This window comes from Elaeis guineensis, chromosome 9 (assembly GCF_000442705.2).
Source record: "Elaeis guineensis isolate ETL-2024a chromosome 9, EG11, whole genome shotgun sequence".
NCBI classification, from domain to species: Eukaryota; Viridiplantae; Streptophyta; class Magnoliopsida; order Arecales; family Arecaceae; genus Elaeis; species Elaeis guineensis.
In genome coordinates this window covers 80,584,192-80,656,280 of record NC_026001.2, presented here as the reverse complement: position 1 = coordinate 80,656,280, position 72,089 = coordinate 80,584,192, and the positions used below count along the sequence as shown (strand labels likewise).

The window sequence follows — 72,089 nt, the reverse complement described above, 5'->3', positions numbered from 1 at the left end:
CTGCGATGGATACCGCACGATTCTCCCATTCTCTGGCAAGTCACGACAACGGATGCCGCTCCGCTCTCCATGGCAGACTCCACGTGGCTCGCCCCGGTGATAGCCACGGTCCACTCCATTACTCTCGCAACAAACTCCTCCTGACCCTGGATGGCCCACTGCCAGACGGTTACAGACATCGCCATCAGTTTGTTGCCCCCTTCGCCTATAAAAGGGGGACCCCAGATACGTTATTCTCTAAGCTCTCATTTTTACCTAAAAATTCTGTTAAAATTTTCGTTCGAGCACTCCATTCTTGTTGAGACAGAAAACTAACTTGAGCATCGGAGGGTCTTGCCGGAGTAACCCCACCTCCAATTTAGACTTCTTTTGCAGGTCCCGACGGCGACCGCGACTCCAGCTTCTCCGGTGCAAGCGAATTTTTGCACCAACAGGATTGGCGTTAGAAGAAGGGGCTGAACCTTCGCAGTACCCTTGTTCTTAAAGGAGTGCTCAACGGGATTGCCCCCGGGCATCTTTTCTGGCACCCTCTCCTCCTTCCTCCACTTGGTCTTTGCCTGATGCCTCCCCGTAAGGCATCCACATGGCAATCCACGGCCTCCGCGGCCAGATCTCAGGCTCCGACCTCACCTCCAGTTTTCCAGCCTCCTCCTCTGGCAACGGCGGTCGGTGCGGAGCAATTCGATCTACTGGCACAGTAGGTCAGAGGCCTCACCAAAGCTGTGTAGGCCATGCAGCAGCTGCAGGCATCAGTGCGCCTGGAAAGAGTGTCACCGGAACACCAAAACCCGATGGTGGGGCGGGCCATTTGGGCCAGCCGCCCCATTTTTCCTTGGAAGATGAACCCGAGGGTGGAGAGCCCTCAATCGGATCACGACTCCACCCCTGGAAGATCCCTGCCCCCATTCTGCCAGAGGACCCTCAAGACCCAAAGTCGAGAGGATTTTCTAGATCGGAGACTCCAGGAGATGAACCGATGGATCGAAGAACTCCGCCATGCTCCCCTCACTTATGGTGAGGATATTTGCACTGACCCTTCCTTTTCTCAAATGATCATGCAGGAACCGATCCTGCCAAACTTCAAACTCCCCCAGTTCGAAAGCTACGACGGGACTTCGACCCGGTTGATCATCTGGAGGCCTTCCAGACGATGATGCTGCTTCATGGCGCACCCGACGTCATTCTATGCCGAGCCTTCCCATCCACCTTGAAGGGAGCAGCGAGAAACTGGTACTCGACGCTGAAGTCGGGTACCATCTTTTTCTTCGATCAAATGAGCCACCAATTTGTGGCCCATTTTGTCAGCAGCCGGCACCCCCGGAAGGGTTCGGAGTCCCTCATTAATATCAAGCAGAGGGAGGGGGAGTCCATTCGGGCCTACATCAACCGTTTCAATGTCGCAGCACTGGAGGTCCAGAATTTAGACCAATCGGTAGCAATGGCCGCTCTGAAGGGCAGCCTCCAGAAGAATGACCTTTTGTTCTCCCTGGAGAAGAAGTACCCCGGAGATTTTACTGATTTGTTGGCTCGGGCTGAAGGATACGCCCGAGCGGAGGAAGCCTTCAAAATGAAAGATGAGGAGACTGCGAGGGAGCGGCAGGCAGGAGACTCGAGTAAGCCCGCAGTCAAAAAAAGGCCGAGAGAAGCTCGACCGCGTTCTCGATCCCCTCCTGGGCACAAGTGTGTCCATACTCCTCCCGGGTACGTAGGCAGAGAAGTTTGAATCACGGATTCGGTGGGATTCTCCACCAGGAAGATTCTGCAACTACGCCCCCCTCAATGCCTCGAAGACCCAGGTACTGATGGAGGTCAGGAAGCAGCTCCCTAGGCCAGAGAGGATGCGCACACACCGCGGAAAGTGCAACCCCAACAAATTCTGTCTCTACCACCGCGACCACGGCCACGACATGGAGGAATGCATCCAGCTCCGAGACGAGATCGAGGAGCTCATCCGACGAGGTCGACTCGACAGGTTCATTCGACGTCGGCCTGAGGGTAGAGAAGATGGCCAAGGGCTCTGCCGCAACCTGAACCGCCAAGGAGGGTCAGGGCTCTCGGAGAAAAGGCGGATGCCAATAGAACTTTTAGGCAGAAAGGCGGGTTTAAATAGACCCTGGGATCCGGCGCCATAATGATCGCGAATCCCCCAGGCCGACCCGCACTCGACACGTGTCCCACTCATCACGACGGGCGGCAAAAAGCGACTGACAGCTGACGGAGCCATTACTGCACTGTACCTGGGCCAGCGTACCAGCCAGAATTTCAAAGGGTCCCTTCAATCACCCCGATTCGAAAAGACTCCAGCACGCACGCATTTAATGACAAAATATCTGGGGGCGATCATGCACAGGATTCAAGGGGATAACTTCGGCTGCAAAAATTTTTCTGTACTTCATTCGAAATTCGAACTCAGAAGTAGGGGGACTGGTGTTGGGTATAAAATACCCCCCAGCCAAAGTTCGTGATGGGAGTGACCCTTTGGGGATCCAACTGACTCTCGACCTCCGACAACATCTCTTCAAACCTCCCGGGTGGCCGAGCCTCCGCCACACTCTCAAGTTTTACCGATAGGCAGGACCCCGCCAATGTCGATCGGATTCTTCACGACGTTCGGACTCCTACGAGAGTTGGACCTTGCCCATGACTTCACCTGCAGACTCCGCACAGGCTCCTACGGGAGCCGGACTCCGCCCACGACTCTCGCTGTAGGTAAACTTTGTTCGGACTCCTACGGAAGCCAAACTTCGTCCCCGACTCTAGCTGCAGGTAACTTCGTCCGGACTCCTACGGGAGCCGAACCTCACCTGCGACTTCACCTGCAGGCTCCGCCCAGACTCCTACAGGAGCCGGACTCTGCCCACGACTCCAGCTGCAGGTAAACTTCATCCAGACTCCTACGGGAGCCGGACCTCGCCCGCGACTTCACCTGCAAGCTCCGCCTGGACTCCTACGGGAGCCGGACTCCGCCCACGACTCCCGCTGCAGGTAAACTTCATCCGAACTCCTACGGGAGCCGGACTTCATCCCCGACTCCAGCTACAGGTAAACTTCTTTCGGACTCCTACGGGAGCCGGACCTCGCCCGTGACTTCACCTGCAGGCTCCGCCCGGACTCCTACGGGAGCCGGACTCCGCCCATGACTCCAGCTGTAGGTAAACTTCATCCGGACTCCTACGGGAGCCGGACCTCGCCCGCGACTTCACCTGCAGGCTCCGTCCGGACTCCTACGGGAGCCGGACTCCGCCCACGACTCCAGCTGCAGGTAAACTTCGTCCGGACTCCTACGGGAGTCGGACCTCGCCCGCGACTTCACCTGCAGGCTCCGCTCGGACTCCTACGGGAGCCGGACCTCACCCTCGACTTCACCTGCAGGCTTCGTCCGAACTCCTATGGGAGTCGGACCTCGCCCGCGACTTCACCTGCAGGCTCTGCCCGGACTCCTACGGGAGCTGGACCTCACCCTCGACTTCACCTGCAAGCTCCGCTCGGACTCCTATGGGAGCCGGACTCCGCCCATGACTCCAGCTGCAGGTAAACTTTGTCTGGGCTCCTACGGGAGCCGGACCTCACCCGCGACTTCATCTGCAGGCTCTGCCCAGACTCCTACGGGAGCCGGACTCCGCCCACGACTCCAGCTGCAGGTAAACTTCGTCCGGACTCCTACGGGAGTCAGACTCCTATGGGAGCCGGACTTCATCCCCAACTCTAATTGCAGGTAGACTTCACCATAACTCCTACGGGAGCCAGACTTCATCTCCAGCCCCAGCTGCATGAAAACTCCATCCAAGCTCCTGTGGGAGTCGGACTTCGTCCCCGACTTCAACTGAAAGAAGACTCCATCCGGGCTCCTGCGAGAGCCAGACTCCAAGCTCCTCTCAGACGGGTAGCTAGCCACCCTCTCCGCCAGACACCCAAGCCGAACTTCGATCGATGGACCTGGACAACCTGGCAGGCCGCAGCAATGGCCACGATCCTGTTCTACCTTCTGCGATGGATCCCATGCGCTCCATCACTCCCTGGCAGGCCCTAATAATGGCCACGATCGTGCTCCACTTTCTGTGACGGACACCGCATGATTCTCCCATTCTCTGGCAAGTCACGACAACAGACGCCGCTCCGCTCCCCGTGGCAGACTCCACATGGCTCGCCCCGGTGATAGCCACGGATCCACTCCACTACTCTCCGCAACAAACTCCTCCTGACCCTGGACGACCCACTGCCAGATGGTTGCAGACATCACCATCAGTTTGTTGCCCCCTCCACCTATAAAAGGGGGACCCCAGATACGTTATTCTCTAAGCTCTCATTTTTACCTAGAAACTCTGCTAAAATTTTCGTTCGAGCACTCCATTCTTGTTGAGGCAGAGAACTGACTTGAGCGTCAGAGGGTCTTGCCGGAGCAACCCCACCTCCGATTTAGACTTCTTTTGCAGGTCCCGGTGGCAACCGTGACTCCAGCTTCTCCGGCGTAAGCAAATTTTTGCACCAACAGGCATGATTGAGCAGATTGCCTTAGGAGTAGTACCAGCAGCAGCCACGGCTAATGCAACTGTCAGAGCTTTCTTGGCGCATCCTATTCCTACTCAGCCTCAGCCTCAATCCACACCACATCCTCCTTCTCAGCCTTCCACCAGCTAGCTAGGCCTCCATTCAGCATTTATACTAGGCTGGTGTAGCATTTTTAGCATACAATATAGGACCATCATCTAGGATCGGAGCAGGAGAGTTGCACCTTCCACCTCGCGAGCGAGTTCATCTGAGACTTTAGAGATTTCTTCTGATGATGATGGGTATAGCAAGACTTATAGGCTCACTCAAATTCTCTATGATATCTATGTATCTAGATAGTCATCTAGTTATGTACTGGTTGATCTCCTATGTATCATTGGTATACTGCATTTCTGTTTTGGGCAGTATATTCATTTTGACTGATATACTGTAAAATCTTATATTAATGCAATGAATCTTACTTATTATGGTTTGCTGATGAATGATAAATGCATGTATGATATATCTTGAGTGGTAATGTAGATTGATACATTGACTTCATACTCTTGCACCATTATGTTGTGTATCATATCAAGTATCATATTGGTCAATATGCACTCTCTATTATGAATGATGACAAAAAAGGGGAGAAAGATATAAAATATAAGCAAATGAAAGTAAGATTTCAAGCAATTTTAAAGTGAATGAGAGAAAATGATTTCAAATGTTTTTAAGTGATAATGATTTCAAGCATTTTTAAAATGAATAAGAGCAAATGACTTCAACATTTTTAGAATGAATAAGAGCTAATTACTTCAATTTTTTTTAAAATGATCAAGTGATAAAATATAGTATTCTTCCAAAAACCTAGACACAAGCTAAGGGGGAGCAAAGTGACAAAATTAAATCTCTTTTGAATTATCATGGCAATCATATTCCAACTTGCTGAAATCTTGATTTAAATGCCTAACTTGTGACTTGATACATGAGATTCAAATTGAAAATACATGAGTTTCATCAATTTTTTAGAACACTCTCAATTATCAAAGTTCATGTTCTCTATGCCTCATATCATTTGCTTATATAGTCAAAGTTTTGTCATCATCAAAAAAGAGGAGATTATTAGCCCCAAAGATTGATTTTGATGAATAACAAAATATTTGAGTATATATTTGGACTAATGAATTCCTTAAGATAATGTTTCAGAAAAAATTGTAAAGTATCAAGAGAGATTTTAAAGATAAAATTGAGAATAAATAAGGAGAATTTGGAGGCTTTTGGAGTATGGTACACATCTAAAATAAGGTTGGATAAGAATATCCAAAGATTAGAATTGAAGAGCATTTCAAAAGAAAAAGTTTACAAAAAGTTCAAAGGAGAGCATCTCGAGTCGACTCAAGCTAATTTCGAGTTGACTCAAGATGAAATGATGAAGAAAAAATATTTTGACATGCAAGAGTCTCAGCCAGCATGCCCTTGAGTCGATTCAAGTTGGGTGCAAGTCGACTCAAATGAACAGTAACAAAAAGAATAAAGTTTCAGAGTAGAAAAAATTTCGACTAAGTGGAGGGGTTGAGTTGACTCAAATTGATTGAGTCCAGGTCTCAGAAAATAATAAAGAGCATGATTTTTGGGATAAAAATTTGAAGCAAACTCACAGGCTAGTCGAGTTGACTCGAGGTACACCGAGATGACTCAAAGCTCCAGTCGAGTCGACTCAAAGGTCAGTCGAGTTGACTCAAATCTCAATGACTAGTTCTGTAGAATTTTCAAAACTGCACAGTCCACTTTCCAATAGCCATATTCAGTCTTCCAACGATCTGAAATGTCACTCTAGCCTATCAAACATTGGAAAACACCAACAAAATTAATGGAAGACAAGACTTATCACAAGAATCATTGAGAGGAAGCAAAAGTCAAGTGAAAAAGGCCAAAGTGCATTGAAAATAGAGCATTTAATTTCCAACTCGTTGATACATCAAATCAAGAGATTTCTTCCAGTAAAAGACAAGTTTATCTGCTCAAAAGCTTCCACAAAAGTAGATTCAAGAGCTTCATCGATATTTTTACTCATTAAAGGAGCTTTTTATTTTCAGTTATTGTTCTACTTTTGTCTTTACTGTAACTAGCTTCAATAGGATTTTAAAGCTAGGGGATAGGTCCATCCAAGTATGAAAATTGGATTGTAAGCTAAGGATTAATTTGAGATTGATTGTGGTTGGTGATCCAATGTAAAATCTACTAGATTTTGAATAGTGAGCCCGAAAAACTATCCGACTGTGATCTTGGATAGATTATAGTGAAATTCTCAAATGGATCTTAAGGGGTGGATGTGAGTGCTGAGTGCACCGAATCACTATAAAAATTATAGTGTTTGTTTGCTGCTTGCTTACTCTTTTGGTCATCATCTCTTTGCATTTTAGTTTATTTAATCAAATAATTTTTAGCACTCATTATCACTTCACTGTTACAAAAAAAAGTACATATCTTATTGAAATTTTTGGAAACCCAATTCACCCTCCTCCTTCTCTTGGGTTGTCTTGCTAGGCAACACATCCCGATTCCTTCAGGCACACCATTTTGAGATTTTCAATTTGATTTTTCAAGATTTGATGGTTGTGGTTGCCTTATCCAGTCCATGTTCAATTGTGTAGGAACCAGATCTAGGGTTTTAGGGTTAGATCTTGAAACTTTTTCAAGATCATACAGCGGAAGACTAAAATAAATCAAAATTTATTTTTTAAAATTAGAGAATCCCTAGATCTAAGATCCTATTACATGATTATTACATAGTATTAAATTAAAAATTAAAATATATAAATATAGCATGAACTACATGTTGATCATATCAACATATTTCTATACTACATCTAATGTATGTATTAAATAATAGATCAGATCTATTACCTTGCAAGTTAGATGTTCTAACCTCACTGATCCGAGCTTAAGGATGATGTTGCAAGCCGCACATGCATCCAGCCTCTAGGAGTCATCCACACGAGCCCATGAATCTCGATCAGAAGTCCTGCTTCAGGAAATCAGCACAGTATGCTAGTACTGCGCTGATCCTTCTTTGATGGTTGATCAGGTGCCTCATTCTTCTTGATTTGGACTCTTCCAAAGATGAAAAGTAGGAGGAGGAGTTTCAGATCTGAGACACTCTCAGGAAACTCAATATGGAGGGAGGAAAGATATGAAAACAAACAACCCTAGAAGAAGACCCTCTTCTTCTTCTCGTTTCTCTCCCTAGACACCCTAACTTGTGTCTATTATATCTCCACGACCCAAAAGTCTTTTTCTTTAATTTTTGGATGTCCCAAAGGTATCTTAAATATCTATCTTTTTCAAAAATTTTATAAATAAACTCATTTTATACAGAGAGATATGATAGAGTCCTTGTCTAGGTCAAATACCTAGTCAAGGCTTATCCAAACATAGCAAGATAAGGGGTGCCCAACTCTTGAGCACATCCTCCTTATTTTTGTGCATGGATTACTAGAAAAGGATGCACAATGTGTACCCTAAAAGCCATAAAAATTTTTAAAAAAATTTGGATAAATTCGGTGCAAAATTGAAAGAGTTTTGGATTTCTAAAACTCTATCTCATAGAATTCGAAATCCTAACTTATTCCTCTTTGATTTGATCCAAACTACCTTCCATGTAAGAAAGAAGAGAAAAAATCTTTTGTAAACATGGGATAGACCTGGGAGAGGGCTTTTGTCACACAAAATAAGAGGAGATTGGCATTGAATGAGAGAGAGGGCATGTGGAAGGCTTATGTGGCGCAAGGTGGAATCCTAGTCTTACTAGGATTCTATCTTATGACTTGTTTTAATTTGGTTTCTCAAACCAAATCAAACCAAAATTAGATCAACCTAATTAAATATGTCTTAACCTAATTAAGAACCTAATTTAATCAGATTAAATTAGATTTAAATCTGATTTAATTTTTTAATCAAATTAGAAATTAGATTGACCCAAGTCCTAGTTGAACTAGGACTAGTTTTTTCTTGCACTTGGCTTATCCAATAAACCAATTGGACTTGATCCAATCAAGCCCAAACCAAATCTAATTAAATAATATTTAATTATACTTAATTTTAATATATTGGCTTTATCAAATTAAGTCAATTAGCAATCGAATTGCTAATCGATCCTCCTGCAACACTTGCACTGGGTTAAATGTCAATCGTATTGATCATTTAACCCTAGAACGATTCTTAATCGTTGATCAACCATCCGATCGGATCATGAACTCTAATGTGTGTGACCTCATAGGTTCGAACCTAAGTCGGTCGTACAAAAATAAATTTTTGTACCAATCGAAGTGACCATCTAGCAATGGTACCTAACGACCGGATAGGTCGAATGTGTAGAACAACATCCTTAGAACCTATGCGGATATAGTTTTCATATAATTCATCTCCTTGACCAAAATGATCATAGGACACCCCACAGTTCAACTGTCAACTCTGATCAGGTTGTCCACATTGTATTTCAAAATATCAAATCCATCTGATGGATTATCCTGGCCAAGATTTTGCTAAATTAAAATACAGTGACTCATTCTTCTCCAACTCTTGGAGTGGTCAATCCCATCTCGATCACACTCTGACTTTGCAAGTACTTGACTATGCCTAGAAGCCTTCCATCCCTGAATTAGAAATTCAGTTAGTCCAGTACCAAAGCATAGTGAGTTGCTTGCAAGTCACTGAGGCGATCTCAAGTCTAAGGGACACTTATACCTATATCCCATCAGAGACATTCTCGACAGCAGAATACTCTGGAGTTGGTCACGTTCAATGATGATGTACCAGTACATCTCACCTGTATGCCATACCAGTATCTCCACACTCTTTGGTTAAGAGGACAACCAACCCATATGGCCTACAGCGATCTATGCTTGATAGAAGCTGTCATCCTTATTAATAGCCTATCATTTGGTCGTGAACTGTTTTAAGGACTAATCGATAAATCCTCTCTTTATCGAATCTAAATAGTCCTAAGAACTTCATCATAACAATGAAGTTCATTAGAAGATGAAAGCTTATGATGAAAATACTAAATATATTTTATTTATTAACAAATCAATTACAATACTTGGTTGCTCAACCGTCAACAGCTTGACGATTGGCTTTTTGGGATATATTTTCTAACAACTCCCACTTGTCCTAAAGCCACTCGACACAGTATCTAATACCCATCTTTGACTTGTAGTTGTCGAACTCCTTTATCGCCAGAGCTTTAATGAAGGGGTTGGCCAGGTTCTCCTTTCCGTTGATCTTTTGAAGGTCGACGTCACCTCGATCCACGATCTCCCGAATCAGGTGGAAGCGATGCAAGATGTGCTTCATCCGTTGATGTGCTTTGGGTTCCTTCGCCTGAGCTATGGCACCAGTGCTGTCGCAGTAGAGCAGGACCGGACCATTGAGGAAGGGTGCTACTCCGAGCTCGCTGATGAATTTCCTCAGCCACACAGCTTCCTTCGCGGTATCTGATGCTGCGATGTACTCCACTTCACAAACAGAGTCCGCCACAGTATGCTGTTTGGAACTCTTCCAGCAGATGGCTTCTTTGGGAAATGTGTCCCAAAAAGCCAATCGTCAAGCTGTTGATGGTTGAGCAACCAAGTATTGTAATTGATTTGTTAATAAATAAAATATATTTGGTATTTTCATCATAAGCTTTCATCTTCTAATGAACTCCGTTGTTATGATGAAGTTCTTAGGACTATTTAGATTCGATAAAGAGAGGATTTATCGATTAGTCCTTAAAACAGTTCATGACCAAATGATAGGCTGTTAATAAGGACGACAGCTTCTATCGAGCATAGGTCGCTGTAGGCCATATGGGTTGGTTGTCCTCTTAACCAAGGAGTGTGGAGATACAGGTATGACATACAGGTGAGATGTAAGGGTACATCATCATTGAACGTGACCAACTCCAGAGCATTCTGCTGTCGAGAATGTCTCTGATGGGATATAGGTATAAGTGTCCCTTAGACTTGAGATCGCCTCAGTGACTTGCAAACAACTCACTGTGCTTTGGTACTGGACTAACTGAATTTTTAATTCAGGGATGGAAGACTTCTGGGCACAGTCAAGTACTTGCGAAGTGAGAGTGTGATCGAGATGGGATTGACCACTCCAAGGGTTGGAGAAGAATGAGTCGCTGTATTTCAATTTAGCAAAACCTTGGCCAGGGTAATCCATCAGATGGATTTGATATTTTGAAATACAATATGGACAACCTGATCAGAGTTGACAGTTGAACTCTGGGGTGTCCTATGATCATTTTGGTCAAGGGGATGAATTATATGAAAACTATATCCGCATGGGTTCTAAGGATGTTGTTCTACACATTCGACCTATCCGGTCGTCGGGTACCATTGCTAGATGGTCACTTCGATTGGTATAGAAATTTGTTCCTATACTATCAGCTTAGGTTCGGACCTATGATGTCACACACATTAGAGTTCATGATCCGATCGGATGGTTGATCAATGATTAAGAATCGTTCTAGGGTTAAATAATCAATACGATTGACATTTAACCCAGTACAAGTGTTGCAGGAGGATCGATTAGCAATTTGATTGCTAATTGGCTTAATTTGATTAAGTCAATGGACTGAGATTAAGTCTAATTAAATATGATTTAATTAGATTTATTTTGGGCTTGCTTGGATCAAGTCTAATTGGTTTATTGGATAAGTTAAGTGCAAGGAAAAACTAGTCCTAGTTCAACTAGGACTTGGGTCAATCTAATTTTTAATTTGATTAGAGAATTAAATCAGATTTAAATCTAACTTAATCTGATTAAATTAGGTTCTTAATTGGGTTAAGATCTATTTTAATTAGGTTGATCTAATTTTGATTTGATTTGATTTGGAAAACCAAATTAAAACAAGTCATAAGATAGAATCCTAGTAAGACTAGGATTCCACCTTGCGCCACATAAGCCTTCCCCACGCCTCTCTCTTATTTGTGCAACAAAAGCCCTCTCCCAGGTCTCTCCCACGTTCACAAAAGGTTTCCTCTCTTCTTTCTTACATGGAAGGTGGTTTGGATCAAATCTAAAAGGAATAAGTTTGGATTTCGAATTCTATGAGATAGAGTTTTAGAAATCCAAAACTCTTTCAATTTTGCATCGAATTTATCCAAATTTTTTTTAAATTTTTATGGCTTTTAAGGTTTACATTGTGTACCCTTTGTTAGTGATCTATGTACAAAAATATGGAGGAGGTGCTCAAGAGTTGGGCGTCCCTTAACTTGCCATGTTTGGATAAGCCTTGACTAGGTGTTTGACCTAGACAAGGACTCTATCATATCTCTCTATATAAGATTAGTTTTATTGTAAAATTTAAGGATAAGATAGAGATATGAGAGACCTTTGTGTCATCCAAAAATCAGAGAGAAATACCTTTGGGTCATGGAGATATAAAAGATTCAAGTTAGGGTGTCTAGAGAAAAAAATGTGAAGAAGAAGAAGGGTCTTCTTCTAGGATTTTTGTTTTCATATCTTTCCTCCCTCCATCTTGAGTTTCCTGAGAGCTTCTCAGATCTAAAACTCCTCCTTCTACTTTCCATCTTTGGAAGAGTCCAAATTAAGAAGAAGGAGGCACCTGATCAACCATCAAAGAAGGATCAGCGCAGTACTAGCATACTGTGCTGATTTCCTGAAGCAGGACTTCTGATCGAGATTCGTGGGCTCGTGTGGATGACTCCTAGAGGCCGGACATGTGTGTGGCTTGCAACATCATCCTTAAGCCTGGATCAGCGAGGTTAGAGCATCTAACTTGCAAGGTAATAGATCTGATCTATTGTTTAATACATACATTAGATGTGATATAGAAATATGTTGATATGATCAACATGTAGTTCATGCTATATTTATATATTTTAATTTTTGATTTAATGCTATGTAATAATCATATAATAGGATCTTTGATTTAGAGATTCTCTAGTTTTAGAAAATAAATTTTGATTTATTTTAGTCTTCCGCTGTATGATCTTGAAAAAGTTTCAAGATCTAACCCTGAAACCCTAGATCTGGTTCCTACAATTAGTATCAGAGCCTAGGTTCTTTATTACATGATTATTTATACATGCTTAGATTATTTTTTAGATTAGATCTAATTTATAATCTGATCATTAAATCTGAAATTAAAATTTTAGATCAATCACAAACTGTAAGGTTATCCTGCTGTAAGGTTTACCCCTTACAGTGCAAAGGTTGTCCTAGTTTGTGTAGATCTATCTTTAATCATAACTTTGTTAGATATGATCTAGATTAAATTTATGATTTATTAGATTTAAAAGATATTTAAATCTGATATAAAATCTCTTTGTTAATAATTTTTGTACAAAGAAATTATTTAAAGTTGAAATTATTTTAATTACATAAACCTGTTTAGATTAGATCTAAAGTAGTTTCATGTTTATTTCACTTGCATCTTGATTATGAATCAAACATGCAATATGGTTGGTAGAATCATATTGTAAAATTATTTTACAAATATGAAAATTATTTTTTGAAAAGCCAAACCCAACCCTCAGCCCAAAACTTAATTAAGAATTAAGAAGTTGTTTGATTAGGTTCTAGGATTGTGAATTGAAGAACCTAAGACACAAACCATAACATATTGGGTTAATGGGTTAGTGGGAATTAGGTCCATTAATTGGGTTAGACCTATGGTTAGATTAAAGATAGACTTAATTAGAGAATTGACTAAATCTAATCAATTGTTGTCTTAGATTAGGTCAAGGATTTTCTAGATCAATTACAATAGTTGTAGTTGGTCAAGTCCATATCTTTAACGAGAATCAAATGAACTTAATTCTTGAATAAGTGGTCTAGTACGAACTGTTAGGTTGATCTAATCGAAACTAATTAAACCAGTTGGTGTCTAAGGTAAACCAGACTGGTGGTTTTTAATTGGGAGCCCGCTTACCTGGCCATTAATGATGGTGTCTAAGGCAAGCTTTGGCAGACCCTCCCACTGATCGAACTTACCTGGCCTCTTGGTGAAATTATGTCTTGATCGGATCACTTGACTATTCGAGCTGACCCATGTCAGCTAGGTAAATCAGTGTGACTGATTTAGGTGCTCCTAGACCAGCCCTTTTAATGGTCTCCCATAAGCTGACTTGGTGAAGCCAGTGGGAGGATCATGATAAGCTGGTTCATCTGACCTCATCCTCTATATTATTTAAATCTTCTAAAATTATTAGGTCCTTAAAAGGATAAAGTTATGGAGATAACTGAGTCATAGCCTCCCATTAAGGTGTTTGATAATGAGTCCATGAACTCAATGATCATTGCAGACCCAAAGGCCTGGTGCTTGTTGACTAATGGAATTATCACTCATCATATGATGATTTGGAAGTGTCTCTCTAATGGTGGTTAGGTGAGCCAACCAAAGTTGGGCTTAATCATTCGTTGGTTAGATACACCAAGTATGATCATGTTAATGGTTGGACCTAATTGGATCCTTACAGTGGAGGCCAAAGCCTACTGATTAGGTTTCTGAGGCAAAATTAAAATTACTAGAAATTATTTAGAGAAATAATTGGTTATGAACCTACCCCTAGATGTACATGGGTTGGCCAACCAAAGTTGGGCTTGTGTGCAGTCTAAGTGGATTCTAGTACCCGCTAAGGAATAGGGTAATTCCTCGAATTGGAGGTAGAGGCTACCAATTCGAATAAAATAGTGGGAGAAACCTTTTGATTAAAGTCTAAATCTTTAGGTTTAATGAATCAATTACTAATTAGGTTATGGTTCTCCTTTGTGTAAATATGGCCACTTCCCTATCGCTCCGATCATTGTTGGACAATGATAAGTTGGTGGGACCCAACTTCGGTAGCTGGTACCGAAAGTTGAAGATTGTCCTGGAGCATGAACGGATCCTATATGTGATAATGGATCCTGCACCTGAGGAGCCAACTGTCAATGCATGTGGAACAATCAGAGACACTTACCAGAAGTGGCTCAGTGACCGGACCATGGTGCGCTGTATCATGCTGGCTATCATGAGCGACGAGTTCAGTCGCAGATTCGAGACGGCTCAGCCAAAGGACATGCTTCAAGTGTTGGAGGATACCTTTGGCACACCAGATGACGTAGAGAGGCACAAGACTAGTTGTGCCATCTTCAACGCCAAAATATGGGATGGTGCCTCTGTCACTGATCATGTATTGTACATGATCGAGCTGATGGAACGATTGAGCAAGCTCAGCTTTCCGTTGCATGAGCAGCTTGGGAAAGATGCAATACTGAACTCACTGCCCAAGTCTTATCTCTCATTCCTCACTCATTATAGAATGACAAAGCCTGAAGAGAACTACCACGGGTTACTGGGGTTGCTTCAGAACTTTGAGAAGGATCACCAACTTCACAAGGAGTCGGTGAACTCAGTGGGAGGTTCGTCTTCTGGTTCTCGACCCTTTGAGAAAGGGAAGAAGAACAAGAAGAAGAAAGTGAAGAAGGTGCAAGTTCAGGCTGGGACATCAGTGCAGAGCCAGACCAAAAAGATCAAGCCTGATAAGAGTCTATTCAACTGGCAAACACCCTAGATTAGATAGTATCTACTTATGGTACTGTAGGCTAGGTCGTATAAACAAGAACAGAATAAACAGGTTGACTCAAGAGGGAATCCTCGAAGTCAGTGATTGTGAATCACTTCCAATCTGTGAGTCCTGTCTTCTTGGTAAAATGATCAAGTCACCTTTTACTGGAAAAGGTGAGAGAGCTACTGAGCTCTTGGGCCTAGTACATACTGATGTATGCGGGCCCATGAGCACCAGTACTAGAGGTGGATATTTCTACTTCATAACTTTCACGGATGACCTATCCCGATATGGATATGTCTATCTGATGAAACATAAGTCGGATTCATTTGAAATGTTCAAACGATTCAGAAGTAAAGTAGAAAAATAAATTGGAAAGTGTATTAAAACTCTTCGATCTGATCGAGGAGGAGAATACCTTTCTAGTGAATTTCTCACATATCTAGGAGAGAATGGGATTCTCTCCCAATGGACTCCTCCAGGAACACCACAGCATAATGGTGTGTCTGAAAGGAGGAATCAGACTCTGTTAGACATGGTCCGATCCATGATGGATTTTGCTAGCTTGCCGATATCCTTTTGGGGATATGCACTCGAATCGACCTGTTATCTGTTAAATAGGGTTCCAAGTAAGTCTGTAATTAAGACTCCATATGAGATATGGATGGAACATAAACCAGCACTTTCACACCTTAGGGTCTGAGGGTGCCCGGCCTATGTCAAACGATTAGTCACAGACAAACTTGGACCTAGGTCTGACAAATGCTCATTCATAGGGTACCCCAAAGAGACAAAAGGATATTTTTTCTACCATACTGATGAACAAAAGGTGTTCGTCAGCCTTAAGGCAATCTTTTTAGAAAAAGAGTTTCTTGGTGAAGGAACCGTTGCCTCTAAGATTGAACTTGATGAAGTTCAACAGGTAGAAGGACCGACACCAATAGCTGAACCTGAGTCTGATATGATTAGATCATATCTGGAGCTCAATGTACCTGCACCATTAAGGCGATCTGGTAGAGTACCACGTCAACCGGATAGATACTATGGTTTCTTGGTCCGGGATGGTGATCCCATCGAACTTGATGAGAATAATGAGGATCCGATCACCTATATGGATGCAATGCAGAGACCTGATTCCGAGAAATGGCTTGAAGCCATGAAATCCGAAATGGAGTCCATGAAGGTCAACGATGTATGGACATTGGTTGACCCACCTGAAGGGGTTAAACCCATTGGGTGTAAATGGGTCTTCAAAAGGAAGAGGGGCGCAGACAGAAAGGTGGAGACCTATAAAGCCCGTCTGATCGCCAAGGGGTATCATCAACGTTATGGTATTGACTATGACGAGATGTTTTCTCCTGTGGCAATGCTCAAATCCATTCGGATAATGCTTGCAATAGCTGCCCATCTGGATTATGAGATCTGACAGATGGATGTAAAAACAGCTTTCTTGAATGGAGAGCTGACCGAAGAGGTGTATATGATACAACCTGAGGGGTTTACATCCACAGATGAGTCCAAGGTGTGCAAGCTTCAGAGATCCATTTATGGACTGAAGCAAGCTTCTCGGAGTTGGAACATGCGTTTTGATAAAGTGATCAAAACGTATGGCTTCATTAAGAATGGAGAAGAGCCCTGCATCTATAAATGGGCAAATGGTCCAGTTGTGGTATTCCTTGTCTTGTATGTGGATGATATTCTCTTAATCGAGAATGACATCCCCGCACTACAGGGAATAAAAATTTGGTTGTCATCACAGTTCTCCATGAAGGACTTGGGTGAAGCATCCTACATCTTAGGGATGAAGATCTATAGGGATAGATCTAAAAGGATGCTTGGGTTATCCCAGTCCATGTACATAGACACTGTGCTGAAGAGGTTCAGCATGAAGAATTCCAAGAAGGGCTATCTACCGATAGGCCAAGAAATTTCTCTCTCTAAGAAAGATTATCCGACAACTCCTGAAGAGAGAGAGCATATGAGTAGAGTCCCATATGCTTCAGCCGTGGGATCTATCATGTACGTCATGACATGTACAAGACCAGATGTGGCATACTCACTAGGAGTAGTAAGTAGATACCAATCTAATCCTAGAGAAAATCACTGAAAAGTGGTTAAAGTCATCCTTAAGTATTTGAGAAATACTAAGGACCAATGGTTGGTTTATGGCGAGTCAGATCTGAAACTTGTGGGGTTCACAGACTCCAGCTTCCAATCTGACCATGATGACAGCAGGAGTGTGTCGGGTTATATCTTTACTCTGAATGGTGGAGCCATCTGCTGGAAGAGTTCCAAGCAGCATACTGTGGCAGACTCTGTTTGTGAAGCGGAGTACATCACAGCATCGGATGCCACGAAGAAAGCTGTGTGGCTGAGGAAATTCATCAACGAGCTCGGAGTAGCACCCTCCCTCGATGGTCCGGTTCTACTCTACTGCGACAGCACTGGTGCCATAGCTCAGGTGAAGGAACCCAAAGCACATCAGCGGACGAAGCATATCTTGCACCGCTTCCACCTGGTCCGAGAGATCGTGGATCGAGGTGACGTCGACCTTCAGAAGATCGACGGAAAGGAGAACCTGGCCGACCCCTTCACAAAGCCCTGACAATAAAGGAGTTCGACAACTACAAGTCGAAGGTGGGTATTAGATACTGTGCCGAGTGGCTTTAGGACAAGTGGGAGTTGTTGGGAAATGTATCCCAAAAAGCCAATCGTCAAGCTGTTGACGGTTGAGCAACCAAGTATTGTAATTGATTTGTTAATAAATAAAATATATTTGACATTTTCATCATAAGCTTTCATCTTCTAATGAACTCCGTTGTTATGATGAAGTCCTTAGGACTATTTAGATTCGATAAAGAGAGGATTTATCGATTAGTCCTTAAAATAGTTCACGACCAAATGATAGGCTGTTAATAAGGACGACAGCTTCTATCGAGCATAGGTCACTGTAGGCCATATGGGTTGGTTGTCCTCTTAACCAAGGAGTATGGAGACACTGGTATGGCATACAGACGAGATGTAAGGATACATCGTCATTGAACGTGACCAACTCCAGAGCATTCTGCTGTCGAGAATGTCTCTGATGGGATATAGGTATAAGTGTCCCTTAGACTTGAGATCGCCTCAATGATTTGCAAGCAACTCACTGTGCTTTGGTACTGGACTAACTGAATTTTTAATTCAGAGATGGAAGGCTTTTGGGCACAGTCAAGTACTTGCGAAGTCAGAGTGTGATCGAGATGGGATTGACCACTCCAAGAGTTGGAGAAGAATGAGTCACTATATTTCAATTTAGCAAAACCTTGGCCAAGATAATCCATCAGATGGATTTGATATTTTGAAATACAATGTGGACAACCTGATCAGAGTTGACAGTTGAACTCTGGGGTGTCCTATGATCATTTTGGTCAAGGAGATGAATTATATGAAAACTATATCCGCATGGGTTCTAAGGATGTTGTTCTACACATTCGACCTATCCGATCGTCGGGTACCATTGCTAGATGGTCACTTCGATTGGTATAGAAATTTGTTTCTATGCTACCGGCTTAGGTTCAGACCTATGAGGTCACACACATTATAGTTCATGATCCGATCGGATGGTTGATCAACGATTAAGAATCGTTCTAGGGTTAAATGATCAATACGATTGACATTTAACCCAGTACAAGTGTTGCAGGAGGATCGATTAGCAATTTGATTGCTAATTGGTTTAATTTGATTAAGTCAATGGGCTGAGATTAAGTCTAATTAAATATAATTTAATTAGATTTATTTTGGGCTTGGTTGGATCAAGTCCAATTGGTTTATTGGATAAGCCAAGTGCAAGAAAAAACTAGTCCTAGTTCAACTAGGACTTAGGTCAATCTAATTTTTAATTTGATTAGAAAATTAAATCAGATTTAAATCTAATTTAATCTGATTAAATTAGGTTCTTAATTGGGTTAAGATCTATTTTAATTAGGTTGATCTAATTTTGGTTTGATTTGGTTTGGGAAACCAAATTAAAACAAGTCATAAGATAAAATCCTAGTAAGACTAGGATTCCACCTTGCGCCACATAAGCCTTCCCCATGCCCTCTCTCTTATTTTGTGAGACAAAAGCCCTCTCCCAGGTCTCTCCCACATTCACAAAAGGTTTTCTCTCTTCTTTCTTACATGGAAGGTGGTTTGGATCAAATCTAAAAGGAATAAGTTTGGATTTCAAATTCTATGAGATAGAGTTTTAGAAATCTAAAACTCTTTCAATTTTGCACCGAATTTATCCAAATTTTTTTTAAAATTTTTATAACTTTTAGGGTTTACATTGTGCACCCTTTGCTAGTGATCCATACATAAAAATATGGAGGAGGTGCTCAAGAGTTGGGCGTCCCTTAACTTGCCATGTTTGGATAAGCCTTGACTAGGTGTTTGACCTAGACAAGGACTCTATCATATCTCTCTATATAAGATGAGTTTCTTCATAAAATTTTAGGAAAAGATAGAGATATGAGAGACCTTTGTTCCATCCAAAAATTAGAGAGAAATACCTTTGGGTCGTGGAGATATAAAAGATGCAAGTTAGGGTATCTAGAGAGAAAAACGTGAAGAAGAAGAAGGGTCTTCTTCTAGGGTTTTTGTTTTCATATCTTTCCTCCCTCCATCTTGAGTTTTCTAAGAGCGTCTCAGATCTGAAACTCCTCCTTCTATTTTTCATCTTTGGAAGAGTCCAAATCAAGAAGAAGGAGGCACCTGATCAACCATCAAAGAAGGATCAGCGCAGTACTAGCATACTGTGCTGATTTCCTGAAGCAGGACTTCTGATCGAGATTCGTGGGCTCGTGTGGATGACTCCTAGAGGCCGGACGTGTGTGCGGCTTGCAACATCATCCTTAAGCCCGGATCAGAGAGGTTAGAGTGTCTAACTTGCAAGGTAATAGATCTGATCTATTGTTTAATACATACATTAGATGTGGTATAGAAATATGTTGATATGATCAACATGTAGTTCATGCTATATTTATATATTTTAATTTTTGATTTAATGCTATGTAATAATCATGTAATAGGATCTTAGATCTAGAGATTTTCTAATTTTAAAAAATAAATTTTGATTTATTTTAGTCTTCCGCTGTATGATCTTGAAAAAATTTCAAGATCTAACCCTGAAATCCTAGATCTGGTTCCTACAGCTCCACCATTCAGAGTAAAGATATAACCCGACACGCTCTTACTGTCATCATAGTTAGATTGAAAGCTAGAGTCTGTGAACCCCACAAGTTTCAGATCTGACTCGCCATAAACCAACCATTGGTCCTTAGTATTTCTCAAATACTTAAGGATGGCTTTAACCACTTTTCAGTGATTTTCTTCAGGATCAGATTGGTATCTACTCACTACTCCTAGTGAGTATACCATATCTGGTCTTGTACATATCATGGCATACATGATAGATCCTACGATTGAAGCATATGGGACTCTACTCATACACTCTCTCTCTTCAGGAGTTGTCGGACAATCCTTCTAAGAGAGAGAAATTTTATGGCCTATCGGTAGATAGCCCTTCTTAAAATTCTTCATGCTGAACCTCTTCAGCACAGTGTCTATGTACATGAACTGGGATAACCCAAGCATCCTTTTAGATCTATCCCTATAGATCTTCATCCCTAGGATGTAGGATGCTTCACCCAAGTCCTTCATGGAGAACTGTGATGACAACCAAACTTTTATTCCCTGTAGTGCGGGATATCATTCTCGATTAAGAGAATGTCATCCACGTACAAGACAAGGAATACCACAACTAGACCATTTGCCCATTTATAGATGCAGGGCTCTTCTCCATTCTTAATGAAGCCATATGTTTTGATCACCTTATCAAAATGCATGTTCCAACTCCGAGAAGCTTGCTTCAATCCATAAATAGATCTCTGAAGCTTGCACACCTTGGACTCATCTGTGGATGTAAACTCCTAAGGTTGTATCATATACACCTCTTCGGTCAGCTCTCCATTCAGGAAAGCTGTCTTTACATCCATCTACCAGATCTCATAATCCAGATGGGCAGCTATTGCAAGCATTATCCGAATGGATTTGAGCATTGCCACAGGGAAAACATCTCGTCATAGTCAATACCATAACATTGACGATATCCCTTGGCAACCAGACAGGCTTTATAGGTCTCCACCTTTCCATCTGCGCCCCTCTTCCTTTTGAAGACCCATTTATACCCAATGGGTTTAACCTCTTCAGGTGGGTCAACCAATGTCCATACATCGTTGACCTTCATGGACTTCATTTCAGATTTCATGGCTTCAAGCCATTTCTCAGAATCAGGTCTCTGCATTGCATCCCTATAGGTGATCGGATCCTCATTATTTTCATCAAGTTCGATGGGATCACCGTTTCGAATCAAGAAATCGTAGTATCTGTCCGGCTGATGCGGTACTCTATCGGATCGCCTTAATGGTGCAGGTACATTGGGCTCTGGATCTGATCTAATCAAATCTGACTCAGGTTCAGCTATTGATGTCGGTCCTTCTATCTATTGAACTTCATCAAGTTCAATCTTAGAGGCAACGGTTCCTTCACCAAGGAATTTTTTTTCTAAAAAGATTGCCTTAAGGCTGACGAACACCTTTTGTTCATCAGCATGGTAGAAAAAATATCCTTTTATCTCTTTGAGGTACCCTATGAATGAGCATTTGTCAGACCTAGGTCCAAGTTTGTCTGTGACTAATCGTTTGACATAGGCCGAGCACCTCCAGACCCTAAGGTGTGAAAGTGCTAGCTTACATCCCGTCCATATCTCATATGAAGTCTTAATTACAGACTTACTTGGAACCCTATTTAAAGATAACAGGCCGATTCGAGTGCATATCCCCAGAAGGATATCGACAAGCTAGCAAAACCCATCATGGATCGGACCATATCTAACAGAGTCCGATTTCTCCTTTCAGACACACCATTATGCTGTGGTGTTCCTGGAGGAGTCCATTGGGAGAGAATCCCATTCTCTCCTAGATATGTGAGAAACTCATTAGAAAGGTATTCTCCTCCTCGATCAGATCAAAGAGTTTTAATACTCTTTCCAGTTTGTTTTTCTACTTCACTTCAGAATCGTTTGAACATTTCAAATGAATCCTACTTATGTTTCATCAGATAGACATATCCATATCGGGATAGGTCATCCGCGAAAGTTATGAAGTAAAAATATCCACCTGTAGCACTGATGCTCATGGGCCTGTATACATCAGTATGTACTAGGCCCAAGAGCTCAGTAGCTCTCTCACCTTTTTCAGTAAAAGGTGACTTGGTCATTTTACCAAGAAGACAGGACTCACAGGTTGGAAGTGATTCACAATCACTGACTTCGAGGATTTCCTCTTGAGTCAACCTGTTTATTCTGTTCTTGTTTATATGACCTAGCCTCCAATGCCATAAGTAGATATCTGACACACTATCTAATCTAGGGTGCTTGCCAGTAGAATAGACTCTTATCAGGCTTGATCTTTTTGGTCTGGCTCTGCACTGATGTCCCAGCCTGAACTTGCACCTTCTTCACTTTCTTCTTTTTGTTCTTCTTCCCTTTCTTAAAAGGTCGAGAACCAGAAGACGAACCTCCCACTAAGTTCACCGACTCCTTGAGGAGTTGGTGATCCTTCACAAAGTTCTGAAGCAACCCCAGTAACCCATGGTAGTTTACTTCAGGCTTTGTCATTCTATAATGAGTGAGGAATGGGAGATAAGATTTGGGCAGCGAGTTCAGTATTGCATCTTTCCCAAGTTGCTCATGCAAGGAAAAGCCGAGCTTGCTCAATCGTTCCATCAGCTCGATCATGTACAATACATGATCAGTGACAGAGGCACCATCCCGCATTTGGCCATTGAAGATGGCACAACTAGTCTTGTGTCTCTCCACGTCATTGGGTGTGCCAAAGGCATCCTCCAACACTTGAAGTATGTCCTTTGGATGAGCCATCTCGAATCTGTGACTGAACTCGTCGCTCATGGTAGCCAGCATGATACAGTGCACTGTGGTCCGGTCACTGAGCCACTTCTGATAAGTGTCTCTGATTGTTCCACGTGCATTGATAGCTGGTTCCTCAAGTGCAGGATCCATTATCACATATAGGATCCGTTCATGCTCTAGGACTATCTTCAACTTTCGGTACCAGCTACCGAAGTTGGGTCCCACCAACTTATCATTGTCCAACAATGATCGGAGTGATAGGGAAGTGGCCATATTTGCACAAAAGAGAACCATAACCTAATTAGTAATTGATTTCATTAAACCTAAAGATTTGGATTTTAATCAAAAGGTTTCTCTCACTATTTTATTCGAATTGGTAGCCTCTACCTCCAATTCGAGGAATTACCCTAATTCCTTAGTGGGTACTAAAATCCACTTAGACTGCACACAAGCCCAACTTTGGTTGGCCAACCCATGTACATCTAAGGGTAGGTTCATAACCAATTATTTCTCTAAATAATTTTTAATAATTTTAATTTTGCCCCAAAAATCTAATCAGTAGGCTTTGGCCTCCACTGTAAGGATCCGGTTAGGTCCAACCATTAACATGATCATACTTGGTGTATCTAACCAACAAATGATTAAGCCCAATTTTGGTTGGCTCACCTAACCACCATTAGAGAGACACTTCCAAGTCGTCATATGATGAGTGATAATTTCATTAGTCAACAAGCACCAGGCCTTTGGGTCTGCAATGATTATTGAGTTAATGGACTCATTATCAAACACCTTAATGGGAGGTTATGGCTCAGTTATCTCCATAACTTTGTCATTTTAAGGACCTAATAATTTTAGAAGATTTAAATAATATAGAGGATGAGATCAGATGAACCAGCTTATCATGATCCTCCCACTGGCTTCACCAAGTCAGCTTAAGGGAGACCATTAAAAGGGCTGGTCTAGGAGCACCTAAATCAGTCACACTGATTTACCTAGCTGACATGGGTCAGCTCGAATAGTCAAGTGATCCAATCAAAACATAATTTCACCAAGAGGCCAGATAAGTTCGATCAGTAGGAGGGTCTGCCAAAGCTTGCCTTAGACACCATCAGAAATGGCCAGGTAAGCGGGCTCCCAATTAAAAACCACCAGTCTGGTTTACCTTAGACACCAACTGGTTTAATTAGTTTCGATTAGATCAACCTAATAGTTCGTGCTAGACCCCTTAGCTAAGAATCAAGTCCATTTGGTTCTCGTTAAAGACATGGACTTGACCAACTACAACTATTATAATTGATCTAGAGAATCCTTGACCTAATCTAAGACAATAATTGATTAAATTTAGTCAATTCTCTAATTAAGTTCATCTTTAATCTAACCATAGGTCTAACCCAATTAATGGACCTAATTCTCACTAACCCATTAACCCAATGTGTTATGGTTTGTGTCTTAGGTTCTTCAATTCACAGTCTTAGAACCTAATCAAACAACTTCTTAATTCTTAATTAAGTTTTGGGCTGAGGGTTGGGTTTGACTTTTCAAAAAATAATTTTCATATTTGTAAAATAATTTTATAATATGATTCTACCAACCATATTGCATGTTTGATTCATAATCAAGATACAAGTGAAATAAACATGAAACTACTTTAGATCTAATCTAAACAGGTTCATGTGATTGAAACAATTTCAACTTTAAATAATTTCTTTGCACAAAAATTATTAACAAAGAGATTTTATTTTAGATTTAAATATCTTTTAAATCTAATAAATCATAAATTTAATCTAGATCATACCTAACAAATTTATGATTAAAGATAGATCTACACAAACTAGGACAACCTTTGCACTGTAAGGGGTAAACCTTACAGCAGGACAACCTTGCAGTTCGTGATTGATCTAAAATTTTAATTTTAGATTTAATAATTAGATTATAAATTAGATCTAATATAAGAAATAATCTAAGTATGTATAAATAATCATATAATAAAGAACCTAGGCTCTGATACCAATTATAGGAACCAGATCTAGGGTTTCAGGGTTAGATCTTGAAACTTTTTCAAGATCATACAGCGGAAGACTAAAATAAATCAAAATTTATTTTTTAAAATTAGAAAATCTCTAGATCTAAGATCCTATTACATGATTATTATATAGTATTAAATCAAAAATTAAAATATATAAATATAGTATGAACTACATGTTGATCATATCAACATGTTTCTATACTACATCTAATGTATGTATTAAACAATAGATCTGATCTATTACCTTGCAAGTTAGATATTCTAACCTCACTGATCTAGGCTTGAGGATGATGTTGCAAGCTGCACGTGCATCCGGCCTCTAGGAGTCGTCCATACGAGCCCACGAATCTCGATCAGAAGTCCTGCTTCAGAAATCAGCACAGTATGCTAGTACTGCGTTGATCCTTCTTTGATGGTTGATCAGGTACCTTCTTCTTTTTGATTTGGACTCTTCCAAAGATGGAAAGTAGGAGGAGGAGTTTCAGATCTGAGATGCTCTCAGGAAACTCAAGATGGAGGGAGGAAAGATATGAAAACAAATAACCCTAGAAGAAGACCCTCTTCTTCTTCTCGTTTCTCTCTCTAAACACCCTAACTTGTGTCTATTATATCTCCATGACCCAAAGATCTTTCTTTCTAATTTTTGGATGGCCCAAAGGTCTCTCAAATCTCTATATTCTTCAAAAATTTCATGAAGAAACTCATTTTATACAGAGAGATATGATAGAGTCCTTGTCTAGGTCAAATACCTAGTCAAGGCTTATCCAAATATGGCAAGATAAGGGGCGCCCAACTCTTGAGCACCTCCTCCTTATTTTTGTGCATGGATCACCAACAAAAGGTGCATAATATGTATCCTAAAATCTACAAAAATTTCAAAAAAATTTGGATAAATTCGATGCAAAATTGAAAGAGTTTTGGATTTCTAAAACTCTATCTTATAGAATTCGAAATCCAAACTTATTCCTCTTTGATTTGATCCAAACCACCTTCCATGTAAGAAAGAAGAGAGGAAACCTTTTGTGAATGTGGGAGAGACCTGGGAGAGGGCTTTTGTCACATAAAATAAGAAGAGATCGGCATTGAATGAGAGAGAGGGCGTGGGGAAGGCTTATGTGGCGCAAGGTGGAATCCTAGTCTTACTAGGATTCTAAAGACTAGGATTCCATCTTATGATTTGTTTTAATTTGATTTCTCAAATCAAATCAAATCAAAATTAGATCAACCTAATTAAAATAAGTTTTAACTCAATTAAAAATTTAATTTAATCATATTAAATTAGATTTAAATCTGATTTAATTTTTTAATCAAATTAGAAATTAGATTGACCCAAGTCCTAGTTGAACTAAGACTAGTTTTTTCTTGCACTTGGCTTATCCAATAAACTAATTAGACTTGATCCAATCAAGTCCAAACTAAATCTAATTAAATCATATTTAATTAGACTTAATCTCAACTCATTGGCTTAATCAAATTAAGCCAATTAGCAATCGAATTGCTAATCGATCCTCCTGCAACACTTGCACTAGGTTAAATGTCAATCATATTGATCATTTAACCCTAGAACGATTCTTAATCATTGATCAACCATCCGATCGGATCATGAACTCTAATGTGTGTGACCTCATAGGTCCGAACCTAAGCCGGTAGCATAGGAATAAATTTTTATACCAATCGAAGTGACCATCTAGCAATGGTACCCGACGATCGGATAAGTCGAATGTGTAGAACAACATCCTTAGAACCCATGCGGATATAGTTTTCATATAATTTATCTCCTTGACCAAAATGATCATAGGACACCTCAAAGTTCAACTGTCAACTCTGATCAGGTTGTCCACATTGTATTTCAAAATATCAAATCCATTTGATGGATTACCCTGGCCAAGGTTTTGCTAAATTGAAATACAGCGACTCATTCTTCTCCAACTCTTGGAGTGGTCAATCCCATCTCGATCACACTCTGACTTCGCAAGCACTTGACTGTGCCCAGAAGCCTTCCATCCCTGAATTAGAAATTCAGTTAGTCCAGTACCAAAGTACAGTGAGTTGCTTGCAAGTCACTGAGGCGATCTCAAGTCTAAGGGACACTTATACCTATATCCCATCAGAGACATTCTCGACAGCAGAATACTCTGGAGTTGGTCATGTTCAATGATGATGTACCAGTACATCTCACCTGTATGCCATATCAGTGTCTCCACACTCTTTGGTTAAGAGGACAACCAACCCATATGGCCTACAGCGACCTATGCTCGATAGAAGCTGTCGTCCTTATTAACAACCTATCATTTGATCGTGAACTGTTTTAAGGACTAATCGATAAATCTTCTCTTTATCGAATCTAAATAGTCCTAAGGACTTCATCATAACAATGAAGTTCATTAGAAGATGAAAGCTTATGATGAAAATACCAAATATATTTTATTTATTAACAAATCAATTACAATACTTGATTGCTCAACCGTCAACAGCTTGATGATTGGCTTTTTGGGACACATTTTTCAATAAATTGCTCTCAGTAGTCACATGGTTTGAAAGAATACACAGGATTTCCTAATCAACCCTTCTGAAAATATCATTCAAAATAGGGGTCGGCAGAAGCATGGATCGGCGACTTGATACACGTGGGCCAACCGAGGCATTGGTCAGTGGCTGGGGCATGGAGGCTGTTGGAGATAGGGGTCGACAACTGATGCATGGGTTGATCACGATCGACATCGCCAGTGGCTTCAATTAGGGCACCAGAGATTTTCTATCAATAATAATAATAAATTATTTTTTTATGCTAATGGTTGATCAAGGATGTGTTGAGATTATGTTGTTAGTTGGATATACTAGTCATAGATCGATAAAGCCTGTTCCAGAGTTTATCATTGATAGAGGTAAGAATCTTCATACATGATCACTATTATATATATTTTTTGTATCATTGGATTTGTATTATTGGTTTTGTATCCTTGGATTCATATTGATGGATTTATTTTGTATGAGACACTATTATTCCTATAAATTTTTTGATATGAGTACATTATGTATTAACTATATATATGTATATATATTTTAGTGATTCATGATGTGGTTATATATTTATTTTGATCATACCATAAAAATTGAAATTGATTTGATGAAATCAACATGTAATAATTGGATGAAAAAGATATAATTTGGACTAACTTCATCATATGGATAGTCGGTTGGGAGCTTACGTTAGGCATAGCCTCCTTGGGCTTATGCATAGGATAGCTGACCAAGAGCTTATACTTGGAACAACTTTTATGGGCTTACATGTAGGTAGCTGATTAGGAGCTTATATCTGAGACAGTTTCTATGGGCTTATGCATGGAATAATCGATCAGAAGCTTATGCCTGGGACAATCTCCATGATTTTATGCATGAAAATTTGATTAGTCGTGGATTTGGGTATGATCTTGGTTAGTCTAAAGTTGAAAAAAAAAAGAATAAAAAATCTAAAATTATAATAAGGAAAATCAATGACAAGACATTAAACTAATGTTGACTAAAAAGTTTGACTTGTTGGCATATGGTGACATATCTCTTTTAATAAGACAGATATTTAATACATGTTTATATGGATGTTTAAGTTATTTTGAATATTGGATATAAGATTTCATATTTTATTATTTATCATTATTTTTAAATTATATTATTATATTGGTATGGATGTTTGGAGATTCTTACTGGACTATAAAACTCACCCACATCCATTTGTCTTTTTCTTCTCAAAGTTGCATGATGCTCATGATTAGCTATGGTGTAGTTTCATGGGTGAATGAATGAATATAGAGCATCATTGATATATGGTCAGATGATTGAAAGAATTGAATCTGTAATTGTATAAATTTTGTTAATTATTATAAAATTAGATCATTATTATTAATGGATTTTGAGCTTGTAATGAATTTTACAAGCCTTGCATATTCTTTAGAGCTTGCTCTAGGAGTGTGCAGCCTTCATGTACCCAATTTCAAGTGCTGGGTATCAGGATATGACATCCTCCAATTTATGCTAGAGCCATCGGAATGTCGAGACCAAGAAATGAATAGTGTAAAAAAGTCCATGATGCTTTTATCTCGTGCTATTGTTTATCTGATATCATTTTATAATTGTGTTTCGTTGATATCCATTTAATTCAAGCTACTTAATATCCTTAATTTTAAATCTATTCAACTAAGGAAGTGAAAATGTGATATGTTCGCTATTTTTATCTTCAATCTGGGGAACAAAAATAAAATGTCCCTGAATTCTCCTTGTCATAACCTAAATATTGCAATTGTTTTTATCTAATTTTAAGCAATTGTTTTCTTGATATCCAAAGTCATCATGTGCAAGTTATTTTCTTTTTGTATATATATGTATTTTTGGTATTGAGAATTTTCATAATATGAACATCGGCCTTTATTGAGATTGCCATCGTCCATGTATCTTCTCACAGTCACATCATTAGATATGTCAGTCTGCCATATTGGTTGAGCTATTATGATATCTCCTGATCTACCACATCAGTCTCCACGATACTACGTTAGCTCTTGATCGATCATAATAGTTTCTAGGTACATTTGTTATATAGTTTCCAAGCTTAAGTCGGCACCTATAGTACCACCTTAAGTTTGAGAGGGAGTACAAACATAAGTTTAGGTAATCACATGATTCTAAAGATCATTTGATTTTAGGTGATCATATGATTCTAAGGATGACTTGATTTTTTGTGATCACATGATTTTAGGGATCGCATGATGATCCATAACATTTTTCTTTATTAATATGATCCAATAATGTTTCTCTTTGTTAGCATGATTCTATGTCAGTTTATATTATTTTTTTTATATAGAGTCTATATATATATATATATATATATATATATTCCTTTTGGCTTAAAAGATCGTGTTTCTCTTCTTTTACCAATTCCTCAATTCCGACAAGTTGATCTCCTATCATATTGAGGTTTTGATTTATAAAATCATTTTGCTTTATGATATTCTTTTCATCATGGCCATTAAGACTTTCTTGAGGTTTAGATTTAATCTTGAATGGTAATACTGTTACTTAGGTATCTTTAATAGCGATTTTAATTTCTTGCAAAGGAGGATGGATCTTTTCGATCACTCTCCCTTTGCCAGCTTGCCATGAAACCATAATTTTTTTTTTAGCATGTTAATTTCTTTAGGCTATATTTTGAAAGTCTTGAACCAATCAAAAAACCTAGTTTGAGTGTTTTTTGTTCTTAAAAATGAGTAATATTCTTCTTGAATACTCTCTCTCTCTTGTTTACTGTATGTTTTGAAAAACTTCATTCTTTTTTTCTTTATTTCCTTCTGAGAAGAAATCTCTTCTTAGAGCAGACTTGTCAATTTCATATTCTGTAGAGATCATGCAGACTTCAGGGTCCTTGGTATCTGCTACTTAAGAATAGGTTGGAGAGATTGGAGAGGACTGGTTCTCCTCATACTGAGGTTGAGGGATCTTTGGGTCAAAATTAACACTACTTAGTCTAGTTGCTACAAGCATAAAGCAACTCTACCTGTGCAGATTTAGAGGAATTGTTGAAGGTTCTAGTCTACAACTGTAGCTACAGAACCTAATCCTTTGGAACTTGATCAAAACATCATCCTCTAGATGAGTGGTGATGGCTTCCGCCTGACTTTCCTCTTGCCTTACAGCCGGGATAGGCTTCTTTAGAAGCCAGTCAGTCATCTAGCAAGGTGATTTGATCCCAGATCAATGTTCTGAGGACATACACATTGCCTTAGGTCGGTCTAAAAATATTTAGTCCTTCCCAAGGTTCTCCTATTGATGGCATTTATATGATCTAAGGTGTTTAGGGTTCTATAATACATTCTAATCATGATAGCTGTAGGATATGACCCAGGCAGCATTTTGAGGCCATGCAACTTGACTTCTAGTTTTAGACTTCTTAAGATGTTTTTGTCTTTGATTTTTACTGTTAGGTCAATGTTGCAATTGAAGTATATTGGTCCCTCAAATATGCTGGATTCAACCATACCCAACAGAGTCTTAGAAGTCTATAAAGTATCCATCTTTCAGACATAAAATGGTGGCATTATCTAGACCCTTCCTAATTAGTGGCTTGACGGCCACCTGTATGAGTCCAATGTGCATGAACTCATACTTGGACCTATGGGGTCTAATTATTTCTTGTGATAAAATTGGTATTAGCTCATTTTCATTTCTATTGTTGGGGAGGATCCAATTGGTTTTGATACCAGCTCAGAGTGGAGGATCTGTATGGGGGCTCTGGACAACTATATATTTATATATATATAACCCTTAAAATGTACCCAGTACTATTGAAACAGGGATAATAAGGCTCTTTTTTCGCTCTATCTTTTCCTCTTACTTTTTTCTTCTTCCATAAATATTTAACCCATTTTGCTGATTACTATCTATTTAAATATATTTCTGATATCTGTTGTTTATATATCCTTCATGGAATATCTGCTTATAGATCGTTCTCGAAAAATAATTATACATAGATATCCCACTTATCCATGATTGGTACGAGGATGTTGAATAGGTTGAATAATTAGACTTGGAACCGGTTGATACATCAGGTTCCTATGGATGTTATGAGCTATGTAATCAGCCTGAGGTTACCCAATGATCCAAGGATTCGATATATATGGCCGTTTAAGAGGAAGAGGTACCCACTGTGGCTTATGCCCCCTACCCTTAAGATTGGTGGAATATACAGCATAGGCTGGTTTGCAGGTTGCCCCCAAACCATCACTGCAAGAATGCAACCAACCCCCAGTATGGGGATTTATCCTGAAGAAACTCTAGCACTAATATTATTCCTTCTCGCATTCATCATCGATCTGGATTGCTGAAATTTATTATGAATTCTAAAATTGGCTTAACATTAATTGAAACATCAGCGCCAATATGCTTGGTCTGACTTGTAGGACTCATGTTTGCTAGTAAAACATCTTCATCACCTCAGTCTATGGACCCTGAGGTTTCTCCAATGCAAAATTCAGCCTTACCCTTTTCATACAATATATTCTTTTGGAGGACAGGCTCCTCCAATTTCCTGACACTTCCATATTATAGATGGGGTTTGGCTGATTTATTCACCAAATAGAGGCTAATATCAGCCATAGTTATCAAGGTTGATTGGTGGATATGGTGATCTTGGGTATTGGTTGGATAATATATATCACGCCTCAAATTTGAGATCGTGAGTCTAGAGTCATGGCGACCACTATATACTTATAAAGAACTCTCTTTATAAGCATGCAAGGTATATCAAATAGATATGAAAACAATATAGTGATATTTATTAAAATACTAAAATCAAAGATTTAAATTTATTAATCAAGCCAAACGATGTTCAAATTCAAATGTTTTACATCAAATAAAGTTCTACTAAAAATAACAAAAATTATATCTAAACTCAATGAAGTTGATCGTGCCAATCTCACCTCTATAGCTCTCTCCCAAAAGTAATGCCCATATTCAAAAAGTTAATTATCTGAATCTAAAAAAAATGAAAAAGAGATGATGAGCTTGATAGCCCAGTAAGTAATAAATATCTCAACTAGATATTTCAAATATTATAATAAGATATAATATTCAAAAACAATACCATGAATAAGTATAAGAACATATTTCATGCTTACCTAAATAACTCAAATGTTTTCGATATTTATATGCATATGTAACCATAAATCCGGTTCGAATTAAAAACACGTATAACTTAACAGTCTGAACTATGACCACACTTATCCTGGTGGCAGGGCTCAGAATAGAAATAGTGAGCTCAATCAGAATACCAATACACAATCCTCATTGGCAGGGTTCAGAGTCCAAGACACAATCTACATTGGCAGGGTTCAGAGTCCAATGCACAATCCTCATTGGCAGAATCCAGAACATAATAAAATTGAGAGTATAAAAATCTGATCCATATCAAAGCACTTTTGCAACATAATATATATATCATAATTTCATGTATATTCCATAATAAATTCATAAATCATAGTATTCCAACAATTTCGAAATTTCAAATCATGCATAATTCAAAACTAACTACTTACTTTCAAAATAAATTATGAAATATCTTGAAAAGATAATTCATTACTTACTTTTCACAGAACACTGAATGAATGGATCGATTAAGTTTGAAAGGATTCTTCGGAACTTATTATTTAAAATTATATTTTTATATTACTTCTAATTTATAACTAAATCAAAAATAAAATTTCAAATCAAAATCTCACTTAAGATTGAATTAAAAACTGGGTGTATTTTTTAAATTAAATTTCTAAAATAATATCAAATTAATCATGGAAGATAGGTCTCTAGTCTCATAAATCCAAGAGAAGAGAGAGTGACAGCAAACATGGTAGAGAGAGAAAATATTGAAGAGAGAGAAAAAAATTTTAGAGATAGAAAATCTATAGGGAGAGAAAATAGAGAGAGGAAAAGGTTAGAAAGGAAAAAGAGAAAAAAGATAGAAAGATTTTTTTCTTCCTCTTTTTTTTTTCTTTTTTTTTTCTTTCTTTTCTTTTTTTCCTCATGAAACAGAGGACCCACACGGTCCTCTTTGTGCTCTTCCTTCACGAAAGAGGGGAGCAAGAAGGGGAGCTCTTGTTCCCTTTCTTCCCGAGCTAGAATGGCTTCCCCCCTTCCACTAGCAACCCTCGTGACCGAAAGACTAGGCCACACTGGTGACCAAAGAGCCAAATCCGATGACCAATGATGACGACCAGCGATGACAACCGATGATGGAAAACAAAAAACCAAAACAACATGGGGAAAACAAGGGATCCAAAAAAATAGTGATTTTCAAATGATTTTAGGCAAAAAAATCAACAAAAATTCAAAATTAAAATCCCTAAAAGATTGAGGGAATGTGATGTAAGAGATTTACCTGATTTGGATGGGATTTGCTCTAATTTTCGATGACCAAAGTGAGATTATCCCACTGATAAAGAGGATGGAAAGAAGGATGAAGTCAATGATTAAATAGGGATTTTTGGTGGGAAGAAACTAGGGGATTAAGGCCCTTAAATAGACCTCTAATAAGGAAGAAATAGGGTTTGATTTAATCTTTAATTCCTAAGGGATTTAGGAATTTGAATCAAAGAAGAACTCCTTTGGGAATTCTTCTGTGCATTTTTCTTTTGCTTGTTGTTTAAGTTGTTCTTATTTTAAAAATTTTGGGTATTATATTATACCCCCCTAAAAATAAATTTCATCTTCAAAATTTCTTACTTGTGTTCTCAAAGTATTGCAGATATTTTTATTTCATTTCATCCTCTAGTTCCCAAATAGCTTCTCGTTCCGTATGATGACACCATTGCACCTTAACGTAAGGAATAACATGGCATCTCAACACCTGATCCTTACGATCCATTATTTGCACTGGATATTCTTTATATGATAAATCCTTTTGAATTTGCAAAGGTTCAAGTTTTACAATGTGATTTGGATCTAAAATATACTTCTTCAACATAGAAATATAGAAAACATTATGCACTTTGACTAACGAAGGTGGTAAGGCAATCTGATAGGCTACCTCACCAATTCTTTCCAAAATCTTGAAGGGTCCAATATATCTGTGATTTAATTTGCCTTGAACATCAAATCTCAAAATTTCTTTTAAAGGAGATACTTTAAGAAACATATGTTTTCCAACTTACAACTCTAATTTTCGTCTTCGAACATCTGCATAACACTTTTGCCTACTTTAGACTATATGAATTCGTTCCCTAATTAACTAAATCTTCTTGATTGCTTGCTATACAAGTTTAGGTCCCAATAACCTTCGCTCACCAACATCATCCTAGTGAATCGATGACTGGCACCTTCTACCATATAATGCTTCATAAGGTGCCATCCCAATACTAGCCTGATGACTGTTATTATACGTAAACTCAATCAAAGATAGATGCTCGTCGCATAAACTCTTCATATCAATAATGTAGGTTCTCAGCATATCTTCTAAGATCTGGATAGTTCTCTAAATTGATCATCAGTCTGTGGATGAAAAGCTGTACTAAAATTCAATTTAGTTTTTAACGCTTTATGCAAACTCTTCCAACATTATGATACAAATCTAGTATCTCAATTTGAGACAATAGTCATAGGAATCCCATGTAGCCTAACAATTTTCTTTATATATAACCTTGCTAGCTTTTTCAAACCGAAACCAACTCTGATCGATAAAAAGTGTGTAGATTTTGTTAATCTATCCACAACTACCCAAACTGCATCATTACCATCAGAAGTCTTAGGCAAACCAGTTACAAAATCCATAGTAATATTTTTCCACTTCTATATTGGAATTTCAAGAGGTTAAAGTAATCCTGTCGGTCTCTGATATTCAGTCTTGATCTGCTAGCACACCAAATATTGAGCCATGAATTGAGCAATCTCTCTTTTCATATTATTCCACCAATACATCTCCTTCAAATCTCTATACATCTTAGTACCACTAGAATGAACTGTATATCCCATATGATGAGCTTCTCGAAGAATTTTGTTTAAGTTCTAAATTCATAGGTATGCAAATTCTATTTTGAAATCTCAAAGAGCCATCATCATGGATCCCGAATTCAGGTTGATCACCTGATCCCAGTGATTCCTTTATCCTTAATAAATATGGATCATGATTCTGAGCAGCTTTAATCTTTTCAATAAGTATCGGCTAAGTTCTCATATTTGCTAGTTGTAACTCTGAATTATGCAGTCGAACCTCTAACTCAAGTTTCCTCATGTCTTCCAAAATTTGCCTTTGTTGTGTGATTAAGACAACCAAGTTTCTCATAGTTTTTCTACTCAAGGCATCGACAATAATGTTAGCCTTACTAGGATGGTAACTTATCATCAAATCATAATCTTTTAATAATTCTAACCATCTTCTCTATCTCATATTTAATTCTTTTTGAGTAAAGATATACTTCAAACTCTTATGATCAATAAATACTTCACATTATACTCCATAAAGATAATGTCTCCAGATTTTAAGAGCAAAGACCACTGCTGCCAACTCCAAATCATGCATTGGATAATTCTATTCATAAGGTTTCAATTATCTAGAAGCATAAGCCACCACTTTATCATATTGCATCAATACACATCCAAGACCCTTTCTAGAAGCATCACTATAGATTATGAATCCTTTATTGGCTGAAGGTATGGTAAGAATAGGTGCAGAAACTAATCTTTTCTTTAACTCTTAGAAACTTCATTCACAATCCTTAGTCCATTCAAACTTGACTCCCTTTTGAGTTAGACGGGTCAAAGGTATTACTATATTGAAAATTCCTTCCACAACTCTCCTATACTAGCCTGCCTTCTCAAGAAGCTATGTATCTCTGATATATTTGTTGGTCTGTTTTATTGTACCATAGCCTCTATCTCCTTTTGATCTATGGAGATTCCATCTTTAGATATAATGTGTCCTAATAAGGCTACTTTATCTAACCAAAATTCACACTTCTGTAATTTAGCATAAAGCTTTTTATCTTTTAAAATCAATAATATACATCTCAAGTGTTCCTCATGCTCCTTTGTACTTTTAGAGTAGATTAATATGTCATCAATAAATACCATCACAAATTTATCTAGAAAAGACTTGAATACTTTGTTCATTAAATCCATAAAGGCTGTTGGAGTATTAGTCAAATCAAACGGTATTACTAAAAATTCATAATATCCATAACGGATTTAGAAAGCAATCTTAGATATATCCTTCACTTTGATTTTAAACTGATGGTACCTTGATCGAAGATCAATCTTAGAGAAAACCTGAGCACCTTGTAATTGATTAAACAAATCTTCTATTTGAGGTAAAGAATATTTATTTCTTATAGTGACTTTATTCAGCTCCCTGTAATCAATGCATAGTCTCATGCTTCCATCTTTCTTTTTCATAAGTAACACTAGAGCTCCCCAAAGTGACATACTTGGTCGAATAAAACCTTTATCCAACAATTCTTGCAACTATACTTTTAATTCTTTCAGCTCAATAGGGTCCATCTTATAGGGAGCTTTGGAAATTGGACTTGAACCTGGTACTAAATCAATGACAAACTCAATTTTTTTATCTAGTGGCAATCCTGAAAGATCCTCAGGAAATACATCTAAAAATTCATTCACTATAGGAATATCTATCAATCTTGGTTCCTCCTGTTGAGTATCAATCGCTGTAGCTAAGTACCCTTTGCATCCTTTTATCATCATCCGTTTGGCTTGCATGGACGAGATTACTTGTAAAGGAGTAACTCCTGTACTCTTCTTAAAACTAAATTATGATTTATTCGAAATCTTGAAATTTATACATTTCTTATAACAATCAACTAAAGCATGATAAGCAGCAAGCCAATCCATCCCTAGTATCACATCGAAGTCCCACATATCTAATAAAATTAAATCAGCTGGCAATTCTCTATTCTCTATTTTAACTTTACAAGATCTACATATAATGTTAGCACTCATCATATCTCCTACTGGTGTCTTAACACATAGTTCAGTATTCATAGGTTCATAGAATATGCTATGTTTTCTAACAAAGGTAGTGAATATAAATGAATATGTAGTACCAGAATCAAATAAAATAGAAGCATATATATCAGATACTCGAATAGTACCTGTCACCACTACATTGGAAGCTTATGCATCCTGTTGAATAAGTGCATAAACTCTTTCTTGAGTTCAAGGTTTTTGACCTCTATCAATATTGTTTTGTCCATCATAAGTTTTCTGTGCAAATTGATTCCCAATCTTTTGCAGGCAATTAGCGATCTTATGATCCATCTGACCATAATTAAAGCAAGCACTCTTAATCCAACGATAGTCTTTGTCAGCATGATTTTGGCCACATCTAGAGCATCGCTCATTATCTGTTCATTGAGCCTTACTATCTGTTGATCTCTTGATTGGATCTTTGATATTCCTACTATTTTTTTCTTGCATGTCATTTGATCTAATTCTTTTTCTCTGGTTTCTTTCTTTTTTGCATATTTTTTATTGATCTCTCTTTCAATTATTAGTGCTCTGTTTACCACATCCGTATAAGTGGTCAATTCATATGGTACCACTTATTTTTGAATTTCTATCCTCAATCCCATCTCAAATTTATGAATCCGTTCTCGTTCACCATCCACCAACCTTGGAGTAAATTTAGCCAACTCTGTAAATTTCACTTCATATTCAGTCACACTCATACTCTTTTGTTTTAGATAAATGAACTATTGCTCTTTCTGGATCCTTACACTCCAAAAAAAATATTGATCGTAGAATGCGATTTTGAACCTCTCCCAGGTAATTAAGTAGTTCTCCATCTTATTCATATTTGTGCTGTAGTCGCTGCCACCAGTTGAATACTTCTCCTTGTAGTAATAGGCCGTAAGCCAAATCTTCTCATCATCGTGGCACTCTTGGATGGCCAAAGCTTTTTTCATCTCCATTTTTCAATTGTCGGCCTCTAAAGGTTCAATAGTCCCCTTGAAAGCTAGAGGAGCTAGTTTTTTAAACTCTGCGATGCTGTTTCACTGCTCCGACTACTCTACATGTCCATACTATAGTGGTGGATGCTGATATTGTTGTGTATATTACTATTCAAGCATCTACTGTTGTATCTATTGTTGTCTCTACATCATCCCAACTAGAATTTACATTAATTGAGCCATGTCCGATTCTTGATGTACTGTCAGACTAGTTCCAGCAGAATCCACAACTCCTTCCTCCTGATGGGTGCCACTAATTGGGTGGGGAATGCTACCATCCTGCAGTTGCGATGCCTCTCTTACAGCTCCTTGAGCGACTCTTGCCATTCGACGAGGAGGCATGATAACGTGTATAGTAGTGAATCCTTATTAAGTTTATAATTTATCTACTTGTTACGATGGATCTTGTCATTATGCTCAAAATTTTAACGTCCCAATATTCTTGACACCTACCCACCTACACTCAACTCATGTATATTCTATGTGTGATGTCTATCCACTGATGCTCTGATATTATATTAATTATCACATTTCAGATCTAAGATCGTGAGTGTAAGATTATGACAGCCACTGCATATTTATAAAGAACACTCTTCATAAGCATGCAAGTACTATAAAAAAACATGTAATAGATAATGCTATTTTTGGCTTTTGGCAATGCTAATAGAAGTGGGTGAATTCCTCCACAATGTTTTTCCAAGCATTGTGCGCGCGTTGACTATGTAGGAGTGGGAAACCATCATTGGACCACGACAACGCTTATAGCAGCATCATAAAATTATCGACTTTACCACCCTTTTAAACGTCGTTAAGTTCCAGCAAAACGAGTTGTCTCAGCATGGGTATCTAACGACGCTGATACACGTCACTAGAAAACATTACAACGTAGTTTTTTTGCAACGTCTATATGTGTCATTGGAAATATTACAACACGGCTGTTTGCGGCACTTATAAGTGCCGCAAAGATTTTTTTTAAACAAAAAAATATAAAAAACTATTCTACAATTAATGCAGGCTGACGTAGCTAAGTTTTAAGATCCTAATGAAATATAGAATCACATAAAGAATGTTTGGTCCCGATTTTGTCTGGAAAATTTTGCATGGTCTCGGTAGAGCTTTCTGTATCACATGATGAATCCAATTTCATTCTGTCTGATCCCTTACCAGGCAAGTCTAAGGTAGAAGATGCTTTTAGATGTATCTTAGATTTACCACGCAAATCTTTAGTACTGTGCTGAAGTTGGTCCGTCGTTACTTCAAATAAGGAATGTGATTCAACACAATGGATCTTTGATGGTGTTGTTTCGAATATGATGGTCCTCTGATATGAAGCACCCTAGTTCTCTACCATATGATCAGAGTCATCAGACTTAGAAGATGGGTTGTGTGGTGATGATGGAGAACAGACTAACAAAAATCATCTATTCTTTAGTGGAATGCTTTCTAAAGCTTAACTTAATCATTGTCGAAGAATAGTCGCACCAAGTTGTGACATAAAAATTAAAGCATTAGAAATAATGCAAGAACGTACATCAATAGTTTCACACAAGAATCACAAAATTTCACAGAAGAACCCTTTCCGATTCTGAAACTGGAATCTCCCCTACTCTCTTTTCTTCTTTATCAGCAGCATTGTCACTAACCTTCTACTTTTGCTTGAAAACTTCTTTTTGTTTCCTCCAGGAAATGAAGTCCTAGCTCATCTTACAGTCTTTTCCTGCCTTCAGAAGCCTTGTTCCAATTCTAAAAGAAAGTAATCATTATGGTTAGCCTGTTAATGCAACAACATGCTGAAATATGGTTTCTTATGAAGGACACTAACCTAGACAAAGTATACAGCACCATTTATGAACTGCACAGTTTAGAAAATTTAGAAAAAGCAAGTTCAATATCGATCTGAGATCAACATATGATTGAAGTCTTAACTTGACTGTGACACTATAACATTACAAGTTCGTTTGCATGAATCACCATAGCATAATAAAGCAAACAAACTTCCAATTCATCAGCAAAATCAATGAACAATACCTAAACACTACTCAAATTATTTCCAGCTCCACCATTACAAGCTGCATGATACAAGCTAGAAAATTTAAGGAATATAAACTTCTTGTAAACAACACCCCTACTCTCCCAATACACACACAGACACCAAAAAAATTATAAAAAAAAAGATCCTGCAACATCACATTACAGGATATCAGCAATCACTGAGGCTTGATCAACAGCAAAATAACAATCCAACAACAAATGATGTCCACCGTTTGTAATCCAATGGTTAGGATAATTGCCTTCCAAACAATCCAACAGCAAATGATAAAATCCAACCTATGCATCGCAATGGATGAGCAAGAAGAGAGAGATTTTAGCAACCAAGTGAAACGTCTCATTGAACGTGCTTTACACAGAGAGCAGATGTTGCCAGCCTGTTGAATATAAGATGTAACCCAAATAGAAAGCTTACACCAGGTGGGAGATGATTACCATAATAAAAGCTAAAAGAAGATACCAGCATTCCAAAATCTTCAGCCACTCAAAAAACCTAAATGGACAACACAATTTGTACATGATCTATCATAAAATAGAGAATTGCTCAGGCCATTGGAACCATAAGACAACTATAAATATAATACCAGTTGCGCATGGGAACCACCAAAAAGGCAAGTCAGTAGGCCTAAAGAGGTAGAATCAATGAGATCCATCTGAAGTAAATAAAATAAAAATCATTTCATTCAGTTTGAAGTTTATAAGAGAAAGATATGCTCTTAAAATGATATCTGGTAGTCAATCATAACAAAACCACCATATCCATAATGACCAGACCTGGATTAGGTTATAATTTTGCAGCATAACAAATCAGTTAATGCAAAGGACATCATAACACCAAAATTAGCTACACCCAAAAGAACCCATAACCAATGAAACCCCAAACTAAAAGCTCAAACTGAACAAGAGGGAATTCAAGTAGAACCCATTCTGAAAAGAAAAGAGAAAGCTATCACTTGTGCATGGTATCATCATCTCGGCAACTATTGGAAGTATCGGAACCCTGTAAGGAGCAGAAAAAAGCTTATTAAGTAAAGAATATAGAAATCAGTACATACAACTCATAAAGCCTATACAATAAAGAGATACATGAAAATAATATAAAATCCAGAAATTATACGTAACTAATAACCTGATGTGGGAGAAAACCATATAAAAAAGATATAATCAGATCTACCTGAGTCCTCAATGACATTATCTCTGTCTGATAGCTCTGCCTCAGCTCCTCCATCTGTAGGTCATATCTTTGACTCATCTCCTGCATCTATGTCTCTAGCTTACAGACCTCTGCAGTGCTATTGTTCTATCTACACTCCTGAGTATATTTGTATACTGCAGACAACTGAGTGGGAGTGACTTCAACTCTATGACTCCTCATTCTGCCATAATGCTCTGATCTCATAGGCTTGGTGAACACTTGGGCCTCGATGCGACTATACTCCACAAATGATGATGACTCATCGGTACGCTTTGTCCTATCCTATATATTAAAGAACAGACCTATATATTAATGATAAAAAAATTATAATATAAATCATTCAACAAATAAATCAATACATATGATCAAATCTCTAGACTCCTCTCGTACAAAGCTGCCATCTCAGTGAGTATGAGTCATCCTATAAAACTCAACCTCACTAGGTTCCCTCCCATGCTCTTTCATCTGCAAAATCAGGAACTGAAATGGGTGTGCAAATAGTTATGAGATTCTATCAAACCCAAAGGCGCATTGAAGTCTACAAAGAATCGAACCATAAAGACCAATAAAGGTAAAAAAAAAAAAATGATCAAAAAAACAAGCAAGAGTAGCATATAGCCATCGTAAGATAAAAATTGATTGAAACATAATTTAACTAAAAAATAAAAAATATATATATACATATCATTTTTTAGAAGATTTAGCCAACAATATCATAATATGAAGAAAATGATAAAATATTAGGAATCTTGCTACATTCTAGATGATATTTTTGTTAGCTATTACTGAACCATTTCATCTATTAGAATTATCCACAGGCATGATAACTTGAATCGAGCAACCTGTTAATTTTAACAGACTAAGAAACAAAATTAAATATCACATGCAAATGTTAGAAAATTAGATAGAATGCATGTATAGATTTCAAAAATTTTTTAATTACAGTGAAAAATAATCGGATTAAACTCTTTAACCCCACATGCATAAGATCTCATCTAATCCTATGCAAGTCCCGAAGTAAAAACATACATATAATCTAAAAAATAAAATAAAGATAAGATCAAATCTCAATACCTTTGCATGGATAGAAATTTACCACTATCGATGATCTCAGATTTGAAGATCCTTGAGCTGCACATTTGTCTGGCCTCTATAAATATCCATTGAGATCAATCTTGAATCCTTCTTCTCGTATTAGATCCTTCTTCTCTAAGAAAGATCTATGCCTCTTTAAACCTTGATCAGCAAATGATCTGGATTGTAACTTCAACCTTTGAACTGCAACCTTCTTCTCCTCATTTCTTACTGTAGAAGAACAACTCCTCACCTCTTGGCGTGTAGAAGGATAAAATGCCCAACTCTTGGGCGTTGGAAAGAGAAAAGAGAGAGGATGTGGCATGGAGAGGAGAGAAGAAGAGAGATCTGATTTTTTAATCAAAAACAACTAACTTATAAAACCCTAGGAGACCTCTTTATATACGCCTTTTCCTGATTCAAATCATTATCCAATCAGACTAAAAAGGTTAGATCTTATCTCATAAGGTCTCTTATCTTTTAATCTGATTTTCTTTCCAAGAAAATCAAACCTAAATGAAAAGACCATCACCTCCTTTGGCAAGTAGATGAGGCACCCCAGTCAGATAAGACAGACTGAGTGGGCGCCCCTCAGCAAGAAAGGCAGGTGGTTGGGGCGCCAACCCTTGGCACCCCATTTTAGGATTTTTCATGCAAGAGAGGGAGCGTGGCGCCCTCTCTCTCTCTCCTTCCATGCCTAGCCACAAGAGGGGGCGGGCCCCTCTTACACTATCCAAGGGATTGGTGCCCCCTAGTCCTGCCAAAAAGAGAGAAAGTTGCTACCACATTTTTTTAAAACTTCCACACTACATTAGGAGATAATGAGGAGATAATAAAGAGATAATAAGAAGATAATTTAGCCAACTCATTGACTTAATCCAATCCTCTTAGGCTCATAATTAGGCATCCAACTAAACCCTAATGGATTTAGGTTAAGTTCAATGCAATGGACTTGATCCAATCAAAGTCTCGAGAAGAATTAGATTTAACCATGTACTAGTATGGTTCTCTTAAATCTAATAGGATTTTAATAAACTCTAACCCAATTAGAACTTCATAAGTCCAATTGACAAATTCAAAATTAAATCCCTTAATGTCTGATCCCATACGTTCCATTCTATCTGGTAGTGAGATATATTATGACCTCCAATATAATATCATCAAAACTCTTTTCAATGGGTTGGAATAATTCTAACTCTACCCTTCGAGGGTCATCGATCATCAAAACGACATCCGATGAGTTTCACAATCCACTAGTGACACACTAGTGGCAATCTAATAGAATAAAAGTATGAACCTCTAAGTGTAATTATCGTATGATTCAGTCTTTCTATCGTAAGTCCCGACTTGACAAAAGCTATGGAGAACTCGTTAGACCCCATTATCAGTCATATGCTAGATTAGCTCGACTCGAGTCCATTTATGAATCCCATAAAAACTCTTTTTCAATATTCACACTTATTTTGGCCAAAGACTTTCTGAACTCAATCTCGTAAATCGTATAGGACTTCTCCTTTTCTACCAAGGTTGATAGATTCTATCTAGATACATTCTACTCCAAACAGCGAATTTGAACCTACTGAAGCCAACATACACAATAAGGATCTGAATGGCTAGGGACCAAGAGAATGTGTAGTCAAACTCAGTAATCTCACTGCGAATAGCAAATGACACCATAGATCAAAAGACCATTCACACCACTGCAGCATCGAGAAGATCACTGACGAGTGAGTAGACATCCATGTGATTTCTCGTATGGATCACGCTCAGTGCAAGTTGTTCTCTAACAACCACCTATACCCTCACCCTAGTATCTCTACACTGCAGATCTGAGACTCATCTATCCATAAAAGAGGTGAACCATACACCGATCTTGAATGGATTAATCACTGTTCTCTGTGATGATCCTTCGATCGGAAGTATTTAGAAATTAATCACCAATTAATGTATGTCTCAAATTCTTAATAATTTGAGAATATATAAAAATTATCTTTATTAATTTTTAAGATAAATCATGGACACATAAACATGATTGGAATGAAAAAACCTTTATTGATAATAAAAATATTACAAGTACAAGATTAAGTCCTGAAATTACATAATGTGTTAGCCAACAATTGACTTCCAAGGCATAAATCTAACAAACTCCCACTTGATCTAAAGCCAATTGGCCATCTAAGACCCATATTCTCAAGATGAGCTTCAGTCTTCTATTGGCTGAGAGGCTTGGTCAATGGGTCTGCCACATTTTGTGCGGAGTCGACTCTCTGCATCTTGACGAACTTCTTTTCAAGATATTCGCATATTATATGAAACTACCGCTCTATATGTTTGGACTTTTAGTGAGATCTGAGGTCCTTAGTGAGGGCTATGGCATCATTATTGTCGCAGTACAGTGCAATGGCATCTGATGACATCATATCCAGCTCCGCAACGAACTTTGTGAACCAAGAGGCTTCCTTAGCAGCTTCAGAGGTGGCGATGTACTCAGCTTTCATAGTCCAATCTGCAATGATTGGCTGCTTGAAACTCTTCCAGCTAACCGCACTACCATTACACAAGAAGATATACCTCGATGTAGACTTTCTATCATCGACATCAGTCATGAAGTTCGAATCGATGTATCTCTCAACTTTTAGCTCCAATCCTCTACCAAAGATCAACAATAAATCTTTAGTCCTTTTCAAGTACTTAAAGATATTTTTCACCGCAATCCAGTATTCTTCATCTGGATTCACCTGATATCTGCTTGTGACACTCACGGCAAGGACTATATCAGGTCATGTACATAATATGACATATATGAGGCTTCCTATTACTGAAGCATAAGGGATCTTGCTCATACACTGGATCTCCTCAGGTGTGTTGGGATACATCTTTTTGGAGAGATGAATATCATGTCTAAGGGGCAAAAGACTTCTCTTGGAGTTTTTCATGTTGAACCTCTTCAGCACCTCCTCTATGTACATTCGCTTTGAGAGTCCTATCATCCTCTTAGATCTATCTCTATAGACTTTTATACCAAGAATATAAGAAGCTTCTCCTAGATCTTTCATGGCAAACTCTTTTGACAACCATACTTTAACCGATGCCGGCATGAGAATATCATTTTCAATTAGGAGGATGTCATCCACGTATAATATGAGGAATATGACAGTGCTCCCACTAACCTTTTTGTACACACATGGCTCCTCATTTTTTATGAAATCAAACATTTTGATCACATCATTAAAATGAGTGTTCCAACTTTGAGATGTTTGCTTGAGTCCATATATGGACCTTTGCAGCTTACAGACCTTGTGATCACTATCACTGGATGTGAAATCCAAAGACTGCACCATATAGATATCTTCCTCAAGATATCCATTTAAGAAGGTAGTTTTCACATCCATCTATCAAATTTCATAATCATGAAAGACTGCTATGGCAAGCAAAGTACGGATAAATTTCAGTATAGCTACGGACAAAAAAATTTCATGATAGTCAATGCCTTCACGTTGACTGTAACCTTTCGCAACTAGCCTTGCCTTATAGGTCTCTACCTTACTATCTGATCTAATTTTTCTTTTATAAACCTATTTACACTCAATAGGAACAATACCTTCAGGTGGATCTACTAAGGACCAAACTTAGTTGAAATGCGTGGAGCTAATTTCTGACTTCATCACTTCTATCCATTTTTCAGTCTATATCTAACATTGCCTCATCATAGGTCTTAGGATCATTCCTACTATCCCTATCTCCCATAAGGAATGCTTCCTTTAAATCCTCTATAAGGATACCTAAGTACCTTTCAGGAGGATGGGAGACCCTACTTGATCTATGAGGTGGAGAAGGTATCACATCTACTGGCTCACTATTGGATTCAGATTCTTAGACTCGATGCTCTTCAAAGACTTTCTCTTCAAGCTCAATCTTCCTCCCATTACCTCCATCTTGGATAATTTTTTTTCTAAAAAGATGGCATGACGGCTCACAATCACATTGTGATCCTCAGGAAGATAGAAATAGTATCCCATGGTTTTCTTAGGATATCCTATGAAACGAGCTCTAAAGGATCTAGCCTCTAACTTATCCACCTGCTGTCACTTGATATGGGCCGGACATCTCCAAATGTTAAGGTAACCAAGAGTTGGCTTCTTACCATACTATAACTCATATGGTGTGATAGGAACAGATTTAGAGAGAATTCAATTCAAAAGATGAATTACAGAAAGCAATGCATGTCCTCAGAGAAAGACAGGAAGGTCTATGAAGCTCGTCATGAATCGAACCATATCTAATAAGATCTGATTCCTCCTTTCGGATACCTCATTGAGCTGAGACATCCTTAATGGTGTCCACTGTGAGACTGTGCCATTATCCTTGAGATAGGTTCAAAATTTTTCATTAAGATATTTCCCTCCTCGATTTGATCGAAAAACCTTTATGGATTTTTTGATTTATTTTTCTACTTCATGTCTGAACTCTATGAACTTTTCAAAGGCTTCAGACTTTCGATGCATCAAATACACAAATCTATACTGTGAATAATCATCGATAAAAGTTATAAAGTAGATATAATCATCCATGACTTGTACATCAAATGGACCACATACGTCAGTGTGTACCAGGGCTAATATCTCAGTGGCCCTTTTCTCCTTGTCCCACAAAGGATAGCTTGGTCATGTTTTCTTGAACACACGATTTACAAATCAGATAAGACTCGAAAGTCAATGATCCGAGAAGACCATCTTTCTTCAGTTTGTTGAGTCTGTCTTCTCCAATATGACCTACCCTAAGATGCCACAGATATTTTTGGCTAATTCTATCTCTAAGTCTCTTAAACTCTATGGCATTCATAATTTTCTCATTAATATTTACACTCGCATCCATATACAAATGATAAAGACCGTCAATCAAGAAAGCACATGCAACCATTTTATTTTTGAAATAAATCAAACACATATCTTTATTGAAATGAAAATTATAATTATCCTGTACCGGCATAGATATGAAAATTAAATTCTTACTGACTACAGGTACATAATAGCAGTATTTAAGAATTAAACTAACTTCTAATGGTAATCATAGAGCGTAGGTTCCGATGGCCACAGCAGTAATCCTTGCTCTATTATCGATCCGAAAAGTGATCGGACCTTCCCTCAACCCTCTCACTTCTTTAAGACCCTGCATAGAAGTGCACAAATAAGTACTTGATCCAGAATCTAGAACCCAACTAGAAGAAGAAAAAATAGTTTGATTAGTTTCAATAACGAGCATATCAGACATACTTTTAGAAGGTCCATCCTTCTTCCTGCTCTTGACAGTCGCCAGATAGGCCGAACAGTTCCTCCTCTAGTGGCCTTTAACGTTGCAATGAAAATACTTTTTTTTGTCATCGATCTTCTTCGAAACTTGCTTCTTGGGCTTGGCCTCATTCTTTTACTTCTTCGCAGGCTTCTTCTTCTTCTTAAAAGAAGACTTTCTTTTAGAGGAAGCCCACTCCACAGCCAGAACTGTATTCCTTGAACTCTTCAAGGTGCCCTCTGCTATTATCAGCATGTTTAATAACTCGGATAAGATGCTATCAATTTTATTCATATGATAATTCATGATAAGCTATCCATACGAATCAGAAAGAGACTGAAGGATCAGATCTACCTGCAATTTCTTATCCATATTCATACCGAGCTTTTGAAGCTCCTTGATGTCCTTAATCATTATCAAATAATGATCATTGATGGACTGCCTATCACATATTTTTGCTTTAAAAAGTCTTTGAGAGACTTCAAAGTAAGCTGTGCAACTCTGCTCACAGTACAACTCTTACAGGTAAGTCAGCATCTCTTTGGCAGTCCTTATGTCTTCATACTGTCGCTGAAGATCATTGGACATGGATGCTAAAATATAACACTTTGCCTTGTTATCTTCATCCATCCACTTTTCAAGTATGGCTCATTGATCAGGGGATAGATGAGCAGGTAACATAGGGACATCCTGATCAAAGACATAGATAAGTTTCTCGAAACTGAGAATGATTCTCAAATTTCAGAGTCAATCTTTATAGTTTGCACCGATCAACCTATTGGTATCAAGGATACGGACTAAGAGATTGGAACTCGACATGATTATCTGCAAAGAGAATAGTTTCTAGTTAGATATTTATACTTATAAAAATATTTATTCTAGGGACTTTAAAAATAAACAAAGGCTCTCACTATTTTTTTGAATCTCCCACACTCCTCGAGTGGAGAAACAGAAACCTATTTGCGATCGGTTTCAAATAGATACTGTGGTCCCATTAATCTATACATGCCTCACCTAACAATTATTGATGAGTACAGACCAATGAGTGGACAATACTTTGTCTATTGCTTCACTAAGCAAGATGCAGTGTGCTTGGTCTCTAAGTCTTGTGGTCTCACCTAATAGTTATTGGCACATTTCTTAATTAAGTCAGACCCATCATTCACCAGCAGATGCAAAGCCGTCATTGGGATCCTCATCCAATAGTTATTGAGTCCAACCCCATCTCTACCCCAGGACATCAAATGTCAATAGAGTAGTTGCTCCTACAATTAGGATATGATCCGACACTTTCTTGTTGTCATCTTGATCTGACTAAAATCAAAACATCCATATGTTTAAAGTCAGTATTTCCATATTTGAGTCACTGGATCTTAATATTTTTCAAATACTTAAGGCTTGTCTATACAATCTTCCAATGGTTTTTACTTAGATCAGACTGGTATCTGCTCACTACCATTAGTGAGCATACCATATCTGATCTTAAACATGAAGAAATTAGATGACACCCAAACCTTTATTCCTTGCAATACTGGAATGCCATTTCCGATTAAGAGAATTTGATCCACAGACAAACAAGGAATAACACTACAGAATATTTTGCCCACTTATAAATACAGGGTTCCTCTTTATTCATAACAAAGATATATGTTCAAAACATTTGTTCTAACTTTGGGATAATAGTGAAATAAGCTTTATAGGTCTCCACCTTCCCGTCTGTGCTACTCTGATCCTTTTGAAAAATCCATTCACACCCAATAGATTTTATTTCTTCAGGTGAATCATCTAGTATCCATACACTATTGATTTTCATGGACTTCAATTTGGATTTAATAGCTTCAAGCCACTTCTCAGAGTTAGACCACTGCATTGCGTTTACTTTAATGGGCTCTGAGTTTGATCTAATCAAATCTGATTTTGTAGGTTTACTAGATTATATCGGTTCATTTTCTACCAGTCAAACTTTCAAGTTCAACTTGATAGGCATCAGTTCCTTTTCTAAAGAACTTCTTTCTAAAAGGAATGCCCCACTGCTGATGAGCATCTTATGTTCTTCAACATGATAGAATTAGTAACCCTTAAACACCTATTGGACCATGAATCAAGTTTATCTGCATGCAAACTTTTGACATAGGCCGATCAACTCCAAACCCAAAGGTGAGAGAGTCTAGGTCTATGCCCGATCCATATCTCATATAGAATCTGCACAACAGACTTACTCAGTATATTTTCAGAGTAAAACAAGTAATCACACAAGAGCACAATCCTGAAACAGAAAGATTAGTGAACCCTATCATGGATTGAATCATGTCTAACAAAGTTCAACTTCTTCTTTCAGATACACTGTGTTCTGAAAAAGAATCCACTGAGAGAGAATCCAATTCTCTCCTAGATATGTCATCCTTTTCATCGTTTGAATCATTTGAACATTTCAAATGATTTGGTCAGATGCACCCATGCCCAGATAGGTCGTCTGTAATGAAATATTAATATCTTCCTCTGGCACTTAATTTCACAGGTCTACATATATCACTATGTATGAGACTTAGAACTTTATCAGCTCCTTCACCTTTTTCATTAAAAGGTGACTTTGTCATCTTTCCAAGAAGATAAGACTCACAGGCTATCAATGATTCACAATCATTGATGTCGAGGTTTTCCTCTCAAGCTAACCCGTTTATCCTGTTCTTATCAAGATGACTAAGCCTATAATGCCAAAGATAGACATTCATGACATTATCTAACTTGGGTGTGTACATTATACTTAACAGACTGTGTAAATGTCATTTTCTTATTATCTATGTATTATTGTAACATAATTCATAATAATACCATAATAATCTTTCTTTATGAATGATGATCATCTTTAGCCAAAAGGCCAACAAAGATTATAAATAATAGACAATAGTAACAATTACTTTAAATGACTATTTGAAAATGAGCTCTACAATTCCTAAAGTTAGGATTGGAATAAGACTTCCATCCCTAACATTCAAGAATTTCTCACCATTTTCAAATATTCCACTTACTTGTAGTCCTAGAAATAAATTACATAAAACCATCGGTATCTAATACCTAGGTAGTGGAATTACATAGAGAAACTTTAAAGTGTTATCATATAACATCCTTGATGAGCAACCTTTGCTCCTTTCTCTTGTTCAGCCTATTATGGTCAAGGGAAGCAAGATAATTCTTCTTCCTATGATCCTGTGCTTTTGTCTAATTTGGATCAATTTTGGACTAATTGTTTTGATTGGACTAAGAAGCCCCAATACGAATCCATTCGTACTGCTGAACCAAATTCAACTTTCGATACTAATTAACGAAGTTGGATCCCATAAGTCATCACTGTCTAACAGCGATTGGAGCAATTAAGGTTTAGCCTTATTTTGAGAAAAGAGAACAATGACCTAATGTATATGAATTATTTTAAGCCTAGAGACTTGGACTTTAATTTCAAGGTTCTTCTACTATTTTATTCAAATTGATAGCCTCTACCTCTAATTCGAAAAATTACTTTAATTTTTTAGTAGGTATTAGAATCCACATAGACTATACACAAGCCCGACTTTGGTCAGCCAACCCATGTGCATCTACAGATAGGTTCATTAACCAATTATTTTTCTAAATAATTTTTAGTAATTTAATTTTGCCCCAGAAACCTAATCAGTAGGCTTTGGCCTCCACTGTAAGGATTCGGTTAGGTCCAACCATTAACATGACCATACTTGGTGTATCTAACCAATAAATGATTAAGCCCAACTTTGGTTGGCTAACCCAACCACCATTAGAGAGACACATTCAAGTCGTCATATGATGAGTGATAATTCCATTAGTCAACAAGCACCAGGCCTTTGAGTCTGCAATGATTATTGAGTTAATGGACTCATTATCAAACACCTTAATGGGAGGCTATGACTCAGTTATCTCTATAACTTTGTCATTTTAAGGACCTAATAATTTTAGAGAATTTAAAATTATCAGTTATTTAAGGATAGAAAAAATATGGACCAATTCGCTCCTATTGACTTCATTAAGTTAAGTCCTCCCACTGACTTCTGAAGTCATTAATAAGGACTAGGATCAAATTTGGTCCATGGGCACTTAAATCAGTCTCATTGAATGAAATCAGATTCTCTGATTTTCTATGTGACATGGGTTAGCACGAATCAATGAGCAATCTAATCAAGACCTGATTAACCACATTGGTCAGGTAAGTATGATCGATGGGAGGGTCTGCCAATGCTTTCCTTAGACACCATAAAAAATGGCCAGGTAAGCATGCTCCCAATTAAAAACCATTGATCAAGTTTATCTTAGACACCAACTGATTTATCAGTTTTGATTTGGTCTGCCTAAAGACTCAGACTCAGCCGCTGAGCCATGATCAGTGTCCATTGTTAGATATATAGATTTTGATTAACTACAACTATTGAAGTAATCTATAGAAATGACCTAATCTTAATTAATTTTTAATTAGATTTGATCAATTTCTTAACTTAGTCCATATTTAATCTAACCCTAGGTCTAACCCAGTTAATGATCTGATCAAAGCTAACCCATTACCCTTTAACCCATGTTTTATGAAATTGTCTTAGGATCTTTAAATCACAAACCTAGATCCTAAACAATCACTTAATTCTTTTAATTAAGTTCATGGATGAGGGTTGGGGTTCGATATTTTGAAAAATATTTTCAACTTTTGAAAGATTTAATATAATCTAGTGTTGTTTCACTAAATAGGTCGACTCATTTCAAAAATGGATCGACTTGTTTCACTAACAAATACTAACAATTAAAATCAGTCAGAAATATAATTCAGCCAACTTTTCAGTCGAGCTGGCATGCTGGTCGAGCTGGCTTACTGGTCGAGCAAGCCCGATCAGCAAATAAAACCTTCGCAAGATCCTGTTCTAGGCTGATGATTTTAATCTATGTACATTACATAAAAATTCATGAAATAAAATAGACTTAATCTAAAACATTCATGACAAGATTTATTTAAACTCTTTTAAATTTTCTAGATCGCAACGTACCTGGACAACCTTTGCACTGTAAGAGATAAATCTTACAGCAGGACAACCTACAGTCCGTGCGATCATTATTTTATTTTTTAGATTTATTTTAATATAATTATAAACATGTTATAAAAGAACCTGAATGCTCTGATACCACTTTTGAAAAAGGTGCAGGATTTTATGCATGAATTTCAAAAGTGATATCAGAGCATTCAGATTCTTTTATAACATGTTCATAATTGCATTAAAATAAATCTGAAAATAAAAGATTTGATATTGATCAAATCAATACCCTAGATCTAAAATATTTTTAGATCTAAAACTTAGATCACATCTAGATGAAAGAAGAGATCAGATCTCTTACCTTCACACGGGTCAAGAACTCCATGATTGATTTTTTTGTTATCTTTGGAGCCACACATGCATCCGACCTCTATAGGTGATCCACACGAGACTCCAATAAAATCGGAGGTTCGTCGAACGAAGATCCGCTTGAAGTGCTAGCTTTTTGCAGATCCCTCTGGATGGTTAATCTAAAAAATATTCTTCAGATCTCTTGGATATTTCAAGAGATGAAGAATATGAGGAGGAATAAGGAAGAAGTCAAACCTTTTGACTCCCTAAAATCAAAATTAGTATTTAATAGAAAAGGATCCTAAGAGAAGACAGATCTTCTCCTTCAGTACATCAACAATTGATATCCTGAAAACATCTCTATGATAGGACATGAGAAGACCTTCTTCTCTTGATATTTTTTTAGTTTTCAGATCTTATGGTATCTAATTTTTCTCATAGAAAAATCTCATAATTTATGGAGAAGAAGGATTCTAAAAGAAATTTTAAGAAAAGACCTTCTTTTCTTCTTCTTCTTCTTCCATCAGAACATGATCATATCATGTCCAAAATAAAATCATCATGCTCCAACTCTTTAGAGCATGAATTCACCATGCCATCCCTCTTTCTCTTTCAAATTTTTTATCATATATAAAAATATAAAATAAAGAGATATTAATATGAAAGAAAAAATAATAAGAGAAGATAATCTTCTCTCTTACCTTTCTCTCTACAAGATATCAAATTGTGATCTCTTGTTAGAGGACTCTCCTCCATGGATTTTGGTGCCTCAAACCTCTCAAGTCTTCCTCATTCTCCTTTGGTATTTCTCTCAATTTTTCATAAATTTTTGACTCCTATATTATGGCATATGGGGTGGCCTCTTTTTATATGGCAGACTAGGTCATAAGACCAAGTCTAACAAGGAGTCCTTGGGGCGTCCAACTCTTGGACGCCCCCTATCTCATTTATTTCGTGGATAGAATAAAAATAACCACAAAAGGGGCAACAAAAAAGAGGATAAACATGGGGGAAGTTGGCGCAAGAGAGGGAGGGAAGAGTCCTTGTGAAGAGGGACTCTTTCAAAAAGAGAAATAGGCTAAACCACTTTCCACAATGAACCAAATTAATTTTCATATTGAATCAGATCAAATCTGATTCAAATCTCTAAAATAAGTAGTGTGAGATTACTTCTCTTAAATATAGAAATCATAAAAAAATTATCTAAAATTAATTAGTGGGCGTGGGCTTTGATTTTCTTAGGTGGCACAAGAGAAGATGAAATTCTAGTCTAACTAGGATTCTTATTTAGATTAGGTCAAATACTTTGAATCTAATTTAAATTAATTATAACCTAATTAATGGTGATCCTAGTCCAACTAGGAGTCCAATTAAATAAGATTAAATTATTTTTAATTTAAATCCTAACTTAATTAAGAATTAGGTACATACAAGTCCTAGTCAAACAGAGACTTGTTCTTCCTTGTAACTGGCTTATCCAATAAATTAATTAGACTTAATCCAATTAAATCCAAACTAATTCTAATTGAATCATATTCAATTAGACTTGATCTCAGCCCAATTGCTCAATCAGATTGAGCTAATTAGCAATCCAATTGCTAATGATCCTCCTGCAACATTTGCATTAGGTCAAACATCAATCACATTGATTGTTTAACCTTAGAACGATTCTCAATCGTCGATTAACCATCTGATTAGGTTACAACCACTTATGTGTGTGATCCTATAGGTTCAAACCTAAGTTGGTAGCACAAGAATCAATTCCTATACCAGTCGAAGTAACCATCTAGCAATGATTTCTAACATCCAGATAGGTCGAATGTATGCAAAGCAACATTCTAAGAACCCTGACCCATGGTTACCATATAATTCATCCTTTTCATCAATAATGCTCAAGACAACTTTGAGTATGCTTTCAATCACTCATATAAGTCATCTTTATTGTGTCTCAAAATTTTACAAATCTCGTGACTCCTTACGAAGATTACTCGGGCCTAGATTTTGCTAAATTAAAACACAGCGAGACATTCTCTTCCTGAAGTTAATCAGGAGTGATCAATACCATCTTGACTCACACACTGACTTTACAAGTACTTGTCTGTCCCCAAAAATCTTTCGAACCTATATTAAAAATACAGGCAGTCCGGCACCAAAGCACAGTAGTTGCTTGCAAGTTACCGTGATGATCTCAGGTCGGAGGGACACTTATACCCATTGATCTTAGTTAACTACTCTTGACAGTAGAGTGTTACATTGGTCATGTTCAATGCAGATGTATTTCTACATCTTACCTGAATCCCATACTAGTATCTCCACACCACTTGGTTATAAGGACAACCAACGCATATGGCATACAGCGACCTACACTTGATAAGTTATTGTCCTTGTTAATAACTTATCATTTGGTCATGAATAATTTAAAAATCATTCGATAAATCCTCCTTTATCGATTGATTGTGGTTCTAAGGACTTCATCATAATTTAGGAGTTCATTTAAAGAAGATAGAACTTTTATGATGAATCTGCCAAATAACTATTATTATTAGATAATTTATATACTAATTTCAATCATCTACCACTTAGATGATAGGTTTTAGGATATATTTTCCAACACTTTTGATCGAAAGTATTTAGAAATTAATCACTAATTAATGTATGTCTCAAATTCTCAACACTTTGAGAATATATAAAAATCATCTTTGTTAATTTCTAAGACAAATCATGGACACATAAACATGATTAGAATGAAAAAAAATTTATTGATAATAAAAATATTACAAGTACAAGATTAAGTTCTAGAATTATATAATGTGTCAGCCAACTATTGACTTTTAGAGAATAAATCTAATAATAAACACTTTAAAAAATAATTATTCCTGCCAAATAGTTCGACAAACAAATCTATCAGGATATTAGATCTTTACTTCATTTCTATTTATAGTTTATTTATTTTCTCAATATGTTCTATGCTTCAACTTTAACAACATAATTTTATGAAGCAAGATAGCTAAAACATTAAACTTTTTAGATAGCAAAAGATGAGAGAAGGATTTGAGGCTCTTTTGACCCAATCAGAAATGAGGTTCCTGTTGAAAAATATATCCCAAAAGCCAATCGTCAACCTGTTGACGGTTGAGCAATTTTGTATTGTAATTAATTTGTTAATAAATAAAATATATTTTTGGTATTTTTATCACAAATTTTTATCTTCTAATGAACTCCATTGTTGTGATGAAGTCCTTGGGACTATTTAGGTTCGATAAAGAGAGAATTTATCGATTAGTCCTTAAAACTGTTCACGATCAAATGATGGGCTGTTAATAAGGACGATAGTTTCTATCGAGCATAGGTCGCTGTAGGCCATATGGGTTGGTTGTCCTTTTAACCAAAGAGTGTGGAGACATTGGTATGGCATACAGGTGAGATGTAAGGGTACATCGTCATTGAACATGACCAACTCCAGAGCATTCTGCTGTCAAGAATGTCTCTGATGAGATATAAGTATAAGTGTCCCTTAGACTTGAGATCGTCTCAGTGACTTGCAAGCAACTCACTGTGCTTTGGTACTGGACTAACTGAATTTTTAATTTAGTGATGGAAGGCTTCTGGACACAGTCAAGTACTTGCGAAGTCAGAGTGTGATTAAGATGGGATTGATCATCCAAGAGTCGGAGAAGAATGAGTCGTTGTATTTTAATTTAGCAAAATCTTGACCAGAGTAATCCATCAAATGGATTTGATATTTTGAAATACAATATGGATAACCTAATCAAAGTTGACAGTTGAACTCTGAGGTGTCCTATGAGCATTTTGGTCAAGGAGATGAATTGTATAGAAACTATATCCGCATGAGTTTTAAGGATGTTGTTCTACACATTCGACCTATCCGACCGTCGAGTACCATTGCTAGATGGTCACTTCGATTGGTACAGAAATTTATTTCTGTGCTACCGACTTAGGTTCGGACCTATGAGGTCACATACATTAGAGTTCACGATCCAATCGGATGGTTGATCAACGATTAAGAATCATTCTTGGGTTAAATGATTAATACGATTGACATTTAACCTAGTGCAAGTGTTGCAGGAGGATCAATTAGCAATTCGATTGCTAATTGACTTAATTTGATTAAGCCAGTGAGCTGAGATTAAGTCTAATTGAATTTGATTTAATTAGATTTGGTTTGGGCTTGATTGGATCAAGTCCAATTGGTTTATTGGATAAGCCAAGTGCAAGAAAAAACTAGTCCTAGTTCAATTAGGACTTGGATCAACCTAATTTCTAATTCGATTAAAAAATTAAATTATATTTAAATATAATTTAATCTGATTAAATTAGGTTCTTAATTGGGTTAAGATTTATTTTAATTTGGTTGATTTGATTTTGGTTTGATTTGGTTTGAGAAACCAAATTTAAACAAGTCATAGATTAAATCCTAGTAAGACTAGGATTCCACCTTGCACCACCTTAGCCCCCTACGCCCACTCTCTCTTATTTTGTGTGACAAAACCTTCTCTCCCAAGCCTTTACGCATGCCCAAAGCTTTCCACTCTTTCTCTCTTACATGGAATATGGTTGTGGACCAAGTCAAAGTAGGAATTAGTTTGGATTTCAAATTCTATGAGATAGAATTTTAGGAAACCAAAACTCTTTCCTTATGGCACTGATTTTACCCATATTTTTTTTTAAGATTTTTGTGGATTTTATGGCACATATTGTGTGTCCTTTGCTAGTGGTCCATGGCAGAAAAAGAAGGAGGGGGCGTCTAAGAGTTAGGCACCACTTGTCTTGCCATGTTTGGATTTTTCTTGACTAGGTATTTGATCTAGACAAAGATTCTTCATATCTCATTATTTAAGATGAATTTCTTCTTGAAATTTTTGTGGATTACAGAGCATTGAGAGATATTTGGGGCGTGTGAAAATCAGAGAGAAAGAGTGTTGGGGCGTGGAGATATAATAGACACAAAATTAAGTGTCTGGGTTAGAGCAAAGAGAAGAAGAAGAGAGTCTTCTTCTAGGGTTGCTGAGTTCACCTCTTTCTTTCCTCCATCTGTGAGTTTTCTGAAAGTGTCTCACATCTAAAACTCTTTCTCCTACTTCTCATCTTTGGAAGAGTCCAAATCAAGAAGAAAGAGGTATCTGATCGACGATCGAAGAAGGATCAGCACAGTACTAGCATACTATGCTGATTTCCTGAACCAAGACTTCTGATCATGATTCGTGGGCTCATGTGGACGACTCTTAGAGACTGGATGTGTATGTGGCTCACAACATCATCCTCAAGTCTAGATCAACAAAGTTAGAACATCTAACTTGCAAGGTAATAGATCTGATCTATTATATTTTACATACATTAGATCTAGTATAGAAACATATTGATATGATCACATGTATTTCTTGCTCTTCATATTTTAATTTCTGATTTAATATCATATAATAATAATGTAATAGGATCTTAGATCTAGAGATTCTCTGATTTTATAAGATAAATTTTAATTTATTTTAGTCTTCCGCTGTTTGATCTTAAAAAAATTTCAAGATCTAACTCTGAAACTCTAGATCTGATTCCTTTCAGTTTTCATAACAAGACTTGCCTGATTTTAGACAGGACCTCCAAGCTGTTAAAGGTGTTCTAAAGTAAGATCAAAAGTTGATGTAAAGGCATGCATCTAATAGCATACTTGCAATCAAGTGCATATATGAATGCCATCATAGAGCAGAAATCATCACTTTCTACTCCATAAGATAGAAATATGCCGCATACCACTGGAGTTTTAGTGATAGAATCTAAACACTTCTCTACTGTCTTCTCTTCATGAAGAAAATCCACTACTAGTTGCCAGAACATCCAAAGTAGAAATAACCAAAACATCTCCAATAGAGAAAATAAGATAAAATAAAACAAGATAAAGTGTTTACATCTAATACATCAACAGCATCTGCTCCAGCGCTGGAGCATTTCCAACTCTCCTGATTCTCTTCCTCCCAGGAGTCATCATCTCTTCTTTGTGACAACAAAGCCAAACCAGAATCAAGCCTTCAACACCAAATCCACGATCTAAAGCACAAAGAAATAGCCGATTCACCTCAGATACGCTGATCTCGGCCGATCCATACCTAAATCGCTCTAGCTCTCTGTTTCGAGAGCTGGAATCAATGGAGGTTCCCTCTCTAGCATGAAGAAATCGAGAGGAACTAAGAGAGGGCATTCTCAATCGAAAATCCATCGATTTTGGAAGGAAAGCGGAGATCGAGATTGAGATCGAAGAAAGGGATCTCGATGCCTAGAGGAGGATCAAAAGGGGGGGAGATTTGGCAGCGAAAGTGGGAGGAATTGGAAGTCTCTCAGGGTTTTGATCTGGGAACGAGAGGCAGAGTAGTCGGTGGCAAGGAAGTGATTCCTCATGCTTAGTTTTGGTATCCATTTTGGAATGGAAATGGTGCCTGGTGTCGGTTTATATACGGGTTTCGATGGCATACATAAAGGATATTTAAGGTAGTAGAAGGTCTTTAGAGCACTTCTAGAAGCTCGATGGTGGAGGCAGAAGGAAGAAGATTGAGAAGCAGATGAGACCTAAGGCATGATGGACTCGATTTTGCTGGATTGCAATGGTGGGTTTATTGTATCCTGACGATAGAAATAAGCATGGCTATGAAATCCCATCTAACAGCCCAAATAAATGTCGTGAATACAGTCATTATTCGATCCCAATGACGTTTATGAGCACTATATTCAAATCCAAACCCACAACCCTTTTACATGTCATTGAAAGCTAGTTCACCCTTAAGCAGATGTGAGAATGTTTAAAAATTATCGATGCATGAAATTGGTATCGGCGACTAAAAGTCAATGAATTATTTTTTTATAATGAAGATATTTTAAATAGATATTAAAATAATATAATAATATTTATTTAAATATTAAAATCAAAGATCTAAATTTATTAATCAAATCAAATGATGTCCAAATTCAAATATTTTACATCAAATAAAGTTTTACTAAAAATAATAAAAATTATATCTAAGCTCAATGAAATTGATAATACCAATCTCACCTCTATAGCTCTCTGTGAAAAGTAATACTCATATTCGAAAAGTTAATTATCTGAATCTAAAAAAATAAAAAATAGGTGATAAGCTTGATAGCCCAGTAAGTAATAAATATCTCAACTAAATATTTCAGATATTATAATAAGATATAATTTTCAAAAACAATATCATGAATAAGCATAAGAACATATTTCATGCTTACTTAAATAACTCAAATATTTTCAATATTTATATGCATATGTAACCATAAATTTGGTTTGAATCAAAAATATATATAACTCAATAGCCTGAACTATGACCACACTTATCCTGGTGGCAGGGCTCAGAATAGAAATAGTGAGCTCAGTTAGAATATCAATGCACAATCTCCATTGACAGGGTCCAGAGTCTAATACACAATCCCCATTGGAAGGGTCCAGAACATAATTAGGATGAAAGTATAAAAATCCAATCCATATCAAAGTACTTTTGCAACATAACATATATTTCATAATTCCATATATATTCCATAATAAATCCATAAATCATAGTATTCCAAAAATCTTAGAATTTCAAATCATGCATAATTCCAAATTAATTATTTACTTTCAAAATAAATTATGAAATATCTTGAAAAGATAGTTCGTTATTTATTTTTCACATAACACAGAACGAATGGATCAGTTAATCTTGAAAGGATTCTTCAAAACCTATTATTCAAAATTATATTTTTATATTACTTTTAATTTATAACTAAATCAAAAATAAAATCTCAAATCAAAATCCCACTTAAGATTGAATTGAAAATTGGGTGTATTTTTTGAATTAGATTTCTAAAATAACATCAAATTAATCATGAAAGATAGGTCTTAAGTTTCATAAATCCAAGAGAAGAGAAAGCAACAAGAAGCATGATAGAGAAAGAAAATATTGAAGAGAGAGAAAGTTTGTAGAGAGAGAAAATAGAGAGAGAAAAAAAGGTTAGAAAGGAAAGAGAGAGAAAAGGTAGAAAAATTTTTTATCTTCCTCTTTTTCTTTTTTTTCTTTATTTATTTTTTTTTTTATGGGACAGAGGACCCACGCGATCCTCTTTGTCTTCTTCCTTCACGGAAGAGGGGAGCTCTTGCTTTCCTTATTCCCAAGCTAGAACGGCTTCCCACCCTCCCACTAGCAACCCTTGTGACCGAAAGACCAGGCCATGCCGGTGACCAGCCAAATCCGACGACCGACGATGACAACTGACGATGGAAAAGAAAAAAACAACATGGGGAAAATAAGGGATCCGAAAAAACAGTGACTTTCAAATGATTTTAGGCAGAAAAATTAGCAATAATTCAAGAATAAAACCCCTAAAAGATTGAGGGAATGTGATGTAAGAGATTTACCTAATTTGGATGGAATTTGCTCTGATTTCTGACGGCCATAGTGAGATTATACCACCGATAAAGAGGATAGAAAGAAGGAAGAAGTCAACGATTAAACAGTGATTTTTGGTGGGAAGAAACTAGGGGATTAAGGCCCTTAAATAGACCTCTAATAGGGAAGAAATAGGGTTTGATTTAATCTCTAATTCTTCAGGGATTTAGGAATTTGAATGGAGAAGAAGTCCTTCGGGAGTTCTTACGTGCATTTTTCCCCTTCCTTGTTGATTTCCAGCACGTGCGTTGCACGTGTTGGTCTAATATTTTATTTTATTTTATTTTATTTTATTTTTTCCTTTTCTTTTATTTGTTGTTTAAGCGGTTCTTATTTTAAAACTTTTGGGTGTTACAATATATACAGAGACAAGTTACTCAACTTGCTTAGCAATCATAATTAATGAAGACTCTTGTTGTTCTACAAATGGCTTAAGATTGTGGCCACATTACTCATTAGCTGCTTCTAATAATTCTTGCTGGCTCTCATGCATATGCAATCTGAACTATGAGATTATATTTTGCTTAGGACGAGCCAAGGGCCAAACTAATCCCACTTGGGGAATCTTCTCTTCAAGGTCATGATCGTTTAGAATGCTAGAGCTAGTCTACCCATCGAAAAACCTCGACTCCAAAATAAGCCCGCAAACTCTATCTAGACAGTCCAGTTTTGAAGCACTTGGTGTTGTCATTTTGAATGATATCGATTCTTGTAGGCCTCGGCTTAGCACTTTATCAGCTATTGAATTGATCCTACGCTAGAACCTTATGACCCCTCAAAAAGAAGATGACAAAAAGATCAGATGGAAAGGACTCTCCTTCCTTCTGTCTCATCCGCTCGGCTATGGATATCGGCTCTACAATGAGTGATGAAGCCTCGAATACCCAATCCATCTATAAGGTTGCGATAAAAAGAGAAGCAGCGAAAGATCCTGCAGTAATATATTTGGTTGTTTGCATGGAATAGATGCAAGTATCCAAGCCAGTAGATCTAGAGCAAATAGGCATTGGTATTCATCGATAGTGTTGCATGTTGAACTTCATGTAGGGCCTGATAATTGAATATTACTCCTCCTTTTAGGTAGTATATATCTCAGTAGCTACCCATGTCCTATAGGCATGCTAGAAAATTATTCTGCTTGTAGACAAATAATTGATAGCGGGGCTAGATCATGCATGGGCATGCCACCAATATCCAAACCAAAAATGGTAGATGGTAGTGGGTTCTGCTGCCTTTACCTTCAAAAACTTTTGCAATTAGATGCTACCTTCTCGGGTAAGGGAGAGATATCTGTTGTGCGCAGGCTGTGGGGCACGTGTCAAGCAGGTCGTCGGAGACCGCACGCTCCGCCCCACGAAGTATTGCCCGCTTTGGTTGGGTCCGGACCGGGGGATAGTACCCCAGTGGTCCCCACCGGGGGTTGTCCCGCCCGGCGTCACGCAGACGGCCTCACGGTTTTGTCCCTTGCATTGGGGTCAACGCCCCGCAAAAGGCGCCTCGTGAGGGAAGGTGTGCTCGTATCCTTCTTAAGCACATGCACACACCAGAGTTGCCCGATGTGGGACTATTAAGGGAGGTCCCCCCACAGCCTGCCCACAACAGATGCCCCCCACTCTGGAGGGTGCAGGTGTTGAGCGACAGGGGGCGGGTTACCCCTACTTGGCGCGCCACTGTTGTGCGCACGTGTCAAGCAGGTCGTCGGAGACCGCACGCTTCGCCCCACGAAGTATTGCCCGCTTTGGCTGGGTCCGGACCGGGGGATAGTACCCCCGTGGTCCCCACCGGGGGTTGTCCCCCCAGCGTTACGCAAACGGCCTCACGGTTTTGTCCCTTGCATTGGGGTCAACGCCCCGCAAAAGGCGCCTCGTGAGGGAAGGTGTGCTCGTATCCCTCTTAAGCACATGCACACACCAGAGTTGCCCGATGTGGGACTATTAAGGGAGGTCCCCCCACAGCCTGCCCACAACAGATGCCCCCCACTCTGGAGGGTGCATGTGTTGAAGACAGGGGGCGGGTTACCCCTACCTGGCGCGCCACTGTTGTGCGCACGTGTCAAGCAGGTCGTCGGAGACCGCACGCTCCGCCCCACGAAGTATTGCCCGCTTTGGCTGGGTCCGGACCGGGGGATAGTACCCCAGTGGTCCCCACTGGGGGTTGTCCCGTCCGGCGTCACGCAGACGGTCTCACGGTTTTGTCCCTTGCATTGGGGTCAACGCCCCGCAAAAGGCGCCTCGTGAGGGAAGGTGTGCTCGTATCCCTCTTAAGCACATGCACACACCAGAGTTGCCCGATGTGGGACTATTAAGGGAGGTCCCCCCACAGCCTGCCCACAACAATAACTATGATGCTACACTACTGAAGATAAAGGCTATGAACTAAAAGAAAACAAAGATAACTGAAGATTATTGAAAAGTAAAATAGAAATACTAGTCATTGATTAGGTTTCAAAATAATCAACTCTCTTGTAACCAAAAAAAATTCACTCTCTCCTTTTGTTTGAAACCTTTAACTATTAATCTTACTTTATTTTTATTTATACTTTTATCTATTTTAAGACAAAGTGTATGTTACTCAAAATTACAAATAAATAACTGTACGTTTTCTTTTGAGTGCTGGATAGTTGTCACCCTCTAGTATTAACACCTATTATTTCCAGTTACCATCATCTCATCCGCGCTCTCCTGATAGTTGCTATGATCAGTTCTAACTATTTAATTATCTCCACTTTTCTTGTCTTAGTCCTCCAGTAACAACCTCAGGTTCTGCTCTTAAGTCTTCACTATGTATCAGGACAATGACTTAGTTGGGTGGACAGCATAAAACATGATTGGCCTTCAAATCAACCACATAGCCCCTCAAATAGGCTTTACCCACTATCAACCGATAATGCAAATTTTGGATTCTGATTTCTATCTGGCCAGTATGTGTATGCGCAAATGTAGTTGCATGTACATCCCATAATTGAAATGATATTGGTCGTTACGTTCAATAATTGTATGCCATGGTTCATTACATATATTTATACATTTGGAGTAGGGTTGCAAGAAGGGAGGGAGAGAGGGGGGGGGGGGGGGGGGGGGGGGGGGAGAGAGAGAGAGTTTTGAAACATCAATAGCAGGAAAAGAGGGTAAAAATTCACTCATCTCATTGATGTTGAAGGAACTACGACTATCTTTTTCAGTGGCTGGGAGACATCAGTGCAGCCTGCATGGCTTAGAAACTCCAAAGGTGTGAAGGTACTCCCATGGCATAGACATACAATGTTGATTGCATCATGAGTGTAACTTCGAAGTAACCCAAGGATGGTGTTAGCATCGGAGCCATCGCCCCTTACACAACGTATGGCATCTTATTTCCACATTGTTTATCTTGACTGGTGCCTTCTTTTATTGCTATCTGGTTGGAAGTAGCTCCTATATAAATGTTATCACTCTCTGCTACAATAGGAGTCATTAGAGAAAAAATTTAGGACAATTCAAGAGTTCAATTTGTTGAACAATAGGACCTGATTTGTTGACAAGCTTAAATGAAGCAGAATCGAGAAAGAATCAAGAAAATCTATAACATTTTATGAAGAGAAGGATAGCATCCAGAAATCCAGAAATGGGAAGAGATTTGGATTTGGACATTACATAGAAAAGTAATGTATATATTGAAGAGCACGCAAGAACATAAACTTTAAAGATGTGGTCCAAATGAAACAAAATTTCATGATTAACTTCAGCGCCTGCTTGGTTTTGCTTTTATTTTCTTTTATGTTTTTAGAAAACCAAGGAAAAAAAAATGAGACAGAGCAACACGTATGATGATTTTTTTTTTTTTTTGTGGATTTTTTTCCCTTAAAATCTTTAGAGTTTTCAGTAGCAAGATTTATTGCTTGTAAAAATGATACAGTGAAAATAAAAATAAGGAATAGCAGAAGTTCTGTGCAAATGCTATTTTGAACATCAATTTTAGCATGGTATTTCAATAATTTGCACAGAAACAAAAACGCAAAACCAACAATGGTAACATGTTTTTTCGTGCGTGAGAGAAAGAATTAAGAAGAAATCTGATTAACAGCTTCAACTTGCTGATAGATGTTTCAATTACAATATAGGGGATTTATGAATCTTTTAGAAATATGCAGTTAGGAAGCAACTGACAAACAAAAGCATGCAGGTAGATCAATATGCTGAAGGTTCAGAAAAACTGAAGGGATATTGGAACTAGGAGACGTACAAGGAAGTGTATGAGCTCGGAGAATATATATGACAAATTAAAACATCCAGAATCAAGAAATATATAGAAAGAAAAAAAAAGATTGGAAAGAAACGTGTCTACCTTGTAGTACACCTTGAATTGTGTTAGTGAAAGGGTTCTCTCTGGATGAATCTCTCCATGACTGAATTCCTTCAATGTTCGACACCACGCCATAGGTGATTGGAGGCTCAACCGCAGAAGGTAGAAGAGAAGCTGCATTTCTCATAGGTTGATTTAGCCAATGGGTAGCAAGAAATGTGGCTTGTGCTGGAGGAGGCGGAATCCAACCTGGTATCATGAAGTAGTTGTTTGCAGATGGCACCCATTGCACCTGGTTCAGATATGGTGTGGGCATCAATGGAGTAGATATGGGGTTAGTCTGGGGTTCCATTGCCACTTGCTCGGTTGATATGCTGATTTTGGGAGATGAGAGCCTATTCAATTTTTCATCACTCCCCTTGATCAGGAGGAGCCTTCTCTGCTGCTTCTCCTTCATCTTTCTCTTGGCCTCTTTGCGGCGGAGCGCACAAATCTCTCTCTCTTGCAGTAGATCAGGCGGAACTTTGCCATCGATTTCCATGGAAGCATTTGGATTTTTGGGGCCCAAGGCTAAGCTCTGTATTCTGCTCTTCCTCGAGCTTCTTTGAAAGCTTCACTTGATTCGAGTTGGCAACCTTTTTTTTTTTTTCCCCTAACATTCTTCGTAAGGAGCTCTATACTATTCTTCCTTAGAGGACAACATGGAGACTAAAGGGCAAAGACTGCTTTTATAACTGCATAGGGGGCCCACTGAAATAGGATCCTCTATGGTGCATGGTTCTCGCTATAGAGTCTATGCACCATTCGATGGCCACCATCAGAAAATGGTATCATCTAAAGCTATCGATTTTGATAGCCATCCATCGTTTGATAACGATTTTGATAGCGATTATCGAGTACTACACTGCAGTTTAAAGTCGTGCACTGCAAAGGATTCATTCTCACTCTTTTTTCCAACCTTGAACCACCTCAAACATCTGAACTGGAAGCAGTAACAGTGGCATGCCGCAGTGATTGCCTGCGATATAACTGACACTTGGGCATATTTTTAAGGCCATTCTTGTGGGCTGTACACACCAAAACTACGTGGCAGCTGCCCAAGGCACTGTACTCGTTCTTCTTACGGGAATCAGTAAAAAAAAAATGAGCTTCGAGGAGCACCACAACATACTCGATATTTGCAGCAAGGCCAGCGGTGTCACCAAGTGAGATGTTTGAACACATTGTAGACGCATACTCTCACTTTCTCTTTCAGTCAAATATTTCACCAATTTGCATGCGTCATGTAGGTTGGCAAAGATAACTGATCCTATGAGGACCTCCCACTTGTATCACTCCAACAGCAGGATATCTCGCCATGGGTGCCTCCATATCTCGGTGGCCCACATTTAGTGGGTGTTATTCTTTAGTGCTGTGGGGTCCATGTGGTTGTAGAATTCTCTAGCTATCACTATTCTCTCAGCTAATGGTTAAGTATAGAAGCAAAAATTGACTTTGCATTGACGTGTCTAATAAATATTCAGGAAATTCCATGCAAATCACAAATGGACAACGTGCAGAAAAGAGGGTGGAAAGAGGGGAGAGTTTGGTTGGGAGTTTGTCTCCTTTATTGCTTTGACTTGGTCCAACGGTAGACCATAAACTATCTGAAATCTATTGTTTCATATTTGGACCCTGCAGCGAGTTGGTCAAAATGGAAACTATCTTTTTGAAGAATAATTTGACAATAGGTTATGATCCAAACCATAAAGAATTAGGCAAAATGATAGAATGCAAAGTTGATTTTAAAATCAAGATCTATCTCTTATAGAATTTTATATTTTTTATAAATATTATTTTTATTAATCATGTTTATTTTAGGATATCTAGTTCTATTTGACTTAGAAGAGGAATTCAACTGAAAATATGCTAATTCTTTCTTGATGAATGATGAAACGAAAAAATATTTAGTACCGCTAGAGGAAAAGATTACTCAACTTATTGAGATCATCTCTAGATTGACAATACCTTCCGTACAAGTACCAACCCGAGCAACTACTAAAAAGTTATTTTCTATGTTTGGAAATAAAGATCCACCATTTAGCAATGAGGATGAGCCACCAACAAGTACCTAAAATTTCTCTTTTCAACTACTTAAAGTTGAAGCATGATTCAAGATCCTTGTATATGATAGAATTGTTGATGTAGAAAGGCCAAATAGTTGGTTAGACTAGTTAGAGACCTACTTTACTATCCATAGATGCTCCAGTATCCAAAAGGTTACTGCTGCCTATCTTAAACTTTCTAGTCATGCTCTTAGTAGAATTCATATACGTGAAACAATTGATAGAAATTATGTTTCCAAGCCAATCGTCAGTCTATTGACGATTGTACTCATATTTGTAAATTGTATATGAATTATTATTAATAAAAATCAATTACCTTTTTTGTGATATTTTGTCCATCTTTGAACTCCTGCGTTGTGATGAAGTCCTTAGGACTATATTTAATTGACAAAAGAGGATTTATCGTTTAATCCTTAAAACATATTCACAATCAAATGATATACTATTAATAGAACGATAGCGATATCGAGTATAAATCATTATATGCTATATAGATTGGTTGTTCTCTTAACCAAGGAGTGTGGGACACTGATATGCATGCAGATGGAATATAGAAGTATATTTACACTGAACGTGATCAATTGCTGAGCACTCTGCTATCAAGAATAGCTCGTGAAGAGTATGGGTATAAGTATCCCTCCGATCTGAGATCATCATGGTGACTTATAAGCAACTCACTGTACTTTGATGCCGGACAATCTAAATTTCTAATTTAGTGATGAAAGATTTATGGATGCAGTTAAGTATTTATCAAGTCGGTGCATGAGTCAAGATGGGATTGGTCCCTCTGAATAAATAGAAGTTAAACATCGGTGTATTTCAATTTAGTAAAATCTTAGTCAAAGTAATCTATGTGATGGATTTGAAAGGTTAAAATATAGTGTGGTTGACTATTTTAGAGTTGACAATTAAAACTCTAGATCACCTTGAGCATTAGGATCAAAGGGATAAATTATATAGTAACTATACGCCAATAGGTTCTAGAATGTTGCTTTGTAATCTTTCAGTCTATTTGGACATCGGGTCCCATTGCTAGATGGTTACATCGATTAGTATAAGAAGTTGTTCCTATGCTACTGACTTAGGTTCGAACCTATTGGATCACATATATTAGAAAATTCGATTTGATCGAATGGCTGAAGAGTCTCATTAGATTGTGACTCTGGTGAAGAGTCCCACCAGACTGGGACTCTGGAGGAGAATCCCACTAAATTGGGACTCTACTATTAATAGAGATTTATTAGTAATTAGATTACTAATTGACTTAATTTGATTAAACAAAGAGGTTCGAATCAAGTCTAATTAAATTGGATTTAGTTTGACTTAGATTGGGTTTGATTTGATTGAACCTAATTGTAAGAAAAAATTATTTTTGATTTGATCAGAAGTTGGATTCAGTTAATTTTTAATTGGGCTAGAATTTATTGAGGAGATTAAATTTTTAATTAGATTAGATTTCTTCTTCTCATTGGGTTCAAACCAAATCTAATTTGATTTGGAATCAAGTTGAAAACGAAGAGTCCCAGCTAACTGGGACTCTCTCCCTTATGCATGCCCTGGACCCATGCCATTCTTCTTAACGAAAAAATAGTTTTTGTGTGAGATTTTTTGGACGTAAGAAAGGAGGGTGTGGAGAGGATGGGTGGCACTCTTTATGAGTCATTCATTTTATCTCTTTCCTAACTTGAATTCGATTCGAATCAAGGATAAGGAGATAAGAAGGAAAAAGATCCGCTTTGTATGGAAAGATGGGTGGTGCCAAAATTTATTTCCCCATATGCGTTGGAATTTTTGGAAGGCATGAGAATGATTTGATTTCTTTCTCATGTCACTACAAAAATTGACAAAAATTGGGATGCCCCATATGGTGGTTGGCATGGAGTTTTATAGCATCTCCTCTTGACCCAAAATCCAAACACCCATCTATATAAAGGGGGTCCAATAGTTGGACGCCCTATATGAGATCCAGTTGAAATTTGTTTCTTCTCCATAGCTCTCTTCTCTCTTCCCTTCCTCCATTAATTCTTCTCCCTCTCTAGAGCATCTAAGAGATCAAAGAAAGAAGAAGATCAACTTTCAAAGATCCTTGCGAGCTAGCACTCTCGAGGAGCCTGATCAGCATCCATTCCTTATGTGGATGACCTGTAGAGGTCGGACATCTTTGTATGGCTGTGAGCAACCTGAAGGAACTTCAATCTACGTGATACACTTGTAGAGATCAGTAATCTGCACTGCGGTAATAAGTTCTGAACTCGTTAGATCAGGATTGATTAGATTTAAGGATTAGATCTAATCTAGAGCATCGATATGATCGATGCAGATTTTTATTTTTTTCAGATCTTAAACTCATATTTAATCATATCATAGATCTTGGCATGACAGTTTAGATTAGATCTTGTGTATGTAACATAGATTAAATCGTTTAATCTAATTAGATTCACTATAAAATTTTAAAATTACATGTATAGAACTGCCAATATTTTCTTCAACAATGGCATTTCTAATTTGACATGGAGTAACTTCAAAAGCTTAATCAAGATGCAGTTTTACCCAATTGGCTGTGAGGAAGATCGGTGGATCAAGTGGCTATACCAATAATAAAAGTATGATTAATCCATTTAGGACTATGCCATTAAGTTTCATAAGCAAGAATTTTCACTTAGAACCTCCATCGACGACCATGTAGTTTTCAGGAAGTACATTGGACACCTCCATGAGAGCATGCAAAAGGATTTGAAGCTTTTAAAAGTCAAAAACATCAACAAAGCCTGCATGAAGGTTGTAGAGATTAAGGAAAAGAATTGGCCTAGGAAAGTAAGAATAGCAATGCCAACACAACTCAAAAAATTATTGTGATCATGAAACTTTTGCAACACACCAAGGAGAAGTTGTTGCAAGCTTTATCCTAAATTAAAGCCAAAGTGGAAGAAGTTGAAGGGTGACAATTTCAAGTAGGGAATAAGGCAATTCTTAATGTTGTAGAGGTTGAGGGGCTATCTAAGCTTGAGCACGAAGACTCCAAACTAAGCTTGATGGCAAGAAAACTGAGACGGGAATAAAGGCAAATCTGGAGGCACAAGAGGAACTCTTTCATTTCAAGATCATGATGAAGTAGATTATTATCAAGACTATTTTAGATCCTGAAAGCTACAAGAATCTCATTTTTTGAAATTTACTTCAAAAATCAAGATTGCAAACCAAGCCTCATCCACATCCTTACCCTCTTAATTAGACTCAAAGAGATGTTGAGTTGAAGATCATCAAGTAGTGCATCTTCAAATTAATTTGCCATCACTGAGAGGTATATTTATGAGATAATTTGGGAAGTAGTTCTCTTGGATGTTTGCCAAGTTATCCTTGGAAGCTCCTATCTTTGGGATCAAGATATGCAGTCTTCTATAAGAGGTAAACAAAGTCTCATTTAGTAAAAAATGGAAAGAAGTTCATGATCAATACCTCTAAAACACAAAAAATAGAGATCTTATGACTGCTGTCCAAACAAAATTACTTGTTAATACTTACAACAAGTTAGTAATAGTGGTGCAATAAGTCAATACTACTTTTGAACAGCTAAGCTCTCACTTTTTTACTCCATCAATCAATCAATCAAGATCAAGATCAAGAAGTCACTATAGTCATCATCAATGACAAAGGATGGCAAGGAGTGTCCTTACCATGAAGCCTAGATGCAAGAGCAGACCAAGTGTTTTGTTGAAACCTGAGAGAATAGAAGAGCAAAGTCAGACAT

The 72,089-nt window shown here is 37.9% G+C and overlaps 1 long non-coding RNA gene across 1 annotated transcript; it reads right to left on the bottom strand.

Annotated features, from left to right (window-relative positions):
• Positions 1-41,334: 41,334 nt before the first annotated feature.
• Positions 41,335-60,176, bottom strand: LOC105034428 (uncharacterized). Its single transcript, XR_830155.4, has 3 exons — positions 59,430-60,176; positions 41,753-42,055; positions 41,335-41,578 (listed from the first exon to the last, which is right to left on the bottom strand). It is a non-coding gene; the product is annotated as an uncharacterized lncRNA (long non-coding RNA).
• Between the last annotated feature and the right edge of the window lie 11,913 nt (positions 60,177-72,089).